This window comes from Vidua chalybeata, chromosome 24 (genome assembly GCF_026979565.1).
Source record: "Vidua chalybeata isolate OUT-0048 chromosome 24, bVidCha1 merged haplotype, whole genome shotgun sequence".
NCBI classification, from domain to species: Eukaryota; Metazoa; Chordata; class Aves; order Passeriformes; family Viduidae; genus Vidua; species Vidua chalybeata.
Genome location: NC_071553.1, coordinates 4415446 through 4484057, shown reverse-complemented (window position 1 = coordinate 4484057; position 68612 = coordinate 4415446). Strand labels below are relative to the sequence as shown.

Below are 68612 nucleotides of genomic sequence, written 5' to 3'. Positions count from 1 at the left end.
AATCCCAAAATCCCAGCTCTGTTTCTCTCCTGATTCGGAGGTAACAGATCGGGAATTTCCTGCCCAAATTTCTCCCCTTCTGCACCCAAAACGCTGCTGGGGTGGGGTGTGGGGAGCAGGGCTTTCCCCAGGGTTCCCCCAAATTTTTTGGGATCTCAGAGCGGGGAGCCCCTCATCTTCCTAGAGCGGGTGGAGAGACCCCAAACCTCCCGAACCCCAAATCCCAGCTGCATTTCGGACCCCTCAGCCCCTGCCAGGAGTGGGATTCTCCCTCCCGGGAATCTTTCCCCGCTGTTCCCTTATCTCTCCCCAGCTGCTGCGGCCGGATCCCGGCAGTTAATTATTAATTATCAACGTTAATTACCGTCCCCACCCGCCGCCGGCACGGCCGCCCACCCCTTGTCCCTTTGTCCCCGAGCCTCCTCTGGCCAGGAGAGGTTTTGGGGTAAATCCGAGAAGAATCGAGCAAAGGGGTGACACTGGTGACACTTCCCTGAGTGCCACCAGCGGTTTGGGGCGCGGGGACCTGTCCTGAGCTCCTGTCCCCGCTGCTGGGGGGTTCTGCCCACCCTGGATCCCTCTGGGATGAGCCCAGCACCCGCTGCCTCGCTGCTTTTTTGGGGTTTTTTGTTGGGTTTTTTTTTTTTGTTTTGTTTTTTTTTTTTGGCGCTTCTCCGGAGGGAAATATTTGGAGGGCTTGTTTCCCACCGGGAATTTGCGCTTCCTGAGGAAACATCCTCAAGGGAATGTTTACAAACAGTCTGGGAAGTGTTGGAGCTGAGGGAGGGAGGCTGCAAAGCGGGAGGGGAAAAAAAAAAAAAAAAAACAAACCAAAAACCGAGGGGAGGAGGGGAATTAGGGGGGGAAGTGTGGAAAGTAGAGGTGGAATTTGGGGGTTTCATGGCAAAATTTGAGGGGTTTCAGGGCAAAATTTGGGGGTTTCATGGCAAAATTTGGGGGGTTTCAGGGCAAAATTTGGGGGTTCAGGGCAAAATGTGGAGATTTCAGGACAAAATCTGGGGGGTTCTGGAGAAATCCTGCTGGTCCCCGTGGGGAACCCAGTGGGAACCGCTGGGTTTTGCCATCCCCCACCCCAGGAGGGTCCTTGGGAGAACCCCACAGCCCCGATGGGATTTTGGGGGGCTCCCCCCTGCAGCAGCGCCCCCGAACCCCCTGCAGCCTCCAGGGGGTTGGTTCGGGTGGGTTTGGGGTTTCCCACTCCTTTTTCCTGCTCTGTGGGTCTGGACAAAGCCCTGCACGCCCCCCCCCCCTCCTCCTCCCCCTCCTCCTCCTCCTCCTCCTTCCCGGTGGGGTCCAGGGGCCCCCCGGACCCCGCAGCTCCTCCCGGCAGCAGGAGGAGGAGGAGGAGGAGGAGGAAGGGGATGAGGAGGGGGAGCCCAGCCCCCGTTCCCCGCTGTTCCCACCACAACAGGGCAGAGATTGGGCGCCTGCGGGACCAATGGGGGCTGTCCCGGGATTTTGGGGAGGGGGGAAGCGGGGCAGGGGGGGTGCCCCCTCCCCTTCCCCCCAGCTGGTGGGAATCAGGAATCCCCGGCCCTGCCTGGAGCCAGCAGCTGCTGGAGGAGCTTTGGAGCTGCTCCGGGGTTTTTTGTTTGTTCCTTTCCCAGATCCCTCTGAAATGATGGGATTGTGTCTCCCTAAAACCTCCCCAACCCCTTTGGTTGTTCCATCTGGACCGTCCTTCCAGGATCTCTCTGAAATTATGGGATTGAGGCTCCCTAAAACCTCCCCAACCCCTTTTTTTGTTCCATCTGGACCGTCCTTCCAGGATCTCTCTGAAATTATGGGATTGAGGCTCCCTAAAACCTCCCTAACCCCTTTTTTTGTTCCATCTGGACCGTCCTTCCAGGATCTCTCTGAAATTATGGGATTGGGGCTCCCTAGAACCTCCCCAGTCCTGCATCCCCTCCTGGTGCCTGCAGGGCGGTTGGGATCTCTGGGATATTTTGGGATAGTGGGGTGTGATGAGGGTGTGGATGTCCCTGTGCCACCCTGGCATGGGGAAAGGGGTGTCCCAAAGGATTGGATGGGATCTTCCTGCCTGGGGCTCCCGGCTGGAGCTGGGGGCTGGTCCCAGCCAGGGGTTTGGGGTTTTGTTGGAATCCCAAATCCTGCACCCCATCCCGGTGCCTCAGGGAGGATTTGGATCTCTGGGATGGGGTTTGGGATGTCGGGATGAGGCCGTGATGAGGGTGTGGATGTCCCTGTGCCACCCTGGCATGGGGAAAGGGGTGTCCCAAAGGATTGGATGGGATCTCCTGCCTGGCTTCTCCACGAGCCTTGGCTGGAGCTTTGGGGCTGCCCCCGACCAGGGATTGGGATTTTTTGGAACCCCAACTCCTGCATCCCACAGAATCCTGCAGGCTCTGCTTCCCTGGCTGCTCCCAGCCTGGGACATGGCACTTTCTGCTCCCCTCCGTGTGAAATTCCAATTTTTTTTTCTTTTATTTTTTAACCATCCCCCAGCCCAGCTGTTAAAAATCCTCAGCACCGAAGCTTGAGGGGCCAGAAAAAAAAAAACAAAAACAGTGGTGCCTCCATCCCTCCCACTCCCGCGGAGCCTTTTCCATGGATATTTTCCCCTGTTTCACCGGGAAATGCGGTGGAGCGGCAGCTCCCGGGGAAAGCTCCGTGCCATGCCCGGGCCAGCCGCTAGACGGCAATTCCAGCCTGGAAAATCATCCCGGAGAGGAGCAGAGGCTGGGACGGCGCTGGCTGCACGTTCTGGAAGGGTTTTATTGATGGGTTTGGGGTTTACAGTTCATGCTGGTGAAATTATGGGATTTTGGGAGTTTTTTTTTTAATGATTTTTGCATGCAGGAACAACGCGGAGGGCCGGGGTGATCCCCTGGACAGGTCACCCCCAAAGCTCAGCTGCCCCTTGGTCCTCAAACTCAGCCACCCGAGGGGCTGAGCTGGGGAATTTGGGATTTTTAGGGAATTCCAGCGTGGCTCTGTGATTAGTTTCAGGGTTTTAATTGGGATAGCCCGGGGGCCTGAGCTCAGGGAGGGGCAGCTGGGGGTGACACCACCAGGGGTGACAGCTCCGGGGAGGGGTGACAGCACCAGGATTTTCCCCATCCTGCCCTGATCCAGGGGTTTGCGTGGAAGATTTGGGATCTTCCCATGCCCAGCCTGTTCCTCAGGGGGGTTTCCCTCTGAGCCCAGGGCGGGTTTCTCTCCTTTAGGGTTTCTCTCCGTTAATTCTGGAGCAGGCTGGTGGAAAAGGGGGGAAAAGGAAGGGAAGGGATGGATTTGCTCCTCCTCACCCCGCACTGAGGGACCCCCTCCAGCCTGGAGGTCTTTAACCCTTCACTCCTGCAGCTCCCAACCCCTCGGGTGCTCCTTCCAGGGGGTTCAGAGCCGGTTTTGGGATCGGCTTTGGGATTTCGCCGTTTATCCAAGGCGGGATGAGCCCCACCCCTGCTGTGCCCCACCCCAGCCTGGGGCAGGAGGTGACAGCGGGCACGGCGCTCTGCGGGGTGGGATCTGAGTGGGGAAAAGCGAGAATTTCGGGAAAACCGGCAGCACGCTGCGGTGGCGCTGCCGCGAAGCCGAGTCGGATGGAAAAGGGGGAACGAGGGGAGTCCCTGGGAGCGGGGGACACAAGTCCTGAGGGTGGCTCAGATCTCGATGACGGTGGCCCGGCGCAGGCACAGCGGCGCGTCCGGGGGCACCGCGTTGCGCTTGATCTCGTTGCCGTCGAGCCGCAGCACCTGGAGCCGGGAGTAGTTCATGACATCCACCACGGAGCAGAAACTGCTGATGGAGAACTCTGGGGAGGAGAGGAGATGGTGAGGCCTTCAGGGTTTAGGTTTTGTGGTTTTCAGCTTCTGTGTTGCTTTAGAGTGTGGGGCTGGGCTTCGCGTTACGGGATGGTGAGCTCTGTTCACAGGGTAGGGAGACAAAACAATTCCTGCTCTATGAGCCGAATTTCAAATGATGCAAATCTCAGGCCCAAGATCATAAACAACATGGGCTGAAGAGAGGAAAAACAAGCAGGATGTGATTTCATAACCTAAGGCTGGAACTGGACAATTAACTCCAATATGCAAATGGACCAGAACTTATAAAAGTCAGAGACCCCGTGACCGGTTGTGCATTTTGTGACCATTTGGGTCCATCTTGGGACCATTTTGGGTCCCTCTTTGGTTCATTTTGTGGCCATTTGGGTCCACCTTGGGTTCATTTTGGGACCATTTTTGTTCATCTTGGGTTCATTTTGTGACATTTTGGGACAATCTTGGGTTCATTTTGGGACCATTTTGGGTTCATTTTGGGACCATTTTGGTTCATCTCGGGTGCAACCCTGGCTGGGCTCTTGTGCTGCCCAAGGTGGGTCCATTGAGGAGATCCTTTGAATAAATCCCTGCTTTATTCCTTAGCCCTGTCCAGCCTCTGCTCTAGCTCAGCCTTCTCAAGGCATCACTGGAGCTGAATCCCCCCCATCCTTCCCCCAAGGGCTGATTTTTAGTGATAAATTCTCTGTTCTGGGGGATCGACCTCTGAGTGCTGCTTTGTGTTGAGGCAGGCAGGGGGAAAAAATATGGGAGCAGCCCAAATTCGCTGATTTTTCCTGCGGATTTGGACTCAACCCCTCAAGCTAAAAGGGTTCCTGGTGCTCCTGGCCGCAGCCAGGAGGAGCAGGAGGGTTTGGAATCTTCCCTGCCCAGCCGGGATGGAGCGCTCGGAGGGTGGAGTCGGGTGGAAAACGCTGCTTTCCATCAGGGTTTTCCTTTCCAGCCTCTTTTTGGAGGCTTCCTGTGCTGCAGCCTCCATCCCCTGACCCCTCTGGCCACCGTGGGACCCTCGGGCAGCGTGTCCAGGAGCGGGGATGTCCCTGTCCCCATCCCAGCCGTCCCCTCTGCGCTCCTCTGCTGCCAGCGCCAGGCAGGGAAATTCCAGCCCAGCCCAGCCCAGGCTGCGTTTGGAAGCGGGAGATGGAACAAACTCCAAAATACATTTTTGGGTTTGTGGTTTGTTTTTTTTTTTTTTTTTTTTCCGTGCAGGATTTGAGCCTAGAGGGCAGCAGAGCTCCAGGCCGGGCTGCTGCTGGAAAAGGCAGCGGGATGCTGCGGGGGGGCACGCTGGGATTTGGGGATTTGGGGGCTGCACCCACAGAGGGGAGCCTCGGTGGGGCGGAGGGGCAGGACCGCGGTCTGGGTGCTCCAAAGGGATTGGGGCCGCGCTCCTGGGGCCGCATCTCCGATCCTGGGGGTGCTGTGAAGGTCAGCAGGACCCGCAGAGGAGGAGGAGGAGGAGGAGGAGGAGGAGGAGGAGGGGGCGGAGCCGGCGGTGGCTCCGCGGCGTTTGTGGGCAGACGGCGGCAGCTCCGGTTTGGAAAGCAAACATTTGGGAATCTGTTCCCGTGTCTGTGCTGCTGGCAGCTCCCCGCTGCGGGGTTCTGTGTTTTCCCTGCAACAGCTGATGGCTGCACTGACACCTTCCCATTCCCATTCCCATTTCCAATTCCCATCCCCATTTCCCATTCCTATTCCCATTTCCAATTCCCATCCCCATTTCCCATTCCTATTCCCATTTCCAATTCCCATCCCCATTTCCCATTCCTATTCCCATTTCCAATTTCCATCCCCATTTCCCATTCCTATTCCCATTTCCAATTCCCATCCCCATTTCCCATTCCTATCCCCATTTCCCATTTCTATTCCCATTTCCCATCCCCATCCCCATCCCCATCCCCATCCCCATTTCCCATTCCCATCCCCATCCCCATCCCCATCCCCATCCCCATTTCCCATTTCCCATTTCCCATTCCCATCCCCATTTCCCATTCCCATCCCCATTTCCCATCTCCCATCCCCATTCCCATCTCCATCCTCATCCCCATTTCCCATTCCCATCCCCATTTCCCATCCCAGTTCCCATTCCCACGCCCCTGCTCACCGTTGATCTGGTTCCCCTGCAGGTAGAGGTTCTCCAGGTTGGTGTTGACCCGCGGGATCTTCTGCAGCCGGTTGTAGGAGAGGTCCAGCTCCAGGATGCTGCTGCTGTTGAAGGTGTTGCTGGAGAGCCCTTGGTTGGTCAGGCTGTTGTGGGACATCCTCACGTAGAGCAGCCTGGGGGACACCTGGAAATAATCGTCGGGGATGGCGTTGATGTAGTTGTACTCCAGGTAGAGCTGCTCCAGGGACGCGGGCAGCCCGTCGGGGACCTTCCTGAGGTTGTTGTAGCTCAGGTCGGCCAGGATCAACGACTTGAGCCCCTTGAGGGACGCGCCCATCTCGAAGATGAAGTTGTGGCTGAGGTACAGCGCCGTGAGGTTCTCCAGCCCCTCCAGAGCGTTGGAAGGCACCTTGGAGATCTGGTTGTAGGAGAGGTGGAGCTCGCGCAGCGAGCGCGGCAGGGGGCTGGGCAGCCTGGTCAGGTTGTTGTTGTTCATGTAGAGCCTCTCCAGGCGCTGCAGCTTCCCAAAAACCCTTCTCCCCATCTTCTCGCTGCTGATCTGGTTGTTGTGCAGCGCCAGCCACTCCAGCTCCGTGGCGTTGTCGAAGGCTCCCTCCTGGACGGAGGTGATCAGATTGTTCTGGAAATAAACGTACTTCATCCGCGACGGCACGAACGGCAGGTACCGCAGGTTGCGGGTGTCGCAATACATGGCCGAGGAGAAGTTGGGGGGACAGTCACACTCTTGGGGACACCGCCAGGGCGCGGCTTGCTGCGGCTCCGGCTCGGGCTCGGGCTCGGTGTCGGTGGCAGAGGGGTAGGAGTAGGCGTACGCGGGGCTCTCCTCCTCGTAGTAGGGCACGTAGTTGTAGGAGGAGACGCGGGACTGCCGCAGGTAGTACTGGAGCCACGCCAGGTCCTCCTCCTCGTTGTACTGGCCCAGGGAGGACCCGCAGAGCCCGGCCAGGATGAGGATGAGGGTGGTGGCCCAAGGCATGGCGCTGGAGGGACCTGCGAGGGGACAAAGCCGTGGGAGGATGAGCCGGGGAGGCAGGCAGAGCTGGAGGGGGTGGCAGAGCTGGAGAGGCAGGAGATGGGGGAATCCTACCCAAAAATCCCCGTCTGTGGACATTTCCCCTGTGTGGGGTTACGTGATCTTCCCCCTTTTCACCCTGGAGAAAATTCCAGCCCGGTGGAGATTTGGGAGGAACCGGGGGAGATTTGGGGAAAAACCTCCCTCACTGGTGGAGATCTGGGAGAAACCAGTGGAGATTTGGGAGGAATCTCCTTCCCAGTGGGAACTTAGGGGAGAACCTCCATCCCTGGAGGAGATTTGGGAGGAACCAGTGGAGATCTGGGAGGAATCTCCATCCCAGTGGAGATTTGGAAGGAACCTCCCACCCTGGAGTAGATTTGGGAGGAACCTTAGTCCTCGGTGGAGATTTGGGGGGAAACCAGTGGGAGATTTGGGAAAAAAAAACTCCCTCCCAGTGGGGATCTGGGAGGAGCCTCCATTCCTGGTGGAGATTTGGAACAAACCAGTGGAGATCTGGGAGGAATCTCCATCCCAGTGGAGATTTGGGAGAACCCTCCACCCCAGTGGAGATTTGCTTGTGAGATCCTGATTTCTGGCTAATTCCGTTCCAGTTTCTGGGGACACGCGGATTTGCGCGAGGTCACACGAGGTGCCCGGGCTTGGCTCTGCGTGGGAGGGAGGAGAAGGAATTTGGATCCCCTTGGAGAAGGGATTTGAATTCTCTGGCTGAGAGGGGAAGCTGCCAGATCAGGGTGATTTTGGGAGCTCGAGGAGCCTTTTGAAGGAGCTCGAGGCATCTTTTGAAGGAGCTATTTATGCTCCGTTCGCTGGTGACAGGAATCGCTGTGGGTTTCTTCCAGCTCTCCCTTCCCCCACAGAAACGCAGGATGCAGATCCTGGTAAACAAATTCTGCCTGATTTTGGAGCTGAAACCTCTTCCAAGCTTCCATTTCCCCAGGCACGAGAAGGGGCAGCACCCTCGCTGTGACCAGGGAGAGGGGACAACACCCGGTGCTGGATCCAGAGGAGAGCAGGGAATGAGGCAAACCCATCCCTGATCCCCATGGCCGCCTCCTGCCATGCCCAGGTGGGGCTGGAGCAGGAGGATTCCAGCTCTGGAGTCATCCTCCCTCCTCATCCCGGGATAAATGAGCGCACGGGGTGTTCCTGCAGCCAGGCAGGTTGAAATCCCTCCAGGAATTTCGCTGCTGGGAACGGGAGAGGATCCTACGTGGCTGGGAGGGGGTCACTGCCAGCTCTGCTCCAGCAGGGACCGGCAAGGGACAGCAGGGACAGCAGGGACCAGGAGGGACCAGTAGGGACAGCAGGGACCAGTAGGGACCAGTAGGGACCAGTAGGGACAGCAGGGACCAGTAGGGACAGCAGGGACAGCAGGGACCAGGAGGAACCAGTAGGGACGAGTAGGGACCAGTAGGGACAGCAGGGGACAGCAAAGGACAGCAGAGACCAGCAAGAGACAGCAGGGACCAGTAGGGACCAGTAGGGACCAGTAGGGACATCAGGGGACAGCAGGGACAGCAAGGACAGCAGGGACAGCAGGGACCAGTAGGGGACAGCAGGGACCAGTAGGGACAGCAGGGACCAGTAGGGACAGCAGGGACCAGCAGGGGACAGCAAGGACCAGTAGGGACAGCAGGGACCAGTAGGGACAGCAGGGACAGCAGGGGACAGCAAGGACCAGTAGGGACAGCAGGGACCAGCAAGGACCAGCAGGGACAGCAGGGACCAGTAGGGACAGCAGGGGACAGCAGGGACAGCAGGGACAGCAGGGACAGCAGGGACAGCAGGGACAACAGGGACCAGTGTCCCCTTTTTGCCATGCCACGGGTGGCCCTGAGGTCACCTGGTGACCCCTGGCCGTGTCCCCAACCTGCAGCAGAGGAGGGGACGCCCGGCCTGGCATGCACAGAGGGCACAGAGTGCCCTGCCCTGCCACCCTGGCACGGGAAAAAAAGGGGGATTGAGGCAGGCTTGGCAAGGCCCGGGTTTGTCCTTTTTTCCCTGCTCCCTGCTCCGTGTGCTCGGGATCCTGCGGGATGCTGAGTGCCACGGGGAGCTTGGCAGGGGCAGAGGAGTTTCTCCTCCTCCTCCTCCTCCTGCTGCTGCTCCAGGGCTCTGTGCCTGCTCTCATACCAGAGCCTGCAGCTTCTCCACCCTCTTGGCAGCCTCTTCTTGGGGGCCCCTTTGGGGCAAAACCCCATCCCTGGAGGAAAAACCCCATCCCCGGGAGGGGCAAGAACCCCATCCCTGGGGCAAAAATCTCATTCCTGGGGGCAAAACCGTATACCTGGGGGCAGAACCCCATCCATGGAGGAAAAACCCCATCTCTGGGGGGGCAAAAACCTCATTCCTGGGGGCAAAACCCTATACCTGGAGGAATAACCCTATACCTGGGGGCAGAACTCCATCCCTGGAGGAAAAAAACCCCATTCTTAGGGGGAATATCCCCATCGCTGAGGGCAAATCCCAATCTCTGGGGGCAAAACCCCATCTTTGGAGGCAAAACCTCATATGTGGGGGGGCAAAAACCCCATTTCAGGGGGCAAACCCCCCATCTTTGGGGAAAATCCCCCATTTCTGGGATCAGAACCCATCCCTGGTGTCCCCCCCCACCTTTCCTAGTGCCCCCCTTCAACCCTCTGGTGACCCCAAAATCTGTCCCCAGCACCCCCCGCTGTCCCCTCGTTGTTTGTGGGGTTCTCCTCCCCTCCCTGGGGGTTCACCCCTGGGTTTGGGGTGGGATCTGGCCCTGAGGTCCCTGTCCCCTCCTGGTGTCCCTGTGCTGTGCCAGGGGGTGCAACGGGGTCAGCTCCTCATTCCAAGGATTTGGGGCCATCCGTGGGGTCATGGCAGCGCTGCTGTGCCGGGCACGGAACCCTGGGATGGGATGGGATGGGATGGGATGGGATGGGATGGGATGGGATGGGATGGGAGGCACTGCCCAGCGTGGACGGGTGTCCAGATCCCAGATGAGTGGGCATGGAGGTGGCAGAGGGGCGGGAGGGGAGGTGGGATGGGGAGAGGGGTGGGATGGCAGAGGGGCAGCAGGAAAAGAGGGGAGGGAGGCGGACATCAGGAAAAGTGGGCAGGAGGGGAGAGGGGCACGAGGAAAATGGGTGGGAAGGGAGAGGGGCAGCAGGAGAAGTGGGCAGGAGGGGAGAGGGGCATCGAGAGAAGTGGGCAGGAGGAGAGGAGCAGCGGGAGAAGTGGGTGGGAAGGGAGATGGCATCAGGAAAAGTGGGCAGGAGAGAGAAGCAGCGGGAGAATCGGGCAGCAGGAGAGGTGGGCACCGGGAGAAGTGGGTGGGAAGGGAGATGGGCACCGGGAGAAGTGGGTGGGAAGGGAGATGGGCAGCGGGAGAAGTGGGCAGGAGGGGAAGTGCCTCTCCAGCAGCTCCGTCTCTCCAGCTGTGCCACCCTTGGTGCTGCCCCGCGCTTCCCGCCGCGCCGAGGCGCGGGGATGGAAATCAGGCTTCAAAAAAAAAAAAAAACACAAAAAAAAAAAAAAAAACCCAAATAAATAAAAATAATAATAATAAAAAAAATGCCTAAAAACCGCCGAGCTGGACTCACCGAGCTGCGCTCCTCCTGTGCAAAGGCGGCTCCGGGCTGTGCCGTGGCACCGGCAGCATGGGCGGGTGGCTCCCGAGCCGCAGCGCCGGGCGCCCGCCCCAGATCCCGGAGCAAATATTGCGCTGGCAGGGCACGGGCTCGGCAGGGATTTCGGGGAGTGACCTCCCAGCCGCAGCTTTGCAGGAGAGACTGGAGAGCCCCTGGTGCTGCCTGGCGTTATAAATAACCTGCGATTTCTTTCCTCCCTCTCCCTCCTCTCCCTCCTCTCTCTCTCTCTCCCGTCTTTTCTCTCAGGAGTGTTGGCACTTTCCAGGCTCCCTCTGTTTAACGACTTAGCGGGGTTGGGATGATGTTTTTCAGGGCTCTCCTGCGTTTCTCATCAGGGAGCCGTGAGGAGGCCGCTGGCCAGATGAGGGAATATCGGGTTTTGGGGGTGCTGAGGGTGGGATTTTGGGGAAAAACAAGGAATTACCCTGAATTTTTACACTACCGGGAGGGGAGACGTGGGCCCTGCTCCGGGTGCTCCCCAGGAAGGCTCAGTTTGTGCAGTGCTGCCGTTAAATATTTGGGATAAACATTTCCATGAACGATAAGGCGGCAGCATCCAAAGTAAATAAATTCCCTACCAAAGGGGCCACTGTGACAGCGGGAATTTGTCTTCGAGTTTGGCAGCGCGGGGTTGCCAAGCTGGCATTTCTGCAGGCTGGGAAAATCCACATGGGACTGGGGGGGTCTCATCCATCCCACCAGGATTTGGGGTTTCATCCATCCTGCTGGTATTGGGGGGTGTCGTCCATCCCCCAGAACCGGGGGCCTCATCCGTTCCCCAGGATCTGGATCTCATCCACCACCCAGGATTTGGGATCTCATCCATTCCCTGGGATTTGGGATCTCATCCATTCCCTGGGATCTGTGGTCTCATCCATCCCCGGGTATTTAGGATCTCATCCATCCCCCTGCATTTGGGATCTCATCCATCCCCCTGCATTTGGGATCTCATCCATCCCACCAGGATTTGGGATCTCATCCATCCCTCTGGGACTGGGGGATCTCATCTACCCCCCAGGATTTGGGGATCTCATCCATTCCCTGGGATTTGGGATCTCATCCATTCCCCTGGGATCTGGTGTCTCATCCATCCCTGGGTATTTAGGATCTTATCCATCCCACCAGGATTTGGGATCTCACCCATCCCTCTGGGACTGTGTGATCTCATCCATCCCTCAGGATTTGGGGATCTCATCCACTTCCCCAGGATTTGGGATCTCATCCACTTCCCCAGGATTTGGGATCTCATCCATCCCACCAGGATTTGGGATCTCATCCATCCCCAGGATTTGGGATCTCATCCATCCCCCAGGATTTGGGGATCTCATCCATTTCCCCGGGATTTGGGATCTCATCCATCCCCAGGATTTGGGATCTCATCCATCCCCCCGAGGCTCAGCAGGGTGGGAATGGGGAGATGAGAACAGGGAGCGTGTCCTGAGGGTGATCCATGGCTGGGAAGAGGTTTTGGGGCTCATCCCCGTGCCCCTGGGGGTCCTGCAGAGCTGTCCCACTCCCTGTCCCTGTCCCCATCCCCATCCCGGCTCCCTGAGTTCTTTGGAGCCGGCTCTTCCCGGCCTCTCCAAGCATTTCCTCCCGCAAGGAAAGGAGAGGAGAGGGAAGGAGGAGCCCGGAGCGGTTCTTGCCCGGCTCCAGCCGCGCTCACGGATCCTCCCAGGAGCCTGGAATGATTTAGCGGAGCTCAGCAGGTGCCAGCTCCCCCTCTGGGCTCCCTTTCTCCTTGTTTTCCATAGAAAATTCCCAGCCAAAACATCCTCCCGGGGGAGGGGGGGGAGCCCTGCAGGGATCCGGAGCGCTCCCGCCGGGACGAGGAGGAGGAGGAGGAGGAGGAGGAGCAGCGATGTGAGGGGAGTTGGGTGGCCGGGCTTGGAGGGACACACTGTACAGCGGGCACTCGGCCAGAAATCCCGAATATTTGGGAAGGGAAATGTGCCTGGAAAGCACAGCCCGTCTGCAGGGAGGGAGGATGTGGAGAAAGTGGGAAAAGAGGGCAGGGAAAGGGAGGAAAACCCCAGGGAAGGGAGGTTGGGAGGGGTTTTATCCCCTCTGAGCGTTGTTGGTGGCAGCTGGAGAAGGAATCCCACGTGGAAGGGAGGGACTGGAGGCTTTGGGATGATGGAGAGGTTGGAGGGGTTGGATCCCATTCCCAAGGAGCCGAATTCCCGGGAAATTTTTGTGAAATTCTGCAGAATTCCCAGGAAATTTTTGTGAAATTCTGCTGAATTCCCAGGAAATTGTGTGCTGCTGTCAGAGCATCTCTGCTCCAAGGATTTCAGGGCCTGGAGGTTTTCCTGGAAAAGCAGACAGTCCCCAGCCAGGCTGGATAAGGAATTCCAGCCTCCCCAGCTCCTGGAAGTTTAAAGGATCTGGGATATGCTCCCTTTGGAGGAGGAACCCTCCGTGGTGGCTTCCAGGGGTGCCCTGGGAATGCTGAGGAGCAGGAGATGGCCCCGAGCGGTGCCATTCCTGTGGCCACATCCCCTTTTCCAGCCTAAACCAGGGAATATCAGCGTGCTGGAGCTCAGCCCGTGCTCCCCACGGAACCCGGGACTTTCTGCCCAATCTCACCCCGACCAGACCCGGATTATCTCAGGGAAATGAGAGTTTTCCATCTGAAGAACCCCATGAGGATTTTCCCTTCTTGTCTCCATCCAACACTGGAATCTCATGCTCCAGTTATCCCAAAGTTCCTGGCAGGGCTCCCTTGGCACCAGGGGGGTGTTGATAGGACCTCATTGCTCCCTCTCCCTTCATCCCAGCTCCTTGCACTTCCCAAGTGACTTCCACGACATTTTTCCACATCTTTCCCCCCAAAACCACCAATTCCCCGCTGCTGGCTGCTCGGAGGAAGCCCAGAGCTGGTGACAGGAGCTGGGAATGTGCTGTCCTGGATTCCTGGAACCCCAAATCCTTCATCGCTGCCCAGTCCCATCCGGAGTGGTCATTCCTGGATCCCAGTCTGCATCTCATCCGTGCCTGCTTTGCTTTGGTTTTCCAACCCAAGCCGAGCAGGGATTGTTTTGGATGGATTTTTTCCAGCTGTTTTGATCAAATCCTTTGGAATTTCGTATCTGGAAGCACCGAATCTGGCCCAGCTCTGCCTTTAATCCTCCAGTCCCGGGAGCTTCCCCACGGATGGACACAGATTTCTTGGGATGCTTCCCAACAAAACAAAGCCACAAAACATTTCCCTGCTGCCCCTGCCGAGGCTGAAGGGAGGCTCAACCCCACCCGCAGCACCCAGGCACAGACTCGCTTCCTTTTCCTGCTTTTTCACTCCTGGGAACTCCCGCTCCCGAGGAGTTTCAGCCTTGCTGCTCTGTCCTCCCCCTCCTGCTGGTTCTCACAGGGGGAATCCTCACAGCCCATCCCAAACCCCCAGATCCATGGAATCCTCACAGCCCATCCCAAACCCCCAAATCCATGGAATCCTCACAGCCCATCCCAAACCCCCAGATCCATGGAATATCCTCACAGCCCATCCCAAACCCCCAGATCCATGGAATATCCTCACAGCCCATCCCAAACCCCCAGCCCCATGGAATCCTCACATCCCATCCCAAACCCTCAGCCCCATGGAATATCCTCACAGTCCATCCCAAATTCGCAGCCCCGTGGAATATCCTTGGAGCCTATCCCAAATTCCCAGCCCCGTGGAATCCTCACAGCCCATCCCAAACCCCCAGCCCCATGGAATCCTCACAGCCCATCCCAAATTCCCAGCCCCATGGAATATCCTTGGAGCCTATCCCAAACCCCCAGATCCATGAAATGTCCTTGAAGCCCATCCCAAACCCTCAGTCCCATGGAATGTCCTCACAGCCCATCCCAAATTCCCAGCCCCATGGAATCCTATCCCGGAGGGAGTCACCAGTTCCAGGGACTGACCCCGTGTGTCCTGTAGGTCCCCCTTGGATCTTGGCCCTAAAGGCAAATCCCTGAGGATTTGAAGGTCCCAACTGCTCTTTTATGAGATTCCAGTGTCAAGATTCCCAAACGGGAGCCAAGGAATCCCTTGGCACCTCCAGCCTTGCTCGGGCAGATCTTCCTCCTCTTCCTCCTCTTCCTCCTCTTCCTCCTCTTCCTCCTCTTCCTCCTCTTCCTCCTCTTCATCTTCCTTTCTCTGGGTACCTCTGGATTGCTTCATCCATGCAGGTAATCCTCATTTTCCTCCTTTTCCTTCTCTTCCTCCTCTTTCTCATTTTCCTCCTCTTCCTCTTCTTCCTCTTCTTCCTCCTCTTCCTCTCTCCAGGTACCTCTCACTGCTCCATCCATGCAGGGAACTCTCATTTTCCTCCTTTTCCTCCTCTTCCTCCTCTTTCTTCTTTTTCTCCTCTTCCTCCTCTTCATCTTCCTGTTCTTCCTCACTCAAGGTACCTCTGGACTGCTTCATCCATGCAGGGAACCCTCCTCTTCCTCCTTGAACTCCTCTTCCTCCTTTAACTCCTCTTCCTCATCACTCCTCATTTTCCTCTTCTTCCTTCTCTTCCTCCTCTTTATCTTTCTCTTCTTCCTCTCTCCAGGTACCTCTGGATTGCTTCATCCATGCAGGGCACCCTCCTCTTCCTCCTCCTCCTCCTCCTCCCCCAGGCACTCCCTGGAGGGAGAGCTCAGGTCCCTGCAGGGCCCGCTGGAATTCCCTGTGCCCGGGGAAGCTCCCTGTGGATTCCCAGCACCCCGGACCCCGCGGGCTCTGCCCAGGACAAGCAGGGCAGGGAAAGGGAATCCCGAGGGATCCCGGGATCCCTTTGGGGTGGAGGGCCCAGGCCCCACATCTGGCCAACAACTGCCGGGGCGGGAAGGTCAGCGGGGAGAGCCGAGCCAGCCCTGCCTCGACCTCCCTTTTCCCTTTTTTCCCTTCCCAGCCACGCATTCTTCAGCCCAAACAACATTCTTGGATGGAGATTTGAGGGAATCTGGAGGGAGTCGGTCACCCGGAGACGGAGCAACAGCCGAGCGAGCTGCTGGAAACTCTGACCGGGGCTGCTGCGGCCCCGCGGCCCGGCTGGATGCTCCCGGAGCTCCTGGAATCACCAGATTTCCATGGGAGCTGCTCCACAGCTTCCCTGGCATGGGGCGAGCTGCCCGCGCTGAGGGAGGGACAGAAAATCCCACAGTGTCCCTTCCCGTCCCCGGCTGGGGGCTGGGAAATGTTGGGAGATACTGGGAGATACTGGGAGATACTGGGAAATGTTGGGAGATACTGGGAAATGCTGGGAAATGCTGGGAGATAGATACTGGGAGATACTGGGAAATGTTGGGAAATGTTGGGGGATGTTGGAAAATGCTGGAAAATGCTGGGAGATACTGGGGGATGTTGGGAAATGCTGGGAGATGTTGGGAGATGCTGGGAGGTGTTGGGAGGTGTCGGGAAATTTTGGGAGATGCTGGGAGATGTTGGGGCAGCGTTTTCCCCATCCTGCCCTAATTCCAGTCTTGGAATCTCACGTGGTTCCTGCCGGGTGTCTCTGGGTCTGCAGGTTGTTGTGGGGTGGGCTCGGTCCTGACAGTTGCCAGCCCCATGGAATCCTTTCCCAGCCCCATGGAATCCTTGGAGCCTATCCCAAACCTCCAGCCCCATGGAATCCTCACAGCCCATCCCAAATCTCCAGCCCCATGGAATCCTTTCCCAGCCCCATGGAATCCTCACATCCCATCCCAAACCCCCAGCCCCATGGAATCCTCACATCCCATCCCAAACTTTCAGCCCCATGGAATCCTTGGAGCCCATCCCAAACCCCCAGCCCCATGGAATCCTTGGAGCCCATCCCAAACCTCCAGCCCCATGGAATCCTTTCCCAGCCCCATGGAATCCTTGGAGCCCATCCCAAACCCCCAGCCCCATGGAATCCTCACAGCCCATCCCAAACCTCCAGCCCCATGGAATCCTCACAGCCCATCCCAAACCCCCAGCCCCATGGAATCCTTGGAGCCCATCCCAAACCTCCAGCCCCATGGAATCCTTGGAGCCCATCCCAAACTTCCAGTCCCATGGAATCCTTGGAGCCTATCCCAAACCCCCAGCCCCATTGGAATCCTTGGAGCCCATCCCAAACCTCCAGCCCCATGGAATCCTCACATCCCATCCCAAATTCCCAGCCCCATGGAATCCTTGGAGCCCATCCCAAACCCCCAGCCCCATGGAATCCTCACATCCCATCCCAAATTCCCAGCCCCATGGAATCCTTGGAGCCCATCCCAAACCCCCAGCCCCATGGAATCCTCACATCCCATCCCAAATTCCCAGCCCCATGGAATCCTTGGAGCCCATCCCAACCCCCCAGCCCCCCAGAAGTGCCTCTGGATCCCCTCTGGCCTCACCCTGGGGGCTCCATCCCGTTCCCTGCAAAGCCTGGGGTGCATTTAGGGAGCGTTCCCAAATCCCAAATCCCCACCCCAGGCCGTGCCGGGAGGGCACAAGGAGGCTCCGAGCTCCTCGCAGCCACTGGAAAAAAGAGCTTGGAAAAGGTTAAGGGATTCATCTGGAGCAGAGCTGGAAACTCTGAAGCGTTTCCTCATGCCGACGTTCCCTCCTGTCCCTGGACTGCTCTGACACCTCCATGGATACGGAGCCAAACACATCTGGGAGCGCTGGGCTTTCCAGAGGATCTGCTGGGATCATCCTGGGGCAAATCCCTCTGGGGTTATCCCGGGGCAAATCCTGCCAGGATTATCCTGGGGCAAATCCTGCCAGGATTATCCTGGGGCAAATCCTGCCAGGATTATCCTGGGGCAATTCCTGCCAGGATTATCCTGGGGCAAATCCCACCAGGATTATCCTGGGGCAAATCCCTCTGGGGTTATCCCAGGGCAAATCCTGCCAGGATTATCCCAGGGCAAATCCTGCCAGGATTATCCTGGGGCAAATCCCTCTGGGGTTATCCCGGGGCAAATCCTGCCAGGATTATCCTGGGGCAAATCCCACTGGGATTATCCTGGGGCAAATCCCGCCAGGGTTATCCCGGGGCAAATCCCACCAGGATTATCCCGGAGCAAATCCCACCGGATTATCCCGGAGCAAATCCTGCCAGGATTATCCTGGGACAAATCCTGCCAGGAAGACAGGACAGGGAGGAGCTGCAGGGGTCACTGAGCCCCATGGGGGTCACAGGTCCCTCTCTGGTGCCCAGGGTTGGGATGTGGGTGTGCCCAGGGATCTGGGGGTTCTCCGGGGGTGCCAGGGCCAATCCCAGCAGGATCGGGATGCTGATCCCATCCCAGCAGGATCGGGATGCTGATCCATCCCAGCAGGATTGGGATGCTGATCCCATCCCAGCAGGATTGGGATGCTGATCCCATCCCAGCAGGATCGGGATGCTGATCCCATCCCAGCAAGATCGGGATGCTGATCCATCCCAGCAGGATCGGGATGCTGATCCATCCCAGCAGGATCGGGATGCTGATCCCATCCCAGCAGGATTGGGATGCTGATCCCATCCCAGCCCTGGGGTGGATGTCCCAGCCCTGAGCTCCATCCCCGGCTGGGACGTGGCAGCACCGCCCTGTCCCTGGTGGGACCCCAGGAGGGCACAGGGAGCTCCAGGATGTTTTCCAGAGGGAATTGCTCCATGATTCCAGGTCCCAGCTGCCTCTCCCCTCCGGAGCCTCCAGGTGCTGCAGCGGGAAAACCACGGCATTCCCATGTTTGGATCCCCAATCCCTGTTTTCCAAGGCCCAGGGCATTCCCATGTTTGGATCCCCAGTCCCTGTTTTCCAAGGCCCAGGGAGTTCCCATGTTTGGATCCCCAATCCCTGTTTTCCAAGGCCCAGGGCATTCCCATGTTTGGATCCCCAATCCCTGTTTTCCAAGGCCCAGGGCATTCCCATGTTTGGATCCCCAATCCCTGTTTTCCAAGGCCCAGGGAGTTCCCATGTTTGGATCCCCAATCCCTGTTTTCCAAGGCCCAGGGCATTCCCATGTTTGGATCCCCAGTCCCTGTTTTCCAAGGCCCAGGGAGTTCCCATGCTCAGATCCCCAGTCCCTGTTTTCCAAGGCCTGCAGTGTTTCCATTTAAATCCCTGCAGGACAAATAAAATCCCTATAAGAGAAATAAATCCCTATAGGAGAAATAAAATCCCTATAGATCAATAAATCCCTATAGGAGGAATAAATCCCTATAGGAGAAATAAAATCCCTATAAGAGAAATAAATCCTTATAGGACAAATATAAACCCATAGAGGGCAAATTAACTCCATATAGGAGAAATAAATCCCTACAGGACAAATAAAATCCTTATAGGACAAATATAAATCCCTATAAGAGAAATAAATCCCTATAGGACAAATAAAATCTCTATAGGACAAATAAAATCTCTATAGAACAAACATAAATCCCTATAGGACAAATCAAATCCTTCCTAGAACAAATAAATCCATCTAGGAAAAATGAATCCACATAAGACAAATAAAATCCCTGTGGGACAAATAAAATCCCCATAAGAGAAATAAATCCAAATAAGACAAATAAAATCCCCGTAGGACAAATGTAAATCCGTATAGGACAAACAGAAATCCGTGCAGGACAAATTAATTCCATGTAGAAGTTAATTAATTATGAGCTGCCCTTCCTGGAGCCCTCGGTATCCCCCTGGCTCCGGGAAGGTCACGCCCGGAGCTGCCCTCCCAAAAGGGTTGTTTGTCTCTGCAAAGCGTCCAAAATATGAACTGAAAAAAAAACCCAAAAGAAAAAAAAAAATAAAGTGAAAAGAGCAACATCAGCTGCCTGGGAAAGCCATCAGCATTCCTGCCTGCTCCTGCCACCTGGCATCCCAAAAATTCCCGAAAATTGCCGATCCCGGAGCCTCTGCGGGGCACGGTGAGCCCTGCCAGCCTCCTCTGCCCTCCCTGTCCTGCTCCAGCTCCTCCCGAGCCGCAAAACTCCTCACGGAGAAAGGCAGAGGATTTGGGGGAATTTTTTAAAGAAGGAAAAAAGAATATATAAAAAAAGAAAAAAATCAAACTCCTCGGAGATAAACAAGAGGAAGGAGCGAGGCGTGGGCGGCGCTGCTGCTGTGCAGCTGAACCGAGGATTTGGGGGGGACCGGGGGGTCCTGGCAGCGATTTTGGGGATAAAAACAGCATGGGAGGAGGTGGCACAAGGTGGATGTGTCCCCTTGTGGGGTTTGGGGGTCCCTCTGTGCCACGCCCCGGGCCCTGGGGTGCAGCCCTGCTCCCCTTTCCCCCTTGGAGGGTGGGAGCTGGGATTTGTGGGATCATTCCCAGGACCCCTGGAGCTGGGAGAGGCTGGATTTAGGGTCTGTGGGCAGCCACAGCCGGACTGGGGATGGGAGCTGGGATATTTGGGATCATTCCCTGGGCCCCGGGGAGCTGGGAGAGGCTGGAGCAGCTCTGGGATATTTGGGATCATTCCCTTGGCCCCATAGAGTTAGGAGAGGCTGGATTTGGGGTCCGTGGGCAGCTGCAGCCGGACTGGGGGTGGGAGCTGGGATATTTGGGATCATTCCCTCATTCCCTGGGCCCCGGGGAGCTGGGAGAAGCTGGAGCAGCTCTGGGATATTTGGGATCATTCCCTGGACCCTGTGGAGCTGGGAGAGGCTGGAGCAGCTCTGGGATATTTTGGGATCATTCCCTGGGCCCCGGGGAGCTGGGAGAGGCTGGAGCAGCTCTGGGATATTTGGGATCATTCCCTGGCTCCCGGGGAGCTGGGGAGGGCTGGATTTGGGGTCCGTGGGCAGCCGCAGGCGGGCTGGGGGCGGCCCGGGCGCCGCAGAGCTCGGGCGGGGCTGTCAGCCCCGAGCAATAATTAGCGATGATCAAAGCGGCTCCTTCCCGACAGCCCGGGATGCGGATGATCGGAAATCTCCCGGCTGCTGCCGGCGGGGGAAAACAACCCCCGCTGCGGGCGGAGCATCTCCAGCTCCAGGAGGGGATTTTGGGGGGCTGGGAGGGGGTGTCACCTGGACAGAGCCCTGGGGTGAGCAGGGCCCCACGGGGCATCCCTGCCGAGTTAGAAAGAGGGAACTGAGGAGCTGGAGCTCCTCGGGAGGTGGAGCCGGCGAGGAGCGGGCGATGGGGGCAGCGGCCAGGCCAGGCCAGCCCGGGGTTCGGTCCCCCCTGCACTGCCCGGGGCTGTCCCAGGGCCGGGCCACCTCTGTTTCTGTCACACGGTGGGGACATTCCGCTGTCTCCTGTCCCATTTCCCTATCCCCTGTCCCATTCTCCTGTCCCCTGCCCATTCCATTGTCCCTTGTCCCATTTTCCTGTCCCCTGTCCCATTCTATTGTCCCTTGTCCTATTGCTCTGTCCCCTGTCCCCTGCCCATTCCCCTGTCCCCTTCCCCATTCCCCTGTCCCATTTCCCATTCCGCTGTCCCCTGTCCCACTCCCCTGTCCCATTCCCCTGTCCCCTTCCCCATTCCCCTGTCCCATTCCCCATTCCCCTGTCCCATTCCCCATTCCGCTGTCCCATTCCCCTATCCCCTGTCCCATTCTATTGTCCCTTGTCCTATTGCTCTGTCCCCTGTCCCCTGCCCATTTCCCCGTCCCATTCCCCATTCCCCTGTCCCATTTCCCATTCCGGTGTCCCCTGTCCCATTCCCCTGTCCCATTCCCTTGTCCCATTCCCTTGTCCACTGCCCCATTCCCCTGTCCCATTCCCTTGTCCCCTGTTCCATTCCCCTGTCCCATTCCTTTGTCCCCTGTCCCCTGTCCCACTCCCCTGTCCCCTGTCCCACTCCCCTGTCCCCTGTCCCATTCCGCTGTCCCCTTCCCCACTCCCCTGTCCTTGTCCCCTGCCCCGCAGCCAGCGGTGGGCAGAGCTCTGCTCCCTCATCCTGTCCCGATTCCCGGGGCTGAGCCGTGCCCCGCTCTCGTTTTGATCAATCCCTGCCATTTTCCCTGGATTTCTGCCTCTCCAGGGCTGTGTGCGCTCGATCGGAGCGGGGACAGCTCCCAGCTGTCCCCGAGCGGCCACCGCTGCCTCCGGCTGCCCTCGGGGGCCGGGAAAAGCCGTTTATGGGGCTCAGCTCCTTCTCCTGCCCCGCTGGCCCCAAGCTCGGCTCCATGGGATCACGCCGAATCCATGGCAAGCCCCTGCCCGCAGCCTCATCCCGGCAGAAGCATCTGGAAAAGCCCTTTTCTCCCCCAAAACAGCTGCAACAACGCGGCCTTGACCCCTCCACCTGCTCAGGGTTTGCGCCTCGGCTCCATCCCAGCCCCCAGAGCCCGCCCGGGGGGTGTCTCCCCCCTTTCCCCCTCTCCATCCTTCCCTCTGGAATTGCACAATGGAACACATTGTGTCCGGGAGCCTCTCCCTGGCTCCCGGGCCCGGTTTTATCTCTCCCTTCAAAGCCGGAGGGATCCCTCGGAGCCAGACACGCGGCCCCAGCTGCGCCGGGAATGCGGCAAGGGCTGAACCCGGGCCATGGCTCTGCCTTTGGGATGCCCTGAGCGCTCCCTTTGCTGTCCCGGGAATGAGCGAAGGGCTGAACCTGGATTTGGAATGCTCTGAGCGCTCCCTTTGCTGTCCCGGGAATGAGCGAAGGGCTGAACCTGGATTTGGGATGCCTTGAGCGCTCCCTTTGCTGTCCCGGGAGCGATGGAAGGGTTGAACCTGGATTTGGGATGCCCTGAGTGCTCCCTTTGCTGTCCCCCTGCTGTCACAGGGCCACGGGGCAACCCCGGGGTGTGAAAAGGCTGGAAATATTCCTAAAATTCCCAGGAAAGGCCACCCTGGCTGCCTTTCTCCTTCTGGAAAGCCAAGGGAAGGGAAGGGGGTGCCCAAATCGGGGCTAACCCCACCACGGGGCTCAGCGGCGGGTGGGCTGCGAGCCCCCAGGAAAAACCTCAGGGAAAACCGCTCCTGCTCCCGGGATTTCCTTCATTCCCGACGGAATTTGGGAGCTCCCGCTGCTCCCTGCCGGCGCCGCGGGGAGGGATCGCTTCCCTGCTGATGTGGAAGCCCTGGGTCTGCTCGGCTCCCCAGGTTCTCCTGCCGGGAGGAGGCAGCGGCGGCCGCTCCTCTCTCTCCTCCCTCCCTCCCTCCCTCCCTCCCTCCCTCTCTCTCTCTCCACGCTCCGATATTCCCAGTTTTCCAGCGGGAACGTGCGGCTCCGCGATGATTCGGGCTGCAAGGAACAGCAGCGCAGCCCGCACCGCCTCGTCCCTGCGCCCAGCAGCGAATCCTCCCAATCCCAAAGCGCTTTTCCAACAATTCTCCCGCTTCCAGCGAGTCTGACCTTTTCATTAATAAATCAGCCGCGTTATTGGAGGGATGAATAATTCACCATCACACCCAGCCCCGCGCTGAGCGCCGGCTGTAGAATTTAATTAATCCTCTCACGGAACGCCCCCGAGGGCTGCGGAGGGATGGGGATGGATGAGGATGATCCCGGCGATGCTCCAGGAGCATCCCAGCCCCGCTGATGGCTCCGGGATATTCCAGCAACGCATCCCGGTCATTCCCTCTGGCGAGATTTTTTTTTTTTTTTTTTTTTTCCTCCGGGTGCTTTAAAGGGGGAAAATTCCCCCTGAGGAAATCCCAGCAGGATCCTCTCTCCCGGAGCTTTCCCTCTGGGAAATAACAGCGGCTTTTTGCTTTTCCCGACCTTTTCCAGGCGCGGCTGCTCGATAACGGCAGGTCCTGGGTAAATGTCTCCATCCAGGTGTGTTTAACAGGGAGCCAGGAGCAAACGCCGGCCCCGCTGCTGCGGGAGACCCCCCCAGGTGTCGGATTGGGAATCACCCCCCAAAATCCCGGCAAGATTTTGGGTCCTCCTCCCACTGCCTCTCGGGAGGGGTGGGAAGGGTTTTTCCTTGGTTTTGGACTCCACAAAAGTTTCAGCCCTGGATGGTGCCAGGGATGATCCTGGGGGGGGGGCTCCCCTCACTCCCCGGGGGTGTTTCCCAGCATTTTCCTTGGCTCTGCCCCCCAAATCCGTGAGGAAATCGCTGCCATGCTGGCAGGGAAAGCCGCAGAGGCGCGGGGTTCATTAGCGAGCAGCCTAACGAGGTCTGGTACTAATTACACCCCCCCGGGCCAGGCAGCAGCTGCGCAGTGACGTGGCCGGTGAGAGGGGGCCCCCCCCAGCCGGGGTCAGCACCCATGGGTGTGAGGGGACCCCCCGGGCACCCCAATTGCAGCTCTGCCAGGGCCCTGCAGGATTTGGGGAGCAGCTTCCACGCTCTCCTTGTAGCGGACACCAGGGTGGGGACCCCCAGCCGTGTCCCCACTCTCCCGGCAGGGATGTCCCGTGGGATTTTGGGGTTGTCCCGCGGCCGGGAGAAAGAATCCCGGGATGATTTCGCTTGGAAAACACCTCCGAGATCATTAGGAAGGGATGTGGGGAGGCTTTCGGGGCTGGCGCTGATCCCGCTGATCCAGAGAAAGCTTCTCCCGGTCCCAGCAGCCCCCGGAGCCGCCCCGGTCGCTGCCTCTCCCCCCGAGCGGGGCAGGGAATGTGCTGGAAAATCTCCGCGTTTCCTGCAGCTCCAGAGGCGCGAATGTTGCCCTTGGCCGCGGCTGAAGGGGCTTTTTGTCGGAAAAACGGCTGCGGGAATTATTTGGAATCTCCTTCCAGGTTTCTCCTCCTGACCTCCTTTTCCCAGCTTCTCCCAAACATGATCCCGGGGGATTTGCGGCGCTGGAGCATCACTGGGACAACCCAAAAGCCCAAATCCCTGTGCTTCCAGCTCTCATCCAGCCTTTCCCCACCTTCCCCGGGCTCCCTCCTCGCTCCTTCCCAGCCCTCCCAATTAAACGCTTCCGAGCGAGGCTGTTCAGAAGCTCCACAGCTCCAGAAATCCCAGCAGGTCGCCTCTGAGGAGAACTTTCAAAGGCTTTCTCCACTCTCAGAGCTCTCGGAGCTCCTGGGTGGATGCAGGAACGCGGGGATGGGCACAGGGATAACAAAGGCACGGCACAGTCCAGGTTCTTAGGGAATTCCAGGCCGAGATTCCAGCTCCCAGCCCCTCCTGAGTGGCTGGAGCCCAGGGTGCAGCTCCCAGGGACAGCCAGGACAGGGCTGGATCATGGAAACCTCCCTTGATTGCATCTCTTGCTCCGGCTTCGGCTTCCACAGCTCCAAGAGGAGTTTGATTCCTGCCCCAGGAGGGCTCGGACATGTCCAGCTTTCCCTGCTGGGCTGTATCCATGTTCATTCCCAATCCTGCAGGAAACCATGGAATCCTGGGGGAGTTTCTAGGTGGGTATGGAATTGTTCCTTCTTGGAAATGTCAGGGAAGTTGGGTGGCGAGCATCAGCGATTTTCATTGGAGCTGGATCTGCCGACGTGATCATCCATGATTCCATCCATCCATGATTCCATCCATCCATGATTCCATCCATCCATCCATCCATCCATCCATCCATCCATCCATCCATCATCCATCCATCCATCCATCCATCATCCATCCATCCATCCATCCATCCATCATCATCCATCATCCATCCATCCATCCATCCATCCATCCATGATTCCATCCATCCATCCATCCATCCATCCATCCATCCATCCATCCATCATCCATCCATCCATCCATCCATCATCCATCCATCCATCCATCATCCACACATCCATCCCTCATCCATCCATCCATCATCCATCATCCATCCATCATCCATCCATCATCCATCCATCCATCCATCCATCCATCCATCCATCCATCCATCATCCATCCATCCATCCATCATCCATCATCCATCCATGGATTCCATCCATCCATCCATCATCCATCATCCATCCATCCATCCATCCATCCATCCATCCATCCATCCATCCATCCATCCCATCCCTCCCTCTCCCCCAGCACCCCCTGCCACCCCACAAGGGCAGAGGGGAGCACGGGCGCAGGGAGGGAGGTGAATCCCTGTGGAGATCTTTGGGATATTCCCGCAGGGATCAGGGCACGGCCGAGGGCCCTGGCAGTGTCGGGGCTGCTGGCGAGACACCGCTGGACGGCTCCGCTTTTTTCCAGGCCCGTGTCCCGCTGTGTTCCTTCGATGTGTTTTGATTTCCTATTAAAGCAGCGCTGTCTCATTTCCTCCCAGAACAACACGGCTCTTCCAGGGCATGGATTCCTCCAGCCCCGGCAAAGCCCCAGGGCTGGAACACAACCAGGGGGCACCTGCTGCCTTCTGCCCCCGTCCTTCCCTCTCCCAGCCCCACAGCCCCGCTGGGGGATGCTGGATCCCCTTTCCAGAGGGAGATGGATGCAGATTTCCATCCATCCAGGCTGCTGGTGCCTCCCCTTCCCTTCCAGAACCTTCCTTGTTCCGGGCAGGCTTGGGTGGTTTTTCAAGGAACAGGAACCAGCCCTGCTTTTCCAGCTGCTCCATCCCTCTCACCACTCTGGGGGCTGCGGGAAAGGGTCAGGAGCATCCCCAGGCAGGAGGGATCGGTCCTGGGAGGCCGCGGGAGCAGCTCCCGGAGCATCTGGAAGCGGCGCTGTGGATGCCTCGGGGATGAAAACACTTCCTGCGCCTCCACCTCCACCTGACATTTGGGAACAGCCGAGCGCGGCTCTGGGAGCTTTCCAGATTCCTTTCGCTGGAGCCGTCACGGGGACAGGGAGGGAGGAGGAGGAGCAGGAGGAGGAGGAGGAGGAGGAGGAGGAGGAGGAGGAGGAGGAGGTGTCGGGGCAGCAGCGGCTCTGGGACAGCCTGGACAGGAGCTGGGCCCTGCCGCTGTCCTGGGAACCGGGTGTTCACCCCCAGAGCCGGGTGTTCACCCCCAGAACCGGGTGTTCACCCCCAGAGCCCGGTGTTCACCCCCAGAACCGGGTGTTCACCCCCAGAACCCGGTGTTCACCCCCAGAATGAGGTGTTCACCCCCAGAACCGGGTGTTCACCCCCAGAACCGGGTGTTCACCCCCAGAACGAGGTGTTCACCCCCAGAACCCGGTGTTCACCCCCAGAATCGGGTGTTCACCCCCAGAACCCGGTGTTCACCCCCAGAACCGGGTGTTCACCCCCAGAGCCGGGTGTTCACCCCCAGAGCCCGGTGTTTATCCCCAGAGAGAAGTATTCATCCCTAGAACAGGGTGCTTCCCTTGGGAAGAGAAAAAGAAAGGGAAAACGTGGGATGAGGCAGGTGCAGGTGGCTTTGACACCTTGCCAAGGTTTCCTTGGAGCCTGAGGGCCACCAGAGCGAATTCCCAAGGGATGGGGCTCAGGGATGCAGGGAGCTGGGAAGGGGGATGTGGCTGAGGATCTCCAAGGAAAGGCACCTCAAACTCCTGACCCTGGAATTCCCAGGGATGGGATGAGCAGCACCTGAGGGAAAGCGATGGGAGAGACCAAACACCCTGAGCTGATCCAACTCAGCTCCTTTGTGATGGAAATTTGCACCTTCAGCCAGAAATTCCAGCCAAATTCCAAGCCTGGGGGAAGTGGTGATGACCCAGGGAAGGTCTTCACCCCGGGTTGGAGCATTTTTGGGATTTGGGGACACCTGGGACTGCAGGGAGTGGCTCCAGGTGAGATTTGAGTTTTGCCTGAAGGGTTTCTAGCCAAGCCGGGGGTCGTAGGGCTGGGATTTGCTGTGGAAATCTTTGCGTCTCCACGCGAGGATTTTCAGGGCTCTGAAATCCCGGGAAGATGGAAAGTGCAGGTCCGGAGGTGGCCTGCGGGACCAGCTGTTTACTGGGCTTGGGGAACGAGGGAGGAAATAACACAAAACCCTCCAAGGATGCCGGGCTGGGAGGATCTGCAAATTCCAGAGAGGACAGCGGGGTTAGACAAATCCGCAGGAAGCACAAAGGTCCAGAAGTTGGGAAAATGAGAAGCAAATCCATCTGGAAGGAACCCTGCAACAGCAACAGAGCTGGGAGAGGTGCCCTTTTTTGGGAAGGGGCTCTGTCAGCTCTAATCCCAGCTTTTCCAAGGATTTTGGCAGCTCCTGTGGCTCTGTTTGGGCTGACCTCTGCCCAAACCCACGCTGGCAGGAGCCCCCCGAGCTGACCCCGGTCTCTGGCCGCAGCCTCGCTGTCCCGAGGGTGCCAGCTGGGATTGCAATTCCCGGGATAAAATGTTCCCTCGGCCCTCCCAGCCCAGCCCCGGGGGCACCTCGGGGGTGGGGGGTGGGTCACAGCTCCTGCTCCTGGGTTTTTGTCGCTGTCCTGGGGTGCAGAGGGCTGGGAAATACGGATACAAATCATGGAATTCAACAGCTGCAGCTCCTGGTGGAATCTGGAAGGCGGAACCTGCTCCCCGCTGGGAAAACGCCAATTAATCTGGGGATTTTTGGGATGAGGAGCCTTTCCCTTCCTCCCCTGACCCTTTTCCTGTGCCCCACAAACCCTGCAGGGTCAGGTGCAGGAATTCCCGGAAATGGGAGAGCTGGGGGGATGCTGGGATGCTCCAAGGGGGTACCCGGAGCACCCCCAAGCCTCGGGGCACTGCCAGGGAAGTGTCCCCTGGCCTGGGGTGGCCGAGGGTCACCAGGGACAGCGGGGAAAGATTTCAAGTGGGAAATGGGGAAGGTTTAAGTGGGGTCCCGAAGATTAAAGTTGGACTAATTGGGCCTTAATGGCTCTGCCACAAATTCCTTCTGGGAGCTTCTCCCAGAGCTCCCTTGCTAATTGAACAACCTAATGAAGGGAATTGATTAAAGGCAGCGAAGTCGTTGTGGCTGCCCCGGTGCCTCGTAGGAACCTGGGAATAAAAACTTGGGAATAAAACCTGGGAAGACAGCCTGGGAATGCTGATTCCTCGGGAGCCAAAGTGCTTTGAACGCTGATTTTACCGTGATTAATTGCCCTGGTCCCTGTTTGTCGCCTGTGGGGACAGCCTGGCACCTGCCTGCATGCCCAGGGCTCGGAATCAGAGACAGGCACGGAGCTCAGCGATTCCGTGGCTTTGTGGGAATAAATCCAGTTTTTTTTTTCCTCTAGGAATGCCGCAGTCCGGGGGCTGGGAGCGGGGAGTGATGGATGTCCTGGGAAGGGCAGGATCGGGGATTGAGGAGGCTCCAGCGTCGGCCTTGGCTCCTTTGGATGGGAGCTGGACGGGCAATTAACGGCACTAATTAAACTAATTCAAGTGATTGACACCAAGGGTGTTGAGAAGAGGGGGGAGAGGAGGGTCCGGGCTGCGCAGGGAGAGTGGGAGGAGCGCGGTGACCTCTGCGGAGAGCGGCGATTACTCAGCTCTGGCTGGGCCCGGCTCTGAGTCAGCCGGGAGCCGGGATTAACCCCGGAGCCGGGATGGGCCGGGGGGAGCCGGGATTAACCCCGGAGCCGGGATGGGCCGGGGGGAGCCGGGATTAACCCCGGAGCCGGGATGGGCCGGGGGGAGCCGGGATTAACCCCGGAGCCGGGATGGGCCGGGGGGAGCCGGGATTAACCCCGGAGCCGGGATGGGCCGGGGGGAGCCGGGATTAACCCCGGAGCCGGGATGGGCCGGGGGGAGCCGGGATGTGCGGGGATGGGGGGATGTGGGGATACAGGGAATGTGGGGACACAGGCATCTTGTTCCAGGCTCAGGGATCCTTCTCCAGGCTCAGGGATCCCATTCCAGGCTCAGAGAATCCCATTCCAGGCTCAGAGATCCCATTCCAGGCTCAGAGATCCCATTCCAGTGTCAGGGATTCTTCTTTAGGCTCGGGGATGCTCAGGGATGCATGGGGACGCCAGGGAAGAAGGGATGGATATTTGGGATGGCTGAAGTCTGCACAGAATTCCTCTTCATCCTCCTCCTCCCTGTGGATCCCTGTGTTGGGAAACCCAAAGTGTCACCGAGCTCGAGCTGAATTCCCAAATCCCAGCGCCTCTGGAGCGCTTTGGGGCCGGGCCAGCTTTGCTCCAGCACCTTCCCCAGCCCATTCCCGGCTGGTTTAGGGCTGGAAAGGCGGGCAGGGATCTGTTCCCCCTCCCCAGCGCAGCCGGAGCGGGGCGAGCTCCCCGCGGCCCCATCGCGGCCACGTGAGGCGCGATCCGCGCCTTACATCCCGGAATTCTTTTCCCCTTCGCTCATTCCCAACTCCAGAGCTTTTCCCGGAGCCAAGCGCTTCTCCCGCGCTCCCGGTGACGCCGTCCCGGCCCTCTGGACGCGGCTCCGGCGTGCGGGGGCTGCCCGAGCTCCCCGCGGGGCGGAGGGGCCGCAGGGCTGGGCAGGAGCCGCTCCCGGCTCCCGGCGGAGCCTGGGGGAAGCTGACCGGGATTTTCCAGCCTGGCACCACCGGGAACGCCCGGCAGAGCCCCGGGAAGGGCGGCACGGCCCCTTCCCACCGCATCCTGCGGGAATGGCGCCATCCCGAACTGCCAGACATCCTTTTTGGGGGGATCCCTGCGCCCCTCTTATCCCTGCCCTGCCTTCCCTTCCCGTGGGCTTGGAAATTTTTGCTTTCAAACTCCCCAGATTTGAAATTTTCAAGGTTTTCCTTCTGTTTTTTATTTTTTTCTCCTCTTTCCCTTTCTGAAATTCAACTTTTTTAGCTCTCCAAAGGGAATTTTGTAGATCTGGCCCTCAGAAAGATCCAGAGATCCCCTGGGTTTGTGGCACTCAGTGGAGGCTCGGCTTGGGACAGGGATAACACCAGGAATCATCTCCCTGGGGCCAAATCAACATTTTAAAGCCAATATTCCTGAGAAACCCAGGCTGGGATGTGGGGAAGGTGAGCCTGGTTTGGGGACAGCCCTTTGCTCCGGAAAATTCCCTTTCCTGAATCTCCTGGGGCTGGGATTGAGAGCTCCTGACAATTCCAGGACTGGGATCCACAACTCTTGGGGTGCTATGGTGACCCCAGGACTGGAATTGGCAAATCCTGGTGTGTCCGGGACTGGGATTGCCAATTCCTGGTGTTTCCAGGACTGGGATTGACAATTCCTGGTATCTCCAGAATTGGGACCGGCAGTTCCTGATGTCCTGTGGTGTCCCCAAGGCTGGAATTGGCAATTCCTGGTGTCCTGTGGTGTTCCCAGTAGTTTGTCCAGGCAGGAAATCCATGAAAATCAGTTCCTGGGGAAGGGATTGCCACACCTGACAGGAGCCACTGGCACCGTGGTCCATGAGGGGTTTGGGATGGATGGAGGTGGATGGAGAGGATGGAGAGGATGGAGATGGATGGAGAGGATGGAGATGGATGGAGAGGATGGAGATGGAGAGGATGAGGGCTCTCCCTGTTTCCCAGTTGGAATGGTGGAGTCCCAGGTTATGATGGGAATTCCCTGCTCCCACTTCAACTCTAAGCTTGGGATGGGCAGAGTGACCATGGAGTGGCTGGAGTGACCATGGAGTGGTCAGAGCAACCACAAAATGACCAGAGTGACCAGAACAGGGCCAGAATGACCAGGGAATGGTCACAGTGACCAGGGAATGGACAGAGTGACCATGGGATGGCTAAAATGACCAGAGAATGTCCAGAGTGACCAGGACATGGTCAGAATGACCAGGGAATGTCCAGAGTGGCCATGGAATGGCTAAAATGACCAGAACATGACCAGAGTGACCAGAACATGGCCAGAATGACCAGGGAATGGTCACAGTGACCATGGAATGTCCAGAGTGACCATGGAATGGCTAAAATGACCATGGAATGTCCAGAGTGACCAGAGAATGGTCACAGTGACCAGGGAATGGACAGAGTCACAAGGGGATGGCTGAAATGACCAGAGAATGTCCAGAGTGACCATGGAATGTCCAGAGTGACCATGGAATGGCTAAAATGACCAGAACATGGCCAGAGTGACCAGAGGATGGCTGAAATGACCAGACAATGTCCAGAGTGAGCAGAACATGGCCGGACTGACCAGTGCTCCGGCCTCCCCGTTCCTGGTGGGACACACTGGGATCCACCAGGACCCAAATTCCTCCGTGTCTCCCAATTCCCACCTCTGTCCCTCGTGCTGTCCTTGGTCCCCCCAGCCGTTCCCACTGTCCTGGCCCCTGTCCCCCTCCATTCCCACACTCTGGACATTCCCTCTCCCAACTCTGCCAGACCCAAGAGGGGTTTGGCTCCAAATCCCTGTGGGACAAACCAGGAAAAGGGGATCAACCACCAGCATGGCTGAAAATCCACATCAGGGCCACCAGAACTGCGATGTCCCCGAGGTTGGGGACACACAGCCCCCCCTTTCCCTGCAAGAGCAGGGCTGGGTTTTGCTCCAGACATGGAAAAAACGATGCCCGGAGCCACGTCCTAGGTTTGAAAAATGTCAAAGGGCGCCTTTGAAGGTGGATCCGAAACTTGGCCACGGCGGGGAAAGAATTCCTGCAGGGAGAAAATTCAACAAACAAAGTCCCCTAGCTGAGAGCAGCGCTCGCCGTCACCACCAGAGGCGCTGGGAGGGGTCGCTGCCTCAAATTTGGAGCTTTCCTGGGGTGGGAGCGGCTCCAGAGGTCGGGCAGAGCATGGAGAAGGTCTGGGATGTGACACCTTTCCATCCTGGCATCGCTTCAGTGCCAGGAACTGCCCCGTTTGGTGCCTCAGTTTCTCCCTTTCCATGCCCGGCTGAGCAGCTGTAAATTAGCAGGGAAAAAAAAAAAAAAATCCATGGAACATGTCCCCATGGATTTGGGGGTTTTTTGGACTGGTTTTGAAAGGAATTCGCATCAAATTCCAGCAGCATCTCCTTCCAAACAGCATCTCCTTTCCCTATTGATCCTGGTCCTTTTCCAGCTGGCAAACTCCAGTCTCCATCCCGACTTTTTGTTTAAACAGCCTGGAATTCCTCCGTGGGTCCTCTCGATGGCTTTTCCTGCCTCCCACTCCATCTACCTGCTGGATTTCTGGCTTGGGATCATCCTGCTCCAGGCCCTCAGCAAGGGGCCATCCCCCGGTTTTGGGGTGAAAGGCGGAGTGTTGGGAATAAATACATTTAAGGCAAAACGGGGCAGTGCAGAGAGGGGGAATTTTGGGAAAATCTCCGGTTTTGGCTGCCAGACACTGCCAGCTCGGTGTGGAAGTGCAGGAGCAGCCCCTCCTGGGTGGCTGCCAGCCCCTGGCACGGTCGGGATTGGGATTTCGAGGAGCCAGAGCAGCTCGGGTTTCACGGTCCTGCTGTAGATGGAGAGAGGGGGATGGTGGGGAGGGAGGGAGGAGACCCCTGGACCCCAAATCCCAGGGATTCTGGGATTGGGATGGATGTGGGAGGGGGATTCCCGGGGCTGGGGGGCTGTTGTACCCCCCTGGATCCCACATCCCAGGAATTCCGGGATCGAGATGGATGTGGGATGGCAATTCCCGGGGCTGGGGGGCTCCTGTGCCCCCCTTGATCTCACATCCCAAGAACTCTGGGAAAGGGATGGATGTGGGATGGCAATTCCCAGGGCTGGGGGGCTCCTGTGCCCCCCTTGATCCCACATCCCAAGAACTCTGGGAAATGGATGGATGTGGGATGGCAATTCCCAGGGCTGGGGGGCTGCTGTGTCCCCCCCGGGATCCCTCAGAGCTCTGAACACGCAACAGGTCCCGGGTTCCTCTGAGCCCCTCGTGGACAAAAATGTCCCTTTCGGAGCAGAAATGTCCCCCCTGAGCCCTCCTGGCCGTGTCCCCTCTGTGCACTGCTGTTTTCCAGCCAGGAAAACCCAGGGACGCAGCTCGTGCCACCACTGTGTCACCCCCACCCTGTCTTTCACGAAGTGCCACCGGCATTTCAACCAAAGCTCATCCCCAGCTGGCAGCAAACCAAGCCCTGCACCCCAATTTCCAGGTTCCATCTGCCCTGAGGAAATCGGGATGTGGGGACAGCCGGGAGTCCCTGCGGGTGGCGACAGGGGACACCCACCCAGCGCGACTCCAGCCCGCTCCTGGGAAAGCGGAGCCGGCGGCGAGGGCAGGGCTTATTCCGTGATTAATTAGCTTTGTTTTGAAACAAGGAGCTGCCTCCGCAGCAGCAGCAGCAGCAGCAGGAGGAGGAAGAGGAGGAGGAGGAGGAGGAGGAATTGTTGCCGAGCGCCAGAGCCGCGTGTGCGCCGAGCCCGCCGCGCTCGGCTGCCAGAGAAAGACGTGATTGTTGTCACCGTGCCTCGCTCCCAGCCCTCCCAGTGCTCCCAGCCCTCCCAGCCCTCCGCCCCCCGCGCTCCCACCGCTCCCAGCCACAAAACCCCCGCGCCCCGGCCGGGCTCGCTCGTGGCGGAGCGGAGAGGAGGAGGAGGAGGTGGAGGAGGAGGAGGAGGTGGTGGTGGAGGAGGAGGAGGAGGAGGAGGAGGGAGAGAGAAGCCAGAGAGAAACTTGTCTTGGGGATTAATAGGAGGCAGGAGGAGGGAGAGGTGCACACAGGTAAGCTCTGGGCAGGTGTTTCCCCCCCAGGCTCTTCTCACCCTGCCTGAGCTCCCACCCGCGACGCCACGATGCTCCTGCCCTCTCCGGCCTCCCTTCCATCCCCAAAAACATCTGCTCTTCCTCCTTTTCCCCCCTCTCCTCTTGGTTCTTCTGTCCTGCAGCGCTCTGGAGTCTTTGTTCTTTCTCTGCTTCGGTTCCAGGAGTTTCTCTCGCCGTGGGGTGGAGGGGGGGGGGCGGTTTGGGGGTTGTGGGGTCACAGGGAAGCCCGGGGGGTGTGACAGCGCTGCGCCCACTGCCAGGCGCTTTTTGGGGGACGTGAAGTGCCCTTTGTGTGTCCCCCACACCCCAAAGCCCAGCACGTTGGGCTCTGCAGCCAAACCGGGGGCCGGAACTGGGGGAGCCGGGGGGGCTGCACAGCCCCGGCCATGCCCAGGACAATCCCTGCCTTGGGAAGCAGGAGGGAAAACAAGCGAGGAAAGGGAGAGGCCGAGAGGAGGAGGGACCCCTCCGGAGCCAGGAATGCCACCAGGAGCCTCCGGGGACATCGGGGCACCTTGTCCTGCCTGCGGCAGGGGCTGAGCAGCCGGGCGGGGCTTGGGGGGAGGCTCTGGGGGGCTGCTCCCACCTCCCCGTGCCGGAGTGGGAACGGGGAGTGTCGGAAGGGACCAGAGCGGGGTGGGAGCGAACAGCCCGACAGCTCCAGGGCCGCTTCCAACCCGCTGCTTTTCTGCCCGAAATGTAGGTGGTAAAGCCCTTCTTTCCTGCCTGGATCGCACCGAGCATTCCCAGGGCATGTAATCCCACTTTTCCTGCCCGGAGCCAGCTCAGCTCCAGGTGGGAGGGGAGGTGCAGCCCCCTCCCCGCGGGGGTCCCGTTTGGAGCCGGCTCTTTGTCCCCACGGGAAGAGCAAGCGGGAAATGATGTTCGCCGAAATCCTGGGAAAAAAAGGGTTTTGTTACTGGGAAGAGGCTCATCCCAAACCTGTCCTTGCCCGCCGGCTGGAGAGGTTTAGGGAAAAGCAGCTCCAAAGCAAAACATGGGAATGCATCCCGCTGGCGCGCGGCTCGTGAGGGCTTGGAAACTTCCCTGGGATCCTCCAATCCTGGGATCCTGGCATCACGGGATCCTCCAATCCTGGCATCATGGGATCCTGGCATCACAGGATCCTCCAATCCTGGCATCATGGGATTCTGGCATCATGGGATCCTGGGCTCATCCAATCCTGCGATCATGGGATCCTGGGATCCTGCAACCCTGTCATCCTGCAATCCCGGGGTCGTGGGATTCTGGGATCCTGTGATCACGGGATTCTGGGATCCCGCGATCCCGGCCCTGCCTTGTGTGGCGGCCAGGGCATCCCAGAGCCGCCTCCCGGGCAGCGCAGCGCCCTTTCCTGGGACAGCCAGAATGCGGGAATTCTCTCCCTGCTCCCCGGGGAATGAGGGATCAGCGCTTCCAGCCCGGGAAGAGATCAAAGCGCAGCCGTGGGAGGTTTTCCCTGCCCTTGGAAGAGGCTGGAGAGGAGGGAATGAGGCGTCGGAGCCGTTTCCCAGCCTGAGGGAGAAGCGGAGCGGGGCGAGGCGGCTGCTTGGGGGGGCGAGCGGGGCGTGTGTGGGGTCCGGGCCGGCGGCGCTTTGGCAGCCAGGATCCGCTTTTGTCCCTGTCCAGCCATTCCCACTGCGTGTGGCAGCGGGATCCGAGCCGGGAGCGGCGCTGGGAAGGGTCGGGACACGCAGGGAGGGAGGAATTGCTGAGACCGAGGGAACAGCGGGAAGGTGCTCCCGGCCAGGGCCGCCTTCCCACGGGCACTGCCGCGGGAGGAGGGAGCAGAGGACGGGATGAGCCTTTGGGAAGGATCCCAGGGACTGTGGGGACCCAGGAGCAGAGGACGGGATGAGACTTTGGGAAGGATCCCGGGGGCTGTGGGGACCCGGGAGCAGAGGACGGGATGAGCCTTTGGGAAGGATCCCGGGGACTGTGGGGACCCAGGAGCAGAGGACGGGATGAGCCTTTGGGAAGGATCCCGGGGACTGTGGGGACCCGGGAGCAGAGGACGGGATGAGCCTTTGGGAAGGATCCCGGGGATTCTGGGGACCCTCCTGGCAGGAGCCCTGCGCTGTTGTCGCCTGGCTGAGCCCTGGCGGGTGTCACCGGTCCCTGCATGGACACAGCGCCATCCCAGCGGGAATGCGGCAGGAACCCAGTCCCAGCTCCAGCCCGGCTCCGCTGGGAAAGGGCTGGGAAAGGGCGAGAACCGCGGGGTTGTTGCGTCAGGGCTGCGCTTCCCAAGGGACCCCGGCGACGCCTGGGTGACAGCCTGGCTGCCCTCCCCCTTTTCCACGATTCCCAGCGCTCCGGAGCTGCCGGATGACGAGCTCCGTGTTGGGTCAGGCTCTCGCAGAGACACGAGCGGTGTTGGACGCGAGGGAAGCCAAGGAAGGAGCTTTGCCCGATCCTTGTGGTTATTTTTATCTTGCTCTCCTTGTTCTGCTCCGACATTCCCGTTCCCAGGCTGGAAGGGGGCTTTTCCCCCACCAGGGATGATGGGAATTGCGGGAATGTGCGAGACGAGCTAACAACGAGCTGGAAAGGGGCCCTGCTCCAGCCATCCAGGCTTTTCCTGCCTCTCCCAGAGTTAAAATTCCCTTTATCCCTCTGCGGGAGAGGGATCTTGGACAAATACCCGGATCCAGCTGCTCCCTCTCCCCTCACCGCTGCAGGAGGCACCGGAGGGACAACGAGGGGACTTCGCCGGTGACAAATCCCCCGCGGTGACCTTTGCACGGCTCCCTCTCGCCCCGGGGTGGCGGCTTCTCCCTGCCCTTGGCGCCCATCCCGGGGCTGGCAGCCAGCGCCGCTGCGAGCTGGGGGTTACTGGGATGCAGGGAAGAGAAACTATGTGCAAAGCAAACCCCAGTGGCATTCGGGGCTGGAATTTCCAGCTGTTGCACCAATTTTTTTCTTTTTTTTTTTTCGTCCATTGTAGCTGGGATGGCTGAGGAAGCAGCTGCCTCCTTCTGGGAAAAGCCCCAGGATCTGTTGGGTGCCTTGGCCTTGCAGCCAGGCCGAGCTCAGCGGCTGGGGAGGTGTCAGGATTGGTTTTATCCATGAATTGAGCCTTTTTTCCACGCCAGGCCGTCGGTTTCCTGAATTCCTCTGTTGCTCCATGACTTAACTTCGTTCCAGTGGCACGGATTCCTTGTGGGCAGCTGGAATCGGAGCTGCCCCGTCCGTCGGGGAGGGGAGGCTGGCAGGGCAGGGGCTCCGGTGGGATCAGGGGGTGGGATTTGGGAATTCTGCTCCTGGCACTCATGCCGGTAAATCCAACTGGATGGAGAACAGACTTCCAGCTTTTCCAGGTCCTGGGAGAGCTGGCTTGGAACCTTCCAGCGATTGTGATGTTGCGGTGGCCCCAGGCTCGTTGCATCCCTGTTTTTTTTGGGAATGTCACTGCTTTGCTGCAGTTTGCTTGGGAGTGGGTCCTGCTTTCCCGAGGCAGGCTGGTGCCTGGCACGGGGGAAGGGTGGTGCCAGTGTCACAGGGCTGGGACAGTCCCCGCGGGGACGTGGGGGGATAAAAGGGGCAGCATCAGCCTCCCGCCACTGTTCTGTCTGTGCTGACAGAATCCCACAGGATGTTGTCACCCTCCAGCCGGGATTCCTGGCTCGGGTGGCTGTTCCCTCTCTCTGGGTCCCCAAACATCTGGGGTGTCAAATCCTCGTGTGGAGGGCACGGGGGGCAGGCTCAGCGGGGTGACAGCGCTGCCCTGTCCCCCACCCTGCTGGGACATTGCTGGGTGGGCTCAGTGGATCCAACACCTGGATCCCAGCGTGTCCTGGCTGGAATATTGTGTCCTGGATGGAAGATCACCTCCCAGCTGGAAGATCACCTCCCAGCTGCTCCCTCCCCTCTGCACCGGGCCAAGCGCAGACCTCAGCCCCCGCCGCTCCCTCGGGCGTTTGTGGGGTTTAAAATCCAGGATTTAGAGCAGAGGAAAAACCCCATGGAAAGCTCTGGGACCCCATGGAAAGCTCTGGGACAACACGGAGAGAGATCCATGTGCTGTGGCCAGGGAAGGAGCAGGATGCTGATGGAATGGGAAGGGCACTGCACAAACAGCAGATTCCTGTCACGGATTTTCCCATTTTCCAGACACTGAACACGGAATGCGGGGACGGGATCACATCCATCCCCAACCAGGACCTGCTGCAGCTCTGCTGGGCTCAGGATCCGGCAGCTCTGGGCTCTGCTGGCTCCTTCCCTGCTCCTCCCTTCCCCCAGCGAGATGCCAGAGCCCTGATGGAAAGCAGCCGGCTCGGGAGGCGCGCGGGGTTAACCAGAGCCAGATGGGAGCCGGGAGGAACAGGCTGGGCCTGCAGGAGGGGCGAAAACAGGATCTTTTCCTGGAGAAAGTCAACTCCTTGGAGCCCCAGGAAAGCGTGGGATCGCTCCAGAGGGAGTTGGGGCTGGAAGAGGTGGCCCTGGAAGAGGGTGACCCACCCAGGGTGGGATGCAGATCCTGCTGGAAAGCAGCAGGGGGTTGGTGTGGCCGGTTCCCGGGTTGGGAGGGGGCTTTTTCCCCTCCAGGGATGATGGAAACTGGGGATTCCAGGCGTGAGGAGAGCTGGCAATGGGCTGGAAAGGGAGGATGGGCACTCCTCCCTTTGGTAGGGATTCCCCAGAGTGGGAATCCCACTCTGCTGTGCTGGATGGGACAGTTGGAAGTGCCGGATTTCTCCCCAGAATTGGCACCAGCCGCTCCAGCACCTCCAAAGGCTTTTCCCATCTCAGCAGCACTTTCCCTTCCATTTCCCTTCCTCCTCTGGTTTCCCTCATTTTCCCCTCTCTCCACTGTCTCCGAGCTCCTTCCCGCCCTCCCTCTGCCTCGCTCTGATCCTGCCGGGGCGATGAATCCCACTGGGAAAAGCCTGGTGAGCCCCCAGGGTCCGTGCCCAGGAATCCCACCCTGATCCCAGCCTGCTCCAGCTGGGGAATGTGGAACCATCCAAACTCCAAACCCCACCTGCACGGAGCTCCTCTGCTGCATCCCTCCATCCTCCGAGGCAGCAGCTGGAGAATTCCCAGAAAATCCGGCAAGGATGACCAAGGAGCTGCTGTTCCAGGCAGCAGCAGGGAGGGGACAAGGTGATAAGGAGCCAGGGAAGAGGGAGAGGTGACAAGAGACGATGTCCAGGAGAAACTTTCTGCCTTGGAGCACACAAACCTCGCCTGATCCCTCCCAGTCTCCCGCTGTGACTCTTCCCAAATAATGACGGAGCCGGAGGGGCTGGATGGGTTCTCTGGGCAGCACAGGGAGCTGTAGATCCAAACCCCTGTGTTGTTCCCACTTTGGGAATGCCCTTTCCATCCCAGGGCCTGGCAGAGGGGCTGTTCCTCATCCCAGAGCCATCCCAGAGCCATCCGTCCCTCCTGCCCTGTTCACCGCTGCCGCATTCCCGGCACTTTTCCACCGCCAGTTTCCTGTGGAATCGTTGATTTGCTGTCCCGAGTGCCAAGGGAAGCCCAGCCCATCCAGGTGCCTGAAGGGCTGGGCCATCCTTCGGGAAGAGGGGATGGAAGTGGCCTCTGGGGAGGGCCCAGGCGCTGCAGGGTGGAAAAATTAAATAAAAACCCAAACTAAAAAAAAAAAACAAAAAACACCACCAACAACAACATTCCCCATGGATAATGGTGTGGCAGGGAGAGGAATTCCATGGATAGTGGTGAATGAGAGAGGAATTCCATGGATAACAGTGAGCCAGAGGAATTCCATGGATAATGGTGAGGCAGGGAGAGCAATTCCATGGATAACGGTGACCCAGAGGGATCATATGGATAATCATAAATGAGAAAGGAAATCCATGGATAATGGTGAGGCAGGGAGAGGGATCCCATGGATAACGGTGACCCAGAGGGATCATATGGATAATCATAAATGAGAAAGGAAATCCATGGATAATGGTGAGGCAGGGAGAGGGATCCCATGGATAACGGTGACCCAGAGGGATCCCATGGATAATGGTGAGCTAGAGACATCCCATGGATAATGATGAACGAGAGAGGAATTCCACGGGTAATGGTGAATGAGAGGGATCCCATGGATAATGGTGGGGCAGGGAGAAGAATCTCAGGGGCAATGATGAGCAGAGGAATTCCATGGATAGTGGTGAGCCAGGGAGAGGAATTCCATGGATAGTGATGAGCCAGGGAGAGGAATTCCACGGATGATGGTGAATGAGAGGGATCCCATGGATAACGGTGGGGCAGGGAGAAGAATCTCAGGGATAATGATGAGCAGAGGAATTCCATGGATAGCAGTGAGCCAGGGAGAGGAATTCCATGGATAGCGGTGAGCCAGGGAGAGGAATTCCATGGATAGCAGTGAGCCAGGGAGAGGAATTCCATGGATAGCGGTGAGCCAGGGAGAGGAATTCCATGGATAATGGTGAGCCAGGGATAAAGACCTCAGCGACTCCCGCTCTGGGGAGGGGCTGGATTGGAAGATGACCTCCAGCAGGAAGGGGAGAGGAAGGCAGGCGGCAGAGACGAGGGACAAACCCCTGCGTGCCAGCGGTGGGGAGGTGACAATTCCTCAACCGGCCGCTTCCCAACCCCTCTCCCCGTGTCCCTGCAGGAAAACACCCGGACCATGAAGGCGGCCCTCGCGTTCCTTCTCCCACTGGTGCTCGCGCTGGTGCCGGCGGGCAGCGGGCAGCGGCGGAAACCCCCCCGCAGGCCCACGCGGCCGCCCGCGCCCTTCGAGGAGCCGGCGGAGCCCACGGAGCTGCCCCCTCCCCTCCCTCCGGGCCCGCCGTCTGTCTTCCCCGACTGCCCGCGGGAATGCTACTGCCCGCCCGACTTCCCGTCGGCGCTGTACTGCGACAGCCGCAACCTGCGCACGGTGCCGGTGATCCCGCCGCGCATCCACTACCTGTACCTGCAGAACAACTTCATCGCCGACCTGCCCGAGGAGTCCTTCCGCAACGCCACCGGCCTCAAATGGGTCAACCTGGACAACAACCGCATCCGCAAGGTGGACAGGAAGGTGCTGGAAAAGCTGGAAAACCTCATCTTCCTCTACATGGAGAGGAACCAGCTGAAGGAGGTGCCCGCCTTCCTGCCGCCCAACCTGGAGCAGCTGCGGCTCAGCAGGAACCAGATCTCCAAGATCCCCGCCGGCGTCTTCAACAAGCTGGAGAACCTGGTGCTGCTGGACCTGCACCACAACAAGCTGAGCGACGGCGTCTTCAACAAGAACACCTTCAAGGGGCTCAAGAACCTCATGCAGCTCAACCTGGCCCACAACATCCTGAGGAAGATGCCCCCCGGCGTGCCCAGCGCCATCCACCAGCTCTTCCTGGACAGGAACAACATTGAGGACATCCCCAGCGATTATTTCAAGGAGTTTCCCAACCTGGCTTTCATCCGGCTCAACTACAACCAGATCTCGGACAAGGGGCTGCCCAAAAATTCCTTCAACCTCACCAACCTGCTGGTGCTGCACCTGGCCCACAACAAGCTCACCAACGTGCCCTTCATCAGCCCCAAGCTGGAGCACCTCTACCTGAACAACAACTCCATCGAGAGTGAGTCCCACGTGGGTTGGCTGGGGGATGCGGGGAGGTTTTTTGGGGAGAAGAACCTTGGAAAGGTCGTTTCACACCCGGTGGGATGCGATGCCTTCCAAGGGGGAAGCGGTGGTGGGATGAGGTGGGAGCTGCAAGGGTGGAGGGAGGATCTGGGTGGAAGGGGAGGAGCAGAGTGAAATCCCCCCCCGGTGCTGCAGGACTTTTCCCAGCTGTCTTCTTTGGGGCCACCTGTCCTTGGAAGGGCTCTTTCCCCGGCAGAAATCGGGATATTGCAACGAGGAGAGCCTGGGCGCATATTTTGGGAACAGATGCCAAACACAAGGCTGGGGATGGTGAGGAAACATCCCAGAGTGGGGAAGGAACGGGGAGAACAAGGCTGCCGTGGAGGCAGAGCAGCCAGGGCTGTCTCACACCATTCCAGGGAAATCCAGCTGCAATTCCATGGGACAGGAGCCTGGGATGTGTGGAAACAGAGCGAGCACAGAGGGGGAGACAGAATCCCACTGCATTCCCATTCAGCCTTCCAGCGCCTAAAGGGGCTCCAGGAGAGCTGGAGACAGACTTGGGATGAGGGATGGAGGAACGGGACACAGGGAATGGCTTCCCACCTCCAGAGGGCAGGGATGAGTGGGATATTGGGAAGGAATTCTTCTCTGGAAGAGAAGTGAGGGGCTGGGATGGAATTCCTGGAGAAGCTGTGGCTTCCCCATCCTTGGAAGTGTCCAAGGCCGGGCTGGAGGGGGCTTGGAGCAACCTGGGACAGTGGAAAGTGTCTCTGGGTGATCTTTATGGTCCCTTCCAACCCAAACCATTCCAGGATTCCTGGTCTCCCTGGATGTCTCCTCTGTTGGAGCTCCTGCTGTGACCACAACTGCCTCCAACACTCCTTAATCTGAATTTTAATCAAACACCACCAAATCTGAGCCGGGAGGGACCTTGGGGTGCAGGTGGTGACCCCTGCTGGCTTCCCACACCCCCCAATATCCGAGTGCTGCTGGGGTTTTCCATGGAGAGGAATCCCGTGCACGCCCTGACCCAGCTTTTCCTCACCTGTTTTCCCCGGTTTTTAGAAGGTTCCCATCCCTGGAGCTGGGTGCTGACATCAGAATCCCGGGGTTTATTTTCCATAACGCGTGCCCCAGCTGGGCAGGGACACGTGGAATTCCAAGGCGAGCAAAGAGCCGGGCGCTGACGTTACCTCCGGCATGACAGGGCTGGAGCAGGATTCCTTGATGTTTTTTTGGGAAGCTCAGGGCCAGCTCGGCAGGTTCCGGGAGCGGGATGATCCCTTTTCTCTCCGGAATGCCACCGCATCCCTCGCTGCGCTCCGCAGGAACGTGACCTACTTCGCTCCTGATCAAAAGCCAGATTTTCCCTCTTGCTGGGGCTTTGAGCAGCCTGGGATTGTCCCTTTCGGTGGCAAACCAACCCCAATTTGGGGTTCAATTACAGGGGGGGATTAAAAAATCCCTGTCCACGTTCCCTTTTCCCTAAACCACACCCCGCTCTTCCTCCTGCCCACATTCCCCTTTCCCTGACCCACATCCTGTTCTTCCTCCTCTCCACATTCCCTTTTCCCTATACCACATCCCGCTCTTCCTCCTGCCCACATTCCTCTTTTCCTAACATGAATCCTGTTGTTCCTCCTGTCCATATTCCCCTTTCCCTAACCCACATCCCGCTCTTCCTCCTTTCTACATTCCCCTTTCCCTGACCCACACCCGGCTGTCCATGTTCCCTTTTCCCTAATCTGCATCCCACTCTTCCTCCTCTCCACATTCCTCTTTCCCTAACCCACACCCCATTCTTCCTCCTTTCCGCACTCCCCCTTCCCTGACCCACACCCGGCTGCCCACATTCCCTTTTCCCTAACCCACATCCCACTCTTCCTCCTCTCCACATTCCCTTTTCCCTGACCTGAATCCCACTCTTCCTCCTCTCCACATTCCCTTTTCCCTGACCTGAATCCCACTCTTCCTCCTCTCCACATTCCCTTTTCCCTAACCTGAATCCCACTCTTCCTCCTCTCCACATTCCCTTTTCCCTAACCTGAATCCCACTCTTCCTCCTCTCCACATTCCCTTTTCCCTGACCTGAATCCCACTCTTCCTCCTCTCCACATTCCCTTTTCCCTAACCCACATCCCACTCTTCCTCCTCTCCACATTCCCTTTTCCCTAACCTGAATCCCACTCTTCCTCCTCTCTACATTCCCCTTTCCCTGACCTGAATCCCACTCTTCCTCCTCTCCACATTCCCTTTCCCTAACCCACACCCGGCTCTTCCTCCTCTCCACATTCCCTTTTCCCTAACCCACATCCCACTCTTCCTCCTCTCCACATTCCCTTTTCCCTGACCCTCTCCCCGCTGTTCCTCCTGCTCCCGCAGAAATCAACGGCACGCAGATCTGCCCCACCTCGCTGGTGTCCATCCAGGATTTCTCGCCCTCCGACCTGGACAGCGTCCCCCGGCTCCGCTACCTGCGGCTGGACGGGAACCTCCTGAAGCCGCCCATCCCTCTGGACCTGATGCTGTGTTTCCGCCTGCTGCAGTCCGTGGTGTTTTAGCCCTGCCCCGCCTCTCCCAGGCCCGGCTTTGCTCGGACGTTTCACCCCCGACACGTGGGACCCTCTCTCCTCCCTCTGCCCCTGCTCACTCCCCGCCTCCATCCTCCTCCTCTCCCCCGTCCGCCCCTTTTCCTGCCCTGCAGGGACGCTGGTGGCTCCCTGGGGACCGCTCGGTGCAGGAGAGCGCCGTGTCCCGCCTGCCACCGCAGGTCACAGCTCCCTGTCCTTGTCCCCCAGGCCCAGCCCGGAGCCGGCTCCGTCTCTCCCTCGGGAGTTGGGGCCGGTCCGGGTGGAGCTGCTGGGCTCGGGCGTGTCCCTGCTCCTGGGGAGCCATTCCCGCTGGATTTTGGAGCGGGGATGGAGTTGAGAGCGGTGGGATCTGTGGAAGGGGAGGGAGGATGGACAATCAGGCCATCCCAGGGGATGGGGACACTCCTGTCACCCTTCTGGAGAGCTTTGGCTCCACATTTCTCTGCAGGAGGAGGATCCAAATCCCTCCTGGAGCTGTGGATCTGCTGGGATGGAGCAGGGAGGGGCACACCTTCCACACCTCCTGGGCAAGAGCAGACCCTGCCCGGCTTCAAATGCCCCATCCCAGCACCGATCCATGGGGCCACAGCCCCATCCCAAAATCCTGCATCCTTCCCTGTAAAATGTGGGATCGAGGGCCACAGCCATGGGGTGACAGCCCCATCCCAAAATCCTGCAAAATTCCCTGTAAAATCTGAGGATGCAGGGACACGTCTATGGGGTGACAGCCCCTTCCCAAGATCCTGCACCCACATCCATGGGGCCACAGCCCCATCCCAAATCCCTGCATCATTCCCTGTAAAATCTGAGGATGCAGGGCCACATCTGTGGGGCCACAGCCCCATCCCAAAATCCTGCACCCTTCCCTCCGAGATCTGAGGATTCAGGGCCACATCCATGGCTCAGTTTCTCTCCGGAGCCAATGACACATGGCTGAATTTTGCCTTTTTTTTTTTTATTAGAAATGAAAGGAAGGGAGAAGAAAAGGGAAGAATCATCCTTTGGAAGGGCTATTTTTATCCCTGCTCTTCCCCATCCTCACATGTATCGCTTCCCCACCCCCCTTAGCTGTACCTGCATTTATAGGGTGTCCGGGTTTAGGGGGGATTATTCTCTTCTTTTCTTCCTGAGTCTCAGGATTTGGATTTAAAGGCCGAGCATTAGAGAGGAAAAAAAAAAAAAAAATCAAAATCCAACTGCAACGAGCATTAAATAAACCAAAGAAAGCTCCTTTGTGTCCAGCCAGCAGAGCTGACCCTTCCCGGGATGGCCACGGACGGGCACCGTGTCCTAATCCCTGCGGCTGGCACAGGGATGCTCCCCTTTCTCCATTAATTAAAACCTCGTGCTAATTAAGGAGGGGTTTTTCCTGATGATCAAATCTCCCTTCCAGCTCTCCCTGCAGTTGGGTGGGACAGGTTTCAGCCCTAAACCCGGACGGAGCCCCCTGGATTTATATATATTTATATCTGATGTGTATATAGACTGGTAGAATGTACAGATGTTCCTAACGCCACGTGTACCTCCCGACCCGGCAACTTTATGGGATTTTCACTCCCACTCCCCGCAGCAGTGGAAATAAAATCATTCACAAGGGACCCTGAGCCTCTCCCTGATCCATCCTCGCCTTCCTCAGGCGCTGCTTCACCCAGCAGCAAAATCTCCTTGCCTGGGGATGACTCTCCCAAAGTTTTTGGGGGTTGGTGGGCTTGGGGTTTTAGCTGGAGTGATGCTGAATTGGGGAAGGAATTCTTGGCTGGGAAGGGCTGGGATGGAATTCCCAGAGAATCCCTGGATGCCCCTGGATTCCTGGAAGTGTCCAGGGCCAGGTTGGAGCAGCCTGGGCCGGTGGAAGGTGTGCCTGCCCATGGGATGGGATTTAAGGTCCCTTGACCCCAAAGCAGGGTTTGAGGGTCAGCCCTGGTGTCCAAGCTGGTGTCACACCTGCAGGCCAGGCTCCTGCCCCACGTGCCTTCCCTTAATGAGCATCCCTGCTAATTAGGAGAGCCTCATCCTGGCTGCGGGGCTGTGACACCGAACATCGGGGTGGGTGACAACCACGAGCTGCCCCCACAGCACCAGGGGAAGCCCTACAAACCTCCCCGGGGTGAATTTCCTGGTGGGAGCAGCGTGGAGAGCTCCAAGGCTGCTCTCCCAGCCCCGGCAGCAGCCAGGATCCACCACGGGGCTCTGAAATCTGGGATGCAGGGACACATCTGTGGGGCCACAGCCCCAATCCCAAAATCCTACATCCACCCACATCTGTGGGGCCACAGCCCCATCCCAAAATCCTGCAAAATTCCCTGTAAAATCTGGGGTCACATCCATGGGGTTACAGCCCGATCCCAAAATCCTGAATCCTTACCTTTAAAATCTGAGGATTCAGGGACACATCCATGGGTCACAGCCCCCTTCCAGCATCCTGCAAGATTCCCTGTAAAATCCTCCATCCATATCTATGGGGTTACAGCCCCATCCCAAAATCCTGAATCTTTCCCTTTAAAATCTGAGGATTCAGGGAAACATCCATGGGGCCACAGCCCCATCCCAAAATCCTGAATCCTTCCCTGTAAAATCTGGGATTTGGGGACACATCCATGGGGCCACAGCCCCATCCCAGCATCCTGCATCCTTCCCTGTAAAATCTGAGATTTGGGGCCACATTTATGGGCTCACAGCCCCATTCCAGCATCCTGCATCATTCCCTGTAAAATCTGAGGATTCGGGGCCACATCCATGGGGCCACAGCCCCATCCCAAAATCCTGCATCCTTTCCTCTGAGATCTGAGGATTCAGGGACACATACATGGGGCCACATCCCCATCCCAGCATCCTGCAAAATTCCCTGTAAAATCTGGGGTCACATCCATGGGGCCACAGCCCCATCCCAGCATCCTGCATCCTTCCCTGTAAAATCTGGGATTAGGGGCCACATCCATGGGCTCACAGCCCCTCTCCAAGCCCCTCTCCCACGCCGGCAGCAGTGGGATCCGCGGCGGGGCTGGGGCTGCGCGTGTTCCCACACGAGCGGGGTGGGTGGGTGGCGGCAGCGGCTCCTCCTCCTCCTCCTCCTCCTCCTCCTCCTCCTCCTGCGCGTCCCCTCCGCGTCCCCAGAGCCGCTCCTGCTGCCGCTCCCCCGCGCGAATCCCGAGCGCAGAGGGAGGGCGGCTGCGGGGGAAGGTGTGAGGATGTGGGATGGGGCGGGGGGCCGCTCCCGGGGGGGCTGAGCGGGTGCGTTTGTGGTGTGCAGAGCAGGCACCCCCCCCCCCCCCAGCCCCTCCCCGCAATCCCCAGGGTGAACCCCCCCACTCCCAGCCGGGTTTTCCCTCCCCGGGGGAATCGGATCCATCTCCCATGGGAGCTGAGCACCCCAAAGCTGCTCCCTGCAAAGCCTCGGTGCCCCCGTGGGGTTGGGATTGGGGCTGGGAGCGTGGGAAGCTGCTCCTGTGGGGTCACGGGCAAGGCTGGGACCCCCCCATTAGTGGGGTTAGAGGGGTGGGGGCTCCTCAGCTGCTGCTCCCAGGGGCTGGGTCCCCTCCCCAGGGGGATCAGGGATTGGGATCAGGGGGAATTCTGGCTGCAGCCAATCCCCCGTGCAGCTGGCGACCCCCCAACCCCTTCTGGGGGTGCTGAGCAGGGACCTCCCGCTCTGAGGGGTTGGCACCGACCCTTTGGGGGATGCCGGGCACTGAGGGACATTTGGGATGGTGGCAGGAGCACAGGGACCTTCCAGGTGACACCGTCCGTGCAGGGAATGCTGAGGGGGACAAGGGGAGGCTTGTGGGGACAAGGATAGGGCATCATTCCCGGGGCCAGGACAGAAAAGCAAAGACCCCAAAGACCCCATTGCCCTGGGGACCCTTCACCCCTGGGAACCCTTCACTGCCCTGGGGACCCTTCACCTTTGGGAGCCTTTTACCTCTCTGGGACCCTTCACCCCCAAAGACCCCATTGCTCTGGGAACCTTTCACCGTCGGGGTACCCTTCACCCTCGGGGGACCCCATTGCCCTTTGGGATCCTCCATCTACGGGGACCCAGCTGCCGGGGGGACCCCACTGTCCTGGGGACCCTTCACTCCCGGAGACCCCTTCATCTGTGGGGACTTCTTCACCCCTGGGGACCCCACTGCCCGGGGGACCCCACTGCCCTTTGGGACCCTTCACCCCAGGGAACCCCACTGCCCTTTGGGACCCTTCACCCCAGGGAACCCCACTGTCCTTTGGGACCCTTCACTCCTGGGGACCCCACTGCCCAGGGAACCCCACTGCCCTTTGGGACCCTTTCATCCCTGGGGACCCCTTCAACTTTTGGGATCCTTCACTCCGGGGAACCCCACTGCTCTTTGGGACCCTTCAACCCTGGGGACCCCTTCACCCTTTGGGACCCTTCACTCCTGGGGACCCCACTGCTCTTTGGGACCCTTTCATCCCTGGGGACCCCTTCAACTTTTGGGATCCTTCACTCCTGGGGACCCCACTGCCCAGGGGACCCTGGGCCAGCCCCACCTTTCTCATCCCCGCAGCCCCCCCGGCCGCGCTGTCGCCCCCCGCCCCCCCAGCTGCCACATCGGCTCCGTCACGGTGGCCACCGAGCCGCCTAATGAGCGGCTTAATGAAGATTAGCGGCGCTGCGTGCTGAGCGAGGGGGGCGCACGGGCGGGGGCTGGGGGCTGCGGGTGCCGCCGGTGCCCACGGGGGGCTGGGGGGCTGCGGGGGTGTCCCCGGCCGCCCCTCACCCCGAGCAGATGGGTGCGCCGGGAGGGTGGGTGGGTGCGTGGGGGGCGATGCGCCGCTGGCGGCAGGAACATTTTCGCGGCCGTGGGTGGGTGGGCACGAGGCTGCCCAGGAGGGGCTGCCCTGCTCGCCCTGCCCCTCCTGGGGTGTGCCAGCCCCGCGGTGACCTCCCCCAGGAGGGTCGTGGCCCCACGAGCGGAGCTCTGTCCCCGGGGACACAGGGGGGCGTGGAGGGGGTGTTCCCACCCTGCCCCAATGAGGGGAACAGTGCTGAGCCCCCCCTGCACCCACACCGGCTCCCCCTCTCCAAAAAAACCCAAAACCACCCCAGAGAGTGAAGATCGGGGGTGCTGAGCCCCCCCTGCACCCACATTGGCTCCTTGTCCCCCCAAAAAAACCCAAAACCACCCCAGAGAGTGAAGATCGGGGGTGCTGAGCCCCCCCTGCACCCACACCGGTTCCCCCTCCCCAAAAAACCCCAAAACCACCCCAGAGAGTGAAGATCGGGGGTGCTGAGCCCCCCCTGCACCCACACCGGCTCCCCCTCCCCAAAAAACCCCAAAACCACCCCAGAGAGTGAAGATCGGGGGTGCTGAACCCCCCCTGCACCCACATTGGCTCCTTGTCCCCCCAAAAAACCCCAAAACCACCCCAGAGAGTGAAGGTTCGGGGTCCCGGGAGGGGAACTGGGCTGGATGAGCTCAGTGTCCGGGGGGGTCTGTGCAGCCCCCCCAAACCCTGCGCTGCTCACTGTCCCCCCCCCTCCCTGGTGGCACCACCTGGGGTGGCGCTGGCTCTGTCCCCCCCGCCCAGCGCCGTGTCCCCACCGCCCGTGGGGACACCGGGGAGCTGTCACGGCTCGTTCCCCTCCAATCCCGCCCCTGTCGGCCCCAGCTCGGGCTGCTGGAGCAGAGCCACCTCCGGGGCCGCCTGGCCCTGGGGACAATGTAAGGACCCGGCAGGGGACCGCCGGTTTGATTGGCCGCATCCCGCCTGTCCCCTCGGCCAGACCCTCGAGCAGCCCCCTCCTCCTCCTCCTCCTCCTCCTCCTCCTCCTCCTCCTCCTCCTCCTCTCCGTGCCTTAAAAGCCGGGCAGCCCTTCCCCAGCCCCTGCAGCCCAGCGGGGCTCTCCACGCCGAGGAGGAGGAGGAGGAGGAGGAGGAAGAGGAAGGACAGGGGGTACGTCTGTCCTGGTTTCGTTTGGCTCCTCCAGAGCCCCCCCCCGGGCTGGGACAGCTGGGGGATGGGAGGGTTTGGGCGGGGGGGGGTGCAGGGGGCTCAGCGCACTGGGAAAGGGCGGATTTGGGGGGAAAGAGCAGGAATTTGGGGGCAGCATCCTCAGGACGGAGTGAAAAAACTCTGGGCTGGGTGGTGGATTTGGAATTTGGGATTTGGGATTTAGGATTTGGGACTTGGGATTTGGGATTTGGGAGAGGCTGGAGGGGGCTGGGACCCTCCCCCTGCTCTGCCGTGGGTGTCCCACGGGAGGGGAGCTGGAGGGAGGGAATTCTGTGGGAATGGGCCCTGGAGGGTTTGGATGTGGAGCTGCCAGGACTGGGGTGGGGGGGTCCCCGTGCTGTCACACAGATCTTGTGGCCTCTGGCCTGCCAGGATGTTGGAAAAGCAGATTTAGACCGGGATTTACACCTGGATGTGGGAGCAGAAGGGGAGAGCAGCAGGTCCAGGGCCCCTGGGGCTGGTTCTCCTCAAGCTGCTGGGCTTGTTGGGCCAGTGGCCGGTTCCACCCATCGCCACGAGCGCCGTGACCCCCTCATCACCTCCCGAGTCCCTCAACACCTCCCAGTCCCTCATCCCCTCCCGACCTCTCCGTGCTTCCCGGGGCTGGGAAAGCCGGGCAGCCCTGGCAGCCCCGCGGGGCCTCTCCCGCACAGCCGAGCGTGAAATGCGCTGAAAAGGGTCACCGAGTGTCCCCAGGGCCGGGGGCTGCCTGTCCCCCCCTGGGGCTGGGGGCTGCCTGTCCCCCCCTGGGGCTGGGGGCTGCCTTTCCTCCCCAGGGCCGGGGGCTGCCTGTCCTCCCCTGGGGCCGGGGGCTGCCTGTCCTCCCCAGCGTTTGGGGGCTGCCTGTCCCCTCCTGGGGCTGGGCTGCTTGTCCCCCCCACCCCGGGGCTGCCTCAGCCACATCCCGGCCCCGCATCCAGCCCTTGGTGACCATTCCAGGTCCCCTGGTGGCCCATCCAGCCTTGGTGACCATTCCAGGTCTCTTGGTGACCCATCCAGCCCTTGGTGACCATTCCAGGTCCCCTGGTGACCATTCCAGGTCCCCTGGTCACCATTCCAGGTCCCTTGGTGACCATTCCAGGTCCCTTGGTGACCCATCCAGCCCGTGGTGACCATTCCAGGTCCCCTGATGACCCATCCAGCCTTGGTGACCATTCCAGATCCCTTGGTGACCCATCCAGCCCTTGGTGACCATTCCAGATCCCTTGGTGACCATTCCAGGTCCCTTGGTGGCCCATCCAGCCCTTGGTGACCATTCCAGGTCCCCTGGTGACCATTCCAGGTCCCTTGGTGACCCATCCAGCCCTTGGTGACCATTCCAGGTCCCCTGGTGACCATTCCAGCCCTTGGTGACCATTCCAGGTCCCCTGGTGACCATTCCAGCCCTTGGTGACCATTCCAGGTCTCTTGGTGATCCATCCAGCCCTTGGTGACCATTCCAGGTCCCTTGGTGGCCCATCCAGCCCTTGGTGACCATTCCAGGTCTCTTGGTGATCCATCCAGCCCTTGGTGACCATTCCAGATCCCTTGGTGGCCCATCCAGCCCTTGGTGACCATTCCAGGTCCCCTGGTGACCATTCCAGCCCTTGGTGACCATTCCAGGTCCCCTGGTGACCATTCCAGGTCCCATCCCCGGGCGCGGTGACCCCGGCCGGGTGCAGGATGTGTCCCCTGGGCTGGCTGGGCGTGGCCAGCCTGTGCCTGGGGACACTTTGGGCTGTCCCAGCCAAGGAGAGGAGGAAGGCGGAGAAGCCCAAGTCTGAGCTGACCCTCTATGGAAACCTGGATTTGGACAACTACGAGGTGACCTTGGATAACTACGGGGACATCCTGGACCTGAGCAACTACGAGGAGCTCTACGACTACGGGGACCTTGTCCCGAAGGTGAGGGGGACACAGGAGAGCCCCTGGCTGCATCCCGGGACAGGGATTTGGTGCCAGGGACGGATGTGGCACGGCAGCTCCTGGCAGCAGCAGCCCTGGCAGCTCTCCCGGCGCTGGGGAAGGTTTTACCCGAGCCAAAGCTCTGCCAGCTCCTGGATGTGAGGATTCCTTCATCCCTCTGGGCCAGGGGGGGTTCCTTGGAGAGCTTGGAGAGCTTTCCAAGAAGGAATTAATGATCCCAACCCGGTGCCTGTGACCCTGACTGGTGCCACCCACCCCGGAGGGGACGAGTCGCCCACCCTCACACCCAGCCATGTTTGCAGATCGAGGTTGGCACCTTGGCTCCTCGCCCCAAGGACCCCAAACCCCTCCCAGAGCTGGGTGAAACCACGGCTGGAACCCCAAAACCGCAGCCCCCGAGCGGTGCTGGCCCCATGTCCCCAGCGCCCATCCCCGGGCAGGGTGAGTTGTGTTCCCTTGGGATGCATCCCCACATCACACCGGTGGAGTTTTGGGGGGGAAAAAGGGGGAATTTTGGTGCTGCCAGCAGCTCTTTGCAGGGTTTTGGGGTTGAGTCTGCTCGCACAGCGAGGCAGGAGGGCGGCAGAGAGAGAAATTACTGGGGAAAAAAATGAACTCCAGCAAAGCAGCGAGGCTTTAATGAGCAGAGGCTTTGCGACAGTGGCAATTAGATTAGTGACAATTAAAATCCTGCAGCGAGGATAAATATCTTTATTCCTTTTCTGTCACTCCAGGCTGGGAAAAATTAAGTGGGAGGAGAAAGGAAATTGGTGCTGAGCTGCTTTGAACCCCCCCCGGAAGGGGTGGGGGATCAGGTGTGGGGTGGGCTCGTGCTGGGGCTTTGGGGGCAGCTGGGACAGATTTTTTCTTGATCCAAAAGAATTTTCTTGAGTTCTGCTTCCTCCAGTGGGAAAATTAAGGGGGCCAGGAGAGCTTTGGGTGTAAAAAGCTGAATTTGGGGGGCTTTAATCTCCCCTCCTCCTGCAGGAGGGATTTGATCCTGGGCACTGCATTTATTAACAGTTTGGGGTTTTTTGGTTTTTTTTTGCTGGGAGTTTCTGGCCCTTCCCTGGATGATGCGGGGCTGTGGCAGCTCTGGGTGTCACAGATCCGTGTCCCCAGGGCAGGGTGGGCAGATTCTGCTGTTGTGGGGTATTTTGTGGGGTCAGGCAGCTGTGACAGCTTTAATGTCATGGACTTTGTGTCCCCACAGTGTGGGCACATCCTCCCGCTGTTCTGGGGTATTTTATGGGGTCAGGGAGCTGTGACAGCTCTGGGTGTCACAGATCCATGTCCCCAGGGCAGGGTGGGCACATCCTCTCACTGTTGTGGGGTATTTTGTGGGGTCAGGGAGCTGTGACAGCGCTGGTATCATGGATTCTGTGTCCCCACAGTGTGGGCACATCCTCCTGCTGTTCTGGAGTATTTTATGGGGTCAAGGGACTGTGACAGCTCTGAGTGTCAGCAGCTCCGTGTCCCCATGGCAGGGTGGGCACATCCTCTCACTGTTGTGGGGTATTTTATGGGGTCAAGGGGCTGTGACAGCTCTGGGTGTCACAGATCCATGTCCCCATGGCAGGGTGGGTAGATTCCGCTGTTCTGGGGTATTTTATGGGGTCAGGGAGCTGTGACAGCTCTGGTATCATGCATTCTGTGTCCCCACAGTGTGAGCAGGTCCCTGTGTTCTTCTGGGGTATTTTATGGGGTCAAGGGGCTGTGACAGCGCTGGTATCATGCATTCTGTGTCCCCACAGTGTGAGCATGTCCCTGTGTTGTTCTGGGGTATTTTATGGGGTCAAGGGGCTGTGACAGTGCTGGGTGTCACAGATCCGTGTCCCCAGGGCAGGGTGGGCACATCCTCTCACTGTTCTGGGGTATTTTACGGGGTCAGGCAGCTGTGACAGCTTTAATGTCATGGACTTTGTGTCCCCACAGAGTGGGCACATCCCGCTGCTGTTCTGGGGTATTTTATGGGGTCAAGGGGCTGTGACAGCTCTGCTATCATGCATTCTGTGTCCCCACGGAGTGGGCACATCCTCCCGCTGTTCTGGGGTATTTTATGGGGTCAGGGAGCTGTGACAGCTCTGGTATCATGGATTCTGTGTCCCTACAGTGTGAGCAGGTCCCTGTGTTCTTCTGGGGTATTTTATGGGGTCAAGGGGCTGTGACAGCGCTGGTATCATGCATTCTGTGTCCCCACAGTGTGAGCATGTCCCTGTGTTGTTCTGGGGTATTTTATGGGGTCAGGAGGCCGTGACATCTCCGTGTGTCACAGACCCCACATCCCCACAGCCGCGTGGGCTCCTCCCGCTGTTGTGGGGTATTTTAATGGGGTCAGGGCTTGTTTCCATGCACCCCCAGGGCTGCCCAGCTGCCTGCTGTGCCTGTGCCTCGGCACCTCCGTGTACTGCGACGACGCCGAGCTGGAGCAGATCCCGGCGCTGCCCCCGGACACCGCGTACCTGTACGCCCGCTTCAACCGCATCGGGGCCATCCGCGCCGGCGACTTCAGCGGCCTCGGTGCGTCGGGGTCACCCCTCGGGGACCCCAGGAGAAAACCCCCCCCCCCCCCGCAGCGGCCTCAGAATAGTGAAGTTAAAGAGTTTATCGGAAGAATAAGTTAAAAAGTCAAAAAAGCAGAGTTTTATCCCGGTGGTGACGGGCGCGCCCGGAATTTGATTTCTGCAGTTTTGTAAGGTTCATTAATTGGGATATTTAACAGGTGTATTTGGGGTTTGATGGTTTTGTAGGGTTAATGAATTGGGATATTTAACAGGTATATTTGGGGTTTGATGGTTTTATAGGGTTAATTAATTGGGATATTTAACAGGTGTATTTGGAGTTTGATGATTTTGTAGGGTTAGTTAATTGGGATATTTTACAGGTATACCTGTGTTTTGATGGTTTTGTAGGGTTAATTAATTGGGATATTTAACAGGTATATCTGGGTTTTGATGGTTTTATAGGGTTAATGAATTGGGATATTTAACAGGTATACCTGGGTTTTGATGGTTTTATAGGGTTAATGAATTGGGATATTTAACAGGTATACCTGGGTTTTGATGGTTTTATAGGGTTAATGAATTGGGATATTTAACAGGTATACCTGTGTTTTGATGATTTTATAGGGTTAATTAATTGGGATATTTAACAGGTATATCTGGGTTTTGATGGTTTTATAGGGTTAATGAATTGGGATATTTAACAGGTATACCTGGGTTTTGATGGTTTTATAGGGTTAATGAATTGGGATATTTAACAGGTGCGTCCCATAGGAGGTTCAGTTGTTCCACCCCTGCACCAGCCCCACTCTGCCCCACTTCTTGTTGTAGAAGATGGAATAACACCAAACCAGTATTTCAGGAATGTGTTCAGAAGGGCAGTCGATTGTTCTAGAATCTGAGAGAAAGGGTGGCAAAAGCACCAGAGCTAGCTAAGGAGCTGTAAAATAGCCACGAATACATGAAAAAATGCATAAAAATCATCACTGGCACAAGGGAAAAAACCAGGATTTGGATGGGGAATGAGGGGAATAAACCTCCCTGGCTTTGTCCCTCTTCTCCTCCTGCCCTCAGAGAAGCTGAAGCGCATCGACCTGAGCAGCAATTCCATCTCGTGGGCGGACGCGGACGCGTTCCGGCGCCTGCCCAGCCTGCAGGAGCTGCTGCTGCCCGAGAACCGCCTGACGGCGCTGCCCGAGCTGCCCCGCGGCATCGTGCGCCTGGACGCCCGCCTCAACCGCATCGCCAGCGCCGGGCTGCGCCCCGAGGCCTTCCGCGTGTGTGCCGGGACAGCCGCGCCGGGGCCTGCCCGCCCCGGGGCACGGCGGGTGCCGAGGGGGGCGACAAGGGGGCCAGCTCCAGGGGGGGCAGCTCCAGGGGGGGCAGATCCAGGGGGGGCAGCTCCAGGGGGGTCAGCTCCAGGGGGGTCAGCTCCAGGGGGGGCAGCTCCAGGGGGGTCAGTTCCAGGGGGGGCAGATCCAGGGGGTCAGCTCCATGGAGATCAGCTCCAGGGGGGGCAGATCCAGGGAGATCAGTTCCAGAGAGATCAGTTCCAGGGAGATCAGCTCCAGAGAGATCAGTTCCAGGGAGATCAGCTCCAGAGAGATCAGTTCCAGGGAGATCAGATCCAGGGGGGGCAGATCCAGGGGGGGCAGTTCCAGGGAGATCAGCTCCAGGGGGGGCAGTTCCAGGGGGATCAGCTCCAGGGGGTCAGTTCCAGGGGGATCAGTTCCAGGGGGATCAGCTCCAGGGAGATCAGTTCCAGGGGGATCAGCTCCAGGGGGGTCAGCTCCAGGGAGATCAGCTCCAGGGGGGTCAGTTCCAGGGGGGTCAGTTCCAGGGAGATCAGCTCCAGGGGGGGCAGTTCCAGGGGGGTCAGTTCCAGGGAGATCAGCTCCAGCGGGGTCAGCTCCAGGGGGGTCAGCTCCAGGGGGGTCTTCTCTAATGGGGTTTTATCTCTATTGGGGTTTCATTTCTATTGGAGTTCATTTTTATTGGGGCTTCATCTCTGTTGGGGTTTTATCTCTATTGGGGTTCATCTCTATTGGGGTCTTATCTCTGTTGGGGTTTAATCTCTATTAGGGTTTAATCTCTGTTGGGGTTTTATCTCTGTTGGGGTTTTATCTCTATCGGGGGTCTTATCTCTATTGGGGTTCATCTCTATGGGGTCATCTTTAAGGGTTCATCTCTCGGGGGTTCATCCTTAGGGGTTCATCTCTAGAGGGTTCATTGGTTCATCTCTTGGGAGTTCATGTTTAGGGGTTCATCTTTAGGGGTTCCCCTCTGCCCTCTCCCCGCAGGACCTGAAGCAGCTGCAGTTCCTCCATCTCTCTGATAACCAGCTGGATTTCATCCCTGTGCCCCTTCCCGAGAGCCTGCGCTCCCTGCACCTCCAGGTGGGATGGGGTTTGCCTGTACCTGAGCCTAGCAGAGCCCTCATCCCCCTCCTCCTCATCCTCCTCCTCATCCTCTTCTTCCTGGTCCTGGCCCTCCTTATCCTGGGCCTAGGCCTGGTCCTGGTCCTCCTCCTCATCCCTTTGACTCAGATTTGTCCCTTTCCCTGCACCTCCAGGTGGGATGAGGTTTACCTGAGTTTAGCAGATCCCATTTCTTCCTCCTCCTCCTCCTCCTCCTCCTTCTCATCCTCTTCATTGTCCTTTTCCTGGTCCTGGTCCTTTTCCTGGCTCTGGTCCTCCTGATCCTGGCTCTAGCCCTGGTCCGGGTCCTTTTCCTAGTCCTGGTCCTTTTTCTGCTCCTTGTCCTGGTCCGGGTCCTTTTCCTGGTTCTGGCCTTGGACCTGGTCCTATTCCTGGTCCTTTTCCTGGTCCTGCTCCTGCTCCTGGTCCTGGTCCTATTCCTGGTCATTTTCCTGGTCCCGGTCCCGGTCCTGGTCCTGGTCCCAGTCCCGGTCCTGATCCCAGTCCTGCTCCCGGTCCTGGTCCTGGCCCTGGTCCTGGTCCCGGTCCTTTTCCTGGTCCTGCTCCTGCTCCTGGTCCTGCTCCTGGTCCTATTCCTGGTCCTTTTCCTGGTCCTGCTCCTGGTCCTGGTCCTGCTCCTGCTCCTGCTCCTCCTCCTCCTCTCCCGCTCCCCGTGACTCGGGTCCGTCCCTTTGCGTCCCCGCAGAACAACAACATCCAGACGATGCACGAGGACACGTTCTGTGACAGCCAGGAGCAGGGCCAGATCCGCCGGGCGCTCGAGGACATCCGCCTGGACGGGAACCCCATCAACCTCAGCCTCTTCCCCAACGCCTTCTCCTGCCTGCCCCGCCTGCCCACCGGCCGCTTCTCCTGAGCCCCCGGGGCTGCAAACGCAGCAAAGTGCTCCCAGACCCCGTCCCACAGCGCTCAGACCCTGCTGCTCCACGGAAAATGTGGCAGAAGTGGAGGTGTTCCACCCCAGGGCAAACGCATAAAAATAAAAAGAAAATAAAATAAAGATTTTAAAACGCATTCAAAGCCTTGTTCTTGGCAGTGAGAGCAGCCAGGAGCCCTCACGCAGCCCCAGCCCAGCAGCTTTGATTGGATTTGCAGAGATGGGATTGATGGGATTTCCCTGCGCCCCGTTTCTCCCTCCATTCCCTCCAGAGCTGTCGGAGCCCAGGACACCCCTCTGGCTGCCCTGCCTGTCTCAGGACCCTGGCAGGGGGCTCGCAGACCCTGGCACGGTGTCAAGAACACCTGTGGCTTCGATTTTAGCCCGTGGAAAAAGCTGCCAGCTCTGTGTGAGGAATTACAAACCACAAGGGTTTGAGTAGTGTGGTGGTTGAATTAACACAGGGTGGAAAAGTGGAATTTTGGGGCTTTTTTAGAATGGGGTTCAGGGGGACAAGACAGAGGGATTTGGGCATGTCTTGACCTCCTTTTCCTTCTCCTTGCCCTCCATGTCTCGCTGTGCTGGTGACACTTTTCTGTTGGTTTCAGGCACAGACACACTGCCCAACATCAATGACAGACATTGGCACGTTGTTGTAACCACGGCGGAGTTTTGGGTATAAAATGTGAACACTGCCCTGAGGGCAGACAGAATGCCATGGCCGAGCTGCTGGACAGAGCTCAGCAGGGCAGAGAGAGAATGTTCTAGAGAAGGGAAAATGAACAACCTTGAGAATGCGACCCTGCGCATTCAGATTTCTTCTTTGGCTGCGGGGCTGGGAGAACGAGGAGTTTTACAATCCTGGGGTCACCTCCACACCTGGACCCCGAGACAGAGCCTCAGGGAGATCCTGAGATCCCGGTCAGGGTGTCCCGGCCAGGGACCAGGAGCTGCATTGCTCCAGGGAGGTGACGCTTCCAGACCTCAGCTGTGATCTGTCCCCTGGCCCAGCTCCAGCTGTGCAGCTCCAGGGGGGGTGTGGCACATCCAGGTGTGACCTCTGGGCACAGCTGGACTGTCCCCGTGTCCTCCCAAAGAGGGTAAAACAGGAAATCCCCACACAGGGCGGCTGGAACCTTCCATCCCCTCACCCCAGACCCGTGGAGTTCCAGGAATAGGGACTGGGAGCTCTCCTGGAACTGGGTGGGATCTCCAGCACCCCTGGGTTTGGGATGGTATCCATGGGTTTGGGAAGGGATCCCTTGATCTGGGACAGTATCCATGGATTTGGGATGGCATCCATGGATTTGGGATGGCATCCACGGATTTGGGAGGACATCCCTGGATTTGGGAGGGCATTCCTAGATTTAGGATGGCGCCCACGGATTTGGGAAGATATCCATGGATTTGGGAGGGTATAAATGGATTTGGGATAGTATCCATGGATTTGGGAAGGTATAGATGGATTTGGGATAGTATCCATGGATTTAGGAGGACATCCCTGGATTTGCGATGGTATTCATGGATTTGGGATGGTGTCAGTGGATTTGGGGGGGTATTCATGGATTTGGGAGGGCATTCCTGGATTTAGGATGATGCCCATGGATTTAGGATGGCGCCCATGGATTTGGGATGGTGCCCATGGATTTGGAACTGCAGAGAAACCCGGAGATCCCCGAGTCCATCAGCCGGGCCAGGAGCAGCAGGAAATCCCTGGGCTGGAGCTGAAATCTCCGGGCTGATCCCGGCTTTGCGCAGCCAGCAGGAGCTGCCCAGCGGTGCGGGATATTTTCGACGCGATGTATTCATCCCTTATATTTTTATCCACGTGTAACGAACACCGCGAGGGGGATGACACATCCCTGGAGAATCCAAAGCCCTGAACTGAAACCACGGAGCTCAGCCCACATCCTCGGAGCCCGGGGAGGCATCCGAAGGCGGCTGGAGAAAACCTGGGAAGAGGATCCGGCTCCTCATCCGTGGGGACGCGGTGCCCGCGGCGCTGGCACAGCGTGGGCACCTCCTCTCGCCCCTTTTCCGTGCAAAACCCAGCCCAGGCGTGGATTGTTGACCCAAAATCCTTGGGAAATGGGAATTTGGAGTTGTTTTAGTCAGAATTCCAGGATTTGTTGCCGCTGTTGTGTCACCCTCGAGCCTACGGATCCGCTGCCCCCGCGTCCTCCTCCATCCTCTCCCACCCTTCCAACACCTTCCCACCAGCCTTCATCCCGCTGATCCCATGGGATGGAGCCCCCAGCACCCCCTCCCCAAATCCAGCCCCACCTCTGCCCCTCCAGAGCTCTGGAAAAGGTGGGACCCCCCCGTCCCATCCTGGCTGAGGGGACCCCAAAGCCACCCAAGGCAAGACAGCGCTCCTAAATCCCAACTCTCCTGGAGCACATCCCCCTCGGAGCTCCTCGTTTCTTTTGGAAAAGTTGGGATTTCTGCAAATCAGGCTCCAGCAGGGTGGAATTGGCCGATTTTCCCCCGCCGGGTCCTTCGCGTTGGTCCCGCTAGAGGGCAAAGGCAGCGTCGGGAATGCCGGACCTTCCCCTCGGAGCGCGCTCTCCCTCCCGGAGCCTTCGGGCCCCCCCGGGAATGCCCGCCGGGATCGGGAACAGCCCGGGAATGATCCGGGGAAGGGCTCCGAGGAGCTGCGGGGGCTGGGCTGCGGCAGGAGGGTGAGGGCAGCACGAAGGTGGCTCCTGGATTTACAGAAATCCCAAATTCCCGAAAGCAGGGAGGGGCTCGGCGGGGGTTTTGCTGGGAGAGTTGAGGTTCAGGGCGGGCGCCTTGGGTGGCTTCTGTGTCCCTGTCACCCCCAGGGAGGAGGGACCAGGATGGGGCAGGAGGGACCCCGGAGGGGCCGAGCTGGGGCTGTTTTGCGGTCGGTTATTGATTATTGGGGCAGTTATTGATCGCGCCCTCGCGTCCTCACTGGGAACGGCCACCCCCTCCTGCCACTCGTCCCCCCCCCCCCCCGTGGGCAGGGACTGTCCCCAGGCGCTGCTCGGGCTCCGTGATCCCGTCCTGGAGCAGCCAGGAGGGCACAGAGCCCTCCCGGGGGTCTCTGCATCCCTGTCCTCCCCTCCATCCCTGCTCCCTCGCTCGGGGAACGTTTCCGTGTGGATTCCTGGCTCGGCCTCCCTCCTCCCTCGTGGCTGTGCCGCTCAAGGTCACCTTCCCTCGGCGGGGCTGGGCTGTCACGTATTGATCGCTCGGCTCTGGCAGCGCCGGCTCGCAGCGCTCCCGAGCCCCCGCCAGCTCAGCATCCTGCGGCTGCTCCATATGGCCCCCGCCCCCTCCTCTCCTCCTCCTCCTCCTCCTCCTCCTCCTCCGTCCCGCCCTCCCCGCTCCGCTCCCAGCCCCAAACTCAGCCGGGGAATTCTCCAAACGCTCCGAGACCCGGAGAGCGGGACCCGCTTCCTCTCTGCCCCCGCGGGAGGGGGCACCAGCACGGGCCTCGCTGGGGGTGTGGGGGGAGCTGGGACAGCGGGTGACACCCCTGGGGGCTCTGGGTGACACCCCTGGGGGCTCTGGGTGACACCCCTGGGGGCTGAGGGTGACACCCCTGGGGGCTGAGGGTGACATCCCTGGGGGCTGAGTGTGACACCCCTGGGGGCTCTGGGTGACACCCCTGGGAGACTCTTTGTGATATCCCTGAAGGACAGCGTGTGACAACCCTGGGGGACAGTTTGTGACATCCCTGGGGGACAGTTTGTGACATCCCTGAGGGCTCTGTGTGACACCCCTGGGGGACAGAGTGTGACAAGCCTGGGGATCTGCGGGTGACATCTGTGAGGGCTCTATGTGACATCGCTGGGGAATTCTGTGTGACATCCCTGGGGACTGCATGTGACATCCCTGGAGAACAGCGGGTGACACCCTGGGGGCTCTGGGTGACACCCGGGGGCTCTGTGTGACACCCCGGGGGCTCTGTGTGACACCCCGGGGGCTCTGTGTGACACCCTGGGGGCTCTGGGTGACACCCCGGGGGCTCTGTGTGTGTTCCCCCCATCCCCTTCTGCCCAGCAGTTTCCACCTCCAAGTCCGCATTCCCAATTCCCTCTCCCTGCTCCTCACCCAAATTCCTTCTCCCTTTTCCCTTGGTCCTTTGGTCACCACGTGGGGACAGAGCCGTCCCCTGGTGTCCCTTGGCAGCTCAGGGATGTGAAACTGCAATCAGGGAAGGACGATGGAACTTTTCGGCCTCCTGGGCCCTGGAAAAGTTGGGAAGATCCCCCAGAATGACCAAAACCTCATTTTCCTGCCCCAATCCCAATGGGGTCGTTGCTGGAGTCATTAATTCCCCCCGGGATTAACAGATTATTCTGATTATTAATGGTGCTGCTCCAATTCTGGACTTTTTCCCCTTTATTTTTCCAGAATATCCCAGTGCTGGGATTGATTAGGTGGGAGCAGGGGATGAAAGGGACACCCATGAATTATCCCTGAGGTGCAGACAGCTCTGGGGTCCCTCCAGGGAAACTCAACAATGGGAATGGGAACGGGATGGGGGGAACAGCCCGAGCTTTCCTTCTCCCCATTTTCCCCTTCACCACTGGAAAAACACAAAAACAAACAAACAAAAAAAAAAAAAAACAAAAAAAAAAAAGAAAAAAAAAAGAAAAAAAAAAAGAAAAAAAAAAGAAAAAGGAGGAGGGAAAAACGCAGCAAAACGCAGCAAACACATTCCTTGTTTTTTTCCACATCCCCCTCCCCCTCGAATTGTATAAAAATAATCTGTAGAAATTCAGATTTCTCCGGCTCAGCCCCCTCCCTGCAGCATTCCCGAGGGATTGGGGGTTCCTGCAGCATCCCGGGGCTTTCCTGGCTTTCTCTGGGATCGGGATCCCGTGCCCTGAGCGGCTCCGGGGTGGGAGATGTGATTGCCACACCGCTATTTTTAGCAGCCACGCGTTAGGTCCTGTCAACAGGAGCCCTGACAAAGCCTGGGAAAAGCTCCGGGATGGGAAGCGTGAATTGCCGGGAATGTGGGCCCGGGATGAACCCGGTGCCTGCTCAGGGAGCGGCTCCGAGGGCTCTGCGTTTGGGGGAAGGGGGTTCGGGGTGCCGGGATGGGATGGAGGATGCCCAGGAGAGGGGGGTGGTGGCCCTGTGGCAGTGTCACCTCCCTGGGGGGGTGACAGCAGCGTGGCTCCCCAAAACAGGGAATGTTCTCCCACCCTGCTGCTGCTCCCAGGCCAAATCCCGCCCCAGGGAAAATTCCCTCCAGCCCCGTTCCCAGGGGATCATCTCCCATCGGATCACGGGGAAGGGACGAAATGGAGGAAAACTCCAGCGGGAACGGCCCTTCCACGCCGCAATCCCGCCTTTTCCGAGGACCACATCCAGCATCCTGATGAGCACGAGGCTCCCCCCCAGCGGGAATTCAGTGCTCCCCCATTTTTATTTGTCTTTTTTAAAGAATTTTGACTAAAATCCGAGCTCTTCCAAGCGGGATTTGGGTGGGTTTGGGGGGGATGCTCTGCCCGGGGAGGGGTTCGGGTGGGGGGCAGCAGCCGGGGAGCCGAGGATCGGACGGGAGGAGGGGAGCTCTGATTGATCGGCGTCTTTTAAAATAACCACGCCGAGCCTGGATCTTCCCTTGCTGTAGGATGTGGAAAACCTGCAGAGGGGGAAGAGAGAAACAGCTCCGAGCGAGCCGAGTGCGAGGATCGCTAATTTATGATCAGAGAAATGTTGGAGCTGCAAGATTGCAGGGAAAGGACCCGGCTCAGCTGGGGAGAAATCCGCGTTCTCCAGGGCTCGGGAAAAGGCTTCCCCACAGGGAAAATTATGGGAACGCAGAGCACGCTTAGCCCAAATTGCTGCTCGAGGAATTATTCCTGCCAGGAATTATTCCTGCCTTTCCCTTCCCCCTGGTGCTTCCAGCTGATTTTTTCCTGGCCCTGCTCGTCGGGATGCGAGGATTTGGGGGAAATTCTCCTTTTGCTGGTTTTGTTTTTTTTTTTGGGGGGGGGGGGGATGTTCCTTTGTGCACCCAGAGCAGGGTGGGGAAATTTGAATTCTTCCCCCGGGACCCCCTGACATTGATTTTTCCCCCTGGGTGTGTGACCCGCGGGTGGAGGTTGGTGTGGCCCCGCTGTCGCCGTCCCCTCTTCTGGAAGTCACCCTCCCAGGGGACACGGAGATTCCCGGGAGGTGCCTTCGATCCCTTCAGGAAAGTGGCGCGTGGAGCAAATTGTTTCTAAATTCTGGAACTCCCGAAATCGAGCCGGGACTTGGGACAAACGGGGGGGAAAATAAGGAAAAAAATGGGGAATAAAATAAGGAAAAAAGGGGAATAAAATAAGGGAAAAAAAAGGGGAAATAAGGAAAAAATAGGAATAAAATAAGGAAAAAAGGGGAAAAATATAAATAAAATAAGGGAAAGGGGGGAAAAATAAGGGGAAAAAAAGAGGAATAAAATAAGGAAAAAAGGGGAATAAAATAAGGCACAAGGGGGGAAAATGAGGGAAAAAAAGAGGAATAAAATAAGAAAAAAAAGGGGAATAAAATAAGGGGAAAGAGAGAGTTGTGGGCAAATGAAAGCAGGTGAAAATAAACCCCCAGGCAGCCTGGATTGACCGAGGGATGGGGATGCTGGGAAGGGTCTGCATCGGGAATTGTCTCCAAAGGGGCTTTTCCAAAGGTTCCCAGTGCCGCAGGGCCGTGGGATGGAGCCGGCGGGATTCCCGGACCCAAACCCCACAGGTTTTCAAGCCCCACACCCCCTCTGCCCATGCTGGGGACACCCAGGGCAGGGTGACATTCCTTGGATTTATGGCCTCAAACCCCTCCGGTTTTTGAGGTCGCTTTGTCACCGCCACCCCGAGCGCCAGCGGGGCCGGGTGACACCGCCAGCTGCAGGGGACAGTGCGGGTGCCACCGGCTGCTCCCACATCCCGTGATTTTCCCACTTCCACGCGGCTCCGGGGTTGATTCCGTGCTGTGGGATGGCGAAATGTCCCTTCCCTGTCACCCCCACCCCCCCCCCCGGGTTATTTTGAGCCTTTTCCCGGCTCGTGCTGCCACGGGACTCTCCGGGAGCCCACGGCGTCCCTGTGTGTCCCCCGCCACCCCCAGCCCATTCCTGAACTTTCAGCAGCTCCGGGAAGCAGCTCCATAAATCAGCGGCGAGCCGGGAAATGAAAATCGTCCCGGTGATAAATGGGGTTTATTTCGCTTTCAATGAGCGGGATCGTGGAAAAGGAGCAGGGCAGGAGCAGGGAAAAGGAGGTGCTGAGTTTTCCATTAGGGAAAAATTGTGGGATAAAGGTGGTGGGATGAGGAGAACCGAGGGAATGCTGAGGATTCCTTGCAGGGAGGGAGGGAATACAGGAAGGGCTGAGGGGTTTGGTGGCTCCGCGTTTTTGGGGTGCTGTGCTGCGCTGCTCAGGGGCGTGCTCACCCCACAGGGGTTTCCTGGCTCTGGAATGGTCCAAATCCACGAGGAAATGTTATCCTTGGATCCAGGTGGGGGTGATTATCCACTGGGCTCGCCAGTGCCTGCAGCACCCGCGTCCTGCGGCACCCAAATCCCGCAGCACCCACAGGACCCACATCCTGCAGAACCCAAATCCTTCAAAACCCAAATCCCACAGGATCCAAATCCTGCAGAACCCAAATCCTTCAAAACCCAAATCCCACAGGATCCAAATCCTGCAGAACCCAAATCCTGCAGCACCCACAGGATCCAAATCCTGCAGAACTCAAATCCTACAGGATCCACATCCTGCAGAACCCAAACCCTTCAAAACCCAAATCCCACAGGATCCACATCCTGCAGAACCCAAACCCTGCAGCACCCACATTCCCCAGCACGAAAATCCTAACAACTCCTGCATCTCACAGCACCCAAATCCTGCAGCATCCAAATCCCAACAATTCCTGCATCTCTCAGCACCCAAATCCCAACAACTCCTGCATCCCACAGCACCCAAATCCTGCAGCACCCAAATCCTGCAGCACCCACAGGATCCAAATCCTGCAGCACCCAAATCCCAACAACTCCTGCATCTCACAGCACCTAAATCCTGCAGCACCCAAATCCCCCAGCACCCACATCCCCCAGCCCCTCGCCCCTCAGCCCCAGGCTGGCCCCGCAGCCCCGGCAGCAGCTCCCTGAGCCAGGGGCAGCTGTGCATGGGATGATTTCAGGATTTGGCCCCAGGACAGCGGGGATGGGAGCCCGCATTAATAAATCAGCGCTGCCCCAAGCCACAGGGCATTTCCTGGGATTAATGACCGGCTCCGGGAGGAGCCGGTGATTTGGGATGAGGCCAAAAATCCCATTTACCCCACCCGGTGCCGAGTCCCTGCGCGCTCTTTGTGCCAAGGTCAGCAACGCCTTTTTCCAGCCAATTTTTAAAATTATTATTAACAAGAATAATCAAGTGCTGGAAATGGATTTTCATTCCCAGCACGGCGATACCTCCAGGTTCCTGCAGAGAAAGGGCGGGTGGACACCCCTCATAGTAAAAATGGACATGGAAACAGCATCCCTGTCCCCCAGGAGCCTTTTCCTGGCTGTCCCGGGGACAGGACGGTGTTGGGGACATTCCCTGGCCTCTCCTGGAGTTCCCACGGGGATTTGACACCCTGGAATCGCCGGGAAGGGATGGGGCAGGGAAAAGGCGGGCCCGAGCGAGCGGGATGCGGGCCCTGGGCGATTTTCCGATGGATGTTTGCGGGTTGCCGTGGCAACGGGAGAGCCGCACTGGTCCTCGGCTTTCCCTTCCTCAGAGGGAAGAAAGTTTTGTGCTCCTGGCCGCGGGCGGGAATGCGGTGGGATCGGAGCTGTGGGATGGGCTGGGAATGCGGGAACAGCCCCATGGGAATGCGGTGGGATCACAGCCTGGGATGCTCTGGGAATGTGGGATCAGAGCTGTGGGATACGTTGGGAATGCGGGGACAGCCCCATGGGAATGCGCTGGGAATGGGGTGGGATCGGAGCCGTGGGATGTGCTGGGAATGCGGGAACAGCCCCGTGGGAAGCTCAGGCTCTGCTGCCGCCACTCCCACGCGTGTTCAGGGACACAAAAACACCCAAACACGCCGGGAAAATTCCAAGCCAAATCCATCCCGAGGAGCGGGAGAGCCCCGCACTCCCACTCCACGTTGCCGTGTGGCGATCCAGAGTGGAATTCCAAGGGCTGGGATCGCTGGTTGTTCCTCTGCAGCCACCACCTGTGTCCCCACCTGTCCCTTTCTGGGGACAATCCCAGTGCAGCACCGGGATGAAGCCCTGGATGCTCCCCTGGATTCTGAGCTGATCACAGCTTTGGGGTGGAAGAGGATCCCAAAGACATTCCGAGGTGGATTCCACGCCCTGGGTGAATCCTGGCCCTGGTTTTCCAGCCCAAGGAGAGCAGCCCTGGTTGTCCTGGAGGAAAATCCAGCTGGGCAAACATTCCCAGCTCCATCCACGGAGACATCTCCAGCCAAAGCTGATCCTTCTCCCAGTCCAAAAAGGAACCCAGCAACCAGGGGAAATCCCAAATCCTGCTGGAAGCCCAGCCCTGCTCCGGAATCTCTCCAGCTCTCCCTGCTTCTGCTGGGAAGTTTTATGGCCACTCTCTGTCTGTGATTAATCATTTGGGTTTAATTGCTGCTGCTCCAGCTCAGCCAGGGTTTGATTCCTCTTGGCTGCTTCCCTCAGGATGGAGGAGCCCAGACTGGGAGCAGTTTGGGATCAGGATCCCGATGGATCAGGATCCCAACAGAGCCCCGGGAGCTCCCTGGTCCCGCAGCCAGACTGGGGCTGGAAAATGGGATTTTGGTCCAAGTGCTCAGGGTTTGATTCCAGCTGGGAGCCAGCAGAGCCACCAAGTCCTGCTCAGTGTCCCCACCCCGGGGAGGGCACAGCACGGGCTCAGCCACTCCACCGAATTCCCAATCCCATATTCCTGCCCCAAAGCCATCCCAGGGCCCTCCAGGACCCTGCTGGATGAACTGGTGGCCGATGGCCGCGCTGGGGGTGACCCCAAAACCAGCCTGTCCCCACTGCCACCCTAAAATCCAGCCTGTCCCCACTGCCACCCTAAAATCCAGCCTGTCCCCACTGTCACCCCAAAAATCAGTCTGTCCTTCCTGTCACCCCAAACGAGCCTGTCCCCACGGCCACCCCAAACACATGGCATGGGGCAGGGCACCAGGGCAGCCCAGCGTCACCCTCGGCTGCCAGGCGGGCAGAGGGGACAGCGTGGTGACCCGGGGCCACCGGCAGCGACAGCGGCGATGGCAGCAGGGGATAGAAAAGGCCGCCCTACTTAGCGGGGTTTATGTAAGGAGGCACCTCCGTGGCAGGATGGGAAAACAGACGGGAATGGGAAAAGCTGCTCGGAGCAGGGGAATCCCTGCTGGTGGGTGAGGTGGCACCCGGGACCCGCGGTGGCACCCGCGAGGGGCGCAGCCACCCCCTGCTCTGTCCCCCTTCAGCGGGGGCACAGCCAGCTCCCACCCCCCTATCGCTAATTAACACTCATTTATTAATTCACGGCTGTCCCCAGCTGTCCTTCCCTGGTTTGGGGTGGGGAGCGGAGGTGCTGGGTGGTTTGGGGTGGCTTTGGGGCCATCCCCAGCTCCGGGATGTGCCGGAGCCTTTCCCGCTGGCCCGAGGTGACCGCCGGGCTGGAAAGGAGCCGGGAGAGCGGCACCTCGGCCAGCAGGTTCTCTCCCCTTATGGAAAGGCATTTGGGATGTGTTTATTCCTGTCGGAGCCCTTGGCCCGTGGCGAGGAGCGGGATTAATCCGGGAGGAGCGGGCGCTGCTGCCAAGTTCCCCCGAGAGGCACAAGAGGCTGGATTTGGGGCGCTCCGGGCCGCGGGGGAGAACGGGGGGGTCCCGTTGGAGCAGGGGGGTGATGGGTGGATGTTCCCCCTTCTGTCAGGGATCCCAGGAGGAGCAGCCACAGGGGGAAATGGAA

General features: G+C 58.8%; 3 protein-coding genes across 3 annotated transcripts; 2 read left to right on the top strand and 1 right to left on the bottom strand.

Annotated features, from left to right (window-relative positions):
- Window positions 1-2733: 2733 nt before the first annotated feature.
- Window positions 2734-10834, bottom strand: FMOD (fibromodulin). Its single transcript, XM_053963809.1, has 3 exons — window positions 10555-10834; window positions 5926-6936; window positions 2734-3796 (listed from the first exon to the last, which is right to left on the bottom strand). The coding sequence occupies exons 2-3, from the start codon at window positions 6920-6922 to the stop codon at window positions 3645-3647; spliced, it is 1149 nt and encodes a 382-aa protein (XP_053819784.1). The 5' UTR covers window positions 6923-6936; window positions 10555-10834; the 3' UTR covers window positions 2734-3644.
- Window positions 10835-33746: 22912 nt separating this feature from the next.
- On the top strand, window positions 33747-45605 carry PRELP (proline and arginine rich end leucine rich repeat protein). The gene is made up of 3 exons (XM_053963810.1): window positions 33747-33800; window positions 40438-41389; window positions 43780-45605. The coding sequence occupies exons 2-3, from the start codon at window positions 40453-40455 to the stop codon at window positions 43956-43958; spliced, it is 1116 nt and encodes a 371-aa protein (XP_053819785.1). The 5' UTR covers window positions 33747-33800; window positions 40438-40452; the 3' UTR covers window positions 43959-45605.
- A 5582-nt stretch (window positions 45606-51187) lies between these two features.
- Window positions 51188-57812, top strand: OPTC (opticin). Its single transcript, XM_053963811.1, has 6 exons — window positions 51188-51845; window positions 52169-52307; window positions 54228-54386; window positions 55442-55644; window positions 56668-56763; window positions 57491-57812. The coding sequence occupies exons 1-6, from the start codon at window positions 51624-51626 to the stop codon at window positions 57659-57661; spliced, it is 990 nt and encodes a 329-aa protein (XP_053819786.1). The 5' UTR covers window positions 51188-51623; the 3' UTR covers window positions 57662-57812.
- Window positions 57813-68612: the final 10800 nt, after the last annotated feature.

Excerpts from the sequence above, each read along its gene's own strand:
- FMOD (XM_053963809.1), bottom strand. The coding sequence starts at position 6,922 with ATGCCTTGGGCCACCACCCTCATCCTCATCCTGGCCGGGCTCTGCGGG. Across the intron at positions 3,797-5,925 it reads GCAGGGGAACCAGATCAACG|AGTTCTCCATCAGCAGTTTC; the intron begins GTGAGCAGGGGC and ends TCTCCTCCCCAG.
- PRELP (XM_053963810.1), top strand. The coding sequence starts at position 40,453 with ATGAAGGCGGCCCTCGCGTTCCTTCTCCCACTGGTGCTCGCGCTGGTG. Across the intron at positions 41,390-43,779 it reads GAACAACAACTCCATCGAGA|AAATCAACGGCACGCAGATC; the intron begins GTGAGTCCCACG and ends CTGCTCCCGCAG.
- OPTC (XM_053963811.1), top strand. The coding sequence starts at position 51,624 with ATGTGTCCCCTGGGCTGGCTGGGCGTGGCCAGCCTGTGCCTGGGGACA. Across the intron at positions 51,846-52,168 it reads ACGGGGACCTTGTCCCGAAG|ATCGAGGTTGGCACCTTGGC; the intron begins GTGAGGGGGACA and ends CCATGTTTGCAG. Across the intron at positions 56,764-57,490 it reads TGCGCTCCCTGCACCTCCAG|AACAACAACATCCAGACGAT; the intron begins GTGGGATGGGGT and ends GCGTCCCCGCAG.